Source organism: Miscanthus floridulus, chromosome 1 (assembly GCF_019320115.1).
Source record: "Miscanthus floridulus cultivar M001 chromosome 1, ASM1932011v1, whole genome shotgun sequence".
In the NCBI taxonomy this organism is placed as follows: domain Eukaryota; kingdom Viridiplantae; phylum Streptophyta; class Magnoliopsida; order Poales; family Poaceae; genus Miscanthus; species Miscanthus floridulus.
In genome coordinates this window covers 17020413-17084305 of record NC_089580.1, presented here as the reverse complement: position 1 = coordinate 17084305, position 63893 = coordinate 17020413, and the positions used below count along the sequence as shown (strand labels likewise).

General features: G+C 47.0%; 2 protein-coding genes across 2 annotated transcripts; one reads left to right on the top strand and one right to left on the bottom strand.

The window, feature by feature from the left end:
* Window positions 1–14280: 14280 nt before the first annotated feature.
* Window positions 14281–16875, top strand: LOC136474447 (UV-B-induced protein At3g17800, chloroplastic-like). The gene is made up of 3 exons (XM_066472023.1): window positions 14281–14545; window positions 14831–15129; window positions 15686–16875. Exons 1-3 carry the CDS (start codon window positions 14417–14419, stop codon window positions 16503–16505), a joined length of 1248 nt encoding a protein of 415 aa, XP_066328120.1. The 5' UTR covers window positions 14281–14416; the 3' UTR covers window positions 16506–16875.
* Window positions 16876–17448: 573 nt separating this feature from the next.
* On the bottom strand, window positions 17449–34866 carry LOC136452687 (anthranilate synthase beta subunit 2, chloroplastic-like). Its single transcript, XM_066453276.1, has 10 exons — window positions 34705–34866; window positions 34028–34188; window positions 33486–33556; window positions 33355–33392; window positions 33104–33212; window positions 32921–33022; window positions 27224–27241; window positions 26692–26725; window positions 24555–24635; window positions 17449–17595 (listed from the first exon to the last, which is right to left on the bottom strand). Exons 1-10 carry the CDS (start codon window positions 34790–34792, stop codon window positions 17449–17451), a joined length of 849 nt encoding a protein of 282 aa, XP_066309373.1. The 5' UTR covers window positions 34793–34866.
* Between the last annotated feature and the right edge of the window lie 29027 nt (window positions 34867–63893).

The window sequence follows — 63893 nt, the reverse complement described above, 5'->3', positions numbered from 1 at the left end:
TATATAGAAAGAATTGCTTTTATAAAGTAGGAGACTTAGAATGCTTCGGGGCTTGCCTCGTTCGAATGAACTAGGTTGATGATCCACGCACTCGGGCAAGTCCTCTCCCGACTCCTCTTCCTCTGGCACCTCCTGTGCCTAGACTTCTTGTGGATCTGTCCTGGTCTGCTCTTTCTGAACTACTGCTAGTAACTCCTCCTGCGATCCTGTATGATGTAGATGTATGAGTGCTAATGCATAGGTGCATCGAAGAGATGACATGTAATGAGCATGATACATGAAATGTAGATGAATATGTTCAACTGTATTGGGCATAGCAGAAGTAAAGCACTTCTATAAGGTAGCCAACATCATCCAAGAACATGTACTACTATATTACTACTACAACCATGGTACTAACATGCCAAGTCACACCGCAATCTAAGATGCTTCAAAGATACACCAAAGCAAACATTATTAACTAATCATGTGTTAAAGAAGATTTGTTTATTTCATGTTAAACTAGGGCTACAATAGCAACATATATTTCTGGTGCTCATAAAAATCCGAGAAAATTACAGTAGCATAGTACTACTCTAAGTAGACTACCATAAAATTTTCATTACATTTAGATAAGTATAACATCCTACACAAAAATGACAAGCTATGGTGGATAATTGAGCATGAAAATACTTTGTACTACGAAAAGTGTCAAATAACAGATTTGGTATTTTTCCTATGATCTATAGAGCATACAATTACTGTACAAAAAGTTTCACATACATGTACTATTCATATTTTTAGCCCTAGCAATTTTACAAGAAATCAGCAATTAATACACATAACCTACCTAGCCATATTTTTCCACATAACCTACATGACATATATTTTTTCACAGAAAGTACATCTCAATAATAGGCTAACCAATTTGGGATCATATTTTTCTGATACATATAGAATTTACTACACATTTCACAAGATATCAGCAATATCAAGAATTAAATAAAGCTCTACATTAAAGTATCTCAAAAATGACATGCAATATTTTTATCATGTAGATCTGGTGACAACGAACACAACAAAATTTGTTTCAACAAATTTGGAGCCATTTTGAGCAAGTTATAAATTCTCAAAGCATTTAAATAGAAATATGAAAATCATTTCTTAAATTCTTTCTGAAAATCCCCATTCAAAACTGCTAGATCCACCCGGCTTTCTACCCTGGCGTGCTTTCTTTAGTGGGCTAGCTAACTTGTTTGCGAAAAGCATAAGCTATCATGAAGAAACCATTTTAAGTACTTTGCATCATCTTTATTATGACCTATGCATCTAGGTAAGCACCTGAACTATAGCAATCACTTGATTAACCAATAATATCCAGTTACCAACTTAGATGTAGCATATCCCATACCATCCAGATAACCATCATTGTTCCATAATAATTACTACGATGTCGTAGCTCGAGTCAAGTGCTCACTATCTAGGAGCGATGGCGATTCGAATCGATTCCTAACTAGCTGGTGATTTATTCCTCACACAAACCACACTCACCGATCAAGTGAGCTACAGATCACCAATGACAGTTTCCAAGTAGCCATGGGATAACTACCGGGAGAGCTCGATGATTCTATAGTTACTTCTCATCTATATGCTTTTGTCTAATGATGTCACTTATGCTAGCAATATATTTGGAACTTATATTAATATAATTATTTGAAAGCTATGTTGTTTTCACTAAGCGGTTTTGAAACCTAAACTTGTACTATTATTTGTGAACTAATTTGTAATATTATTTTCGCTGCAACTCTACGTATATGATGTGTATTTGCTTAATCACACGATCTTGGTTGTGATTTTGATTTACCGAGGTCTTTTGAGACACTCGACGGACTACCGAGTTTATATAGGTGAAAGTATGCGTGTGTCAACGTGTTAGCGGGGACAGCTGAAAGCTCTAGTTTGGTTTTGGTTAATTGATGAAACCCTAAGTGCTAACCTAGTTTATCAAAGTGATTATGAGATAGGTAGCACTACTCCAAGTGATGAAGCAATGACGAAGATCATGACAATGGTGATAGCATGGTGATGATCAAATGCTTGAACTTGGAAAAGAAGAAAGAGAAAAACAAAAGGCTCAAGGCAAAGGTATAAAATGTAGGAGCTATTTTGTTTTAGTGATCAAGACACTTAGTGAGTGTGATCACATTTAGGATAGATAGCCGTACTATTAAGAGGAGTGAAACTCGTATCGGAATGCGGTTATCAAAGTGCCACTAGATGCTCTAACTCATTGCATATGCATTTATGATCTAGTGGAGTGCTAACACCCTTGAAAATATTTGTGAAAATATGCTAACACATGTGCACAAGGTGTTTGCAGGGTTGAGATGGGTTTGGGTCCCTCTCTCCCTCCCACCGAGCTTGCGAGGCGGGATTCGACGCTTTTGGGAAAATGAAATGTCTATTTTTTATTGCGCCGGATGCAAAATTCTTGGTGGTTGGCACACTTGAGCAAGGGTGAAGAAGTTAGAGTTGAAATGGAGTTGGTCGAAATGATGCTGGCGTCGGTCTACTGACCGGACGCTGGGTCACTCAGCGACCGGACGCTGAAGGGCTACGTCCGGTCGAGCTGTCAGACAGCACAGTCGCTAGGGTTGAGCACCGGACGCTGGTCTGCGTCTGGTCAAGATGAACCGGACGCGTCCGGTCGAAAAAACATGCCTCGGGGAGCTTACTGGAAACGACCAGACACTGGGGCTTCAGCGTCCGGTCAGTTTTGACTGGAGCGTCCGGTCAGCTTCATAGCCGTTGAAATCTGACAAACAGCATTTGAAGCAGGTGACGCGTGGCATCCATCGGGCGACCGGACGCTGAGGGCCAGCGTCCGGTCGGTATGACCAGAGCGTCCGGTCAGAGCATGTTTTGCCTAGTGAAGGGGTACAACGACTCTATTTGATGAGGGCTCTATTTATAGCCCCATGGCCGGCTCAAGGGAAAACTCTTACACATTTTCATTGACATAGCATCCTTGTGAGCTTAGCCAAAGCCCTCCCACTCATCTTCATCATTGATCCATCATCATTGTGAGATTAGGAGAGAATCCAAGTGCATTGCTTGAGTGATTGCATCTAGAGGCACTTGGTATTCGTGTTGCGCTGCGGATTTCGCTTGTTTCTCTTGGTGGTTGCCACCACCTAGACGGTTGGAGCAGCGGTGAAGGATCGGCATGAGTTGGTGATTGTTCGTGGTCGCCTTCGGTGATTGTGAGGGGAGTTGTACCTTCCCCGGTGGAGTGCCGAAAGATAACTCTAGTAAATTGCTCGTGTCATTGAGTTACCTCACTTGTGGGTCGGTTCTTGCGGTGTCCTATCGTGTGGACGAGGTTTGTGAAACACCTCTTAGCCACCGAACCACCAAGTGTTGGTCGACACAACGGGGACTAGCGTGTTGGCAAGCACGTGAACCTCGGGAGAAAAATCAGTTGTCTCTTGTCATTTGCATTCTCCCGGTGATTGGCTTGATCTTCATCTTGTGATTGGTTCATCCCCTACACGGCGGTATAATCACCCTACTTACTTGTTTATATTCTTGCAAACTAGTTGATACAAGCTCTTTAGTGTAATTAGAATTGAGAGCTTGCTTTATTATTTACATTCATCTAGTTGAGCTCTTTGGAGTAGCAAGTTTGTGTGCCTAAGTAATCATTGTAACTAGAATTGTTGGATAGGTGGTTTGTAACCCTTGTAGAGCTAGAGTAAGTTTGCATTACGCTATTTGTCATACTAATCAAATTGCTCTAGTTAATTTGTAGATTTTTAAATAGGCTATTCACCCCCCCTCTAGCCATATTAGGACCTTTCAACAGCCGTACTTGATCTTGTATAAATTGGGCGGTTCTGTTACAGACGACCAACTAGAAAACGAGCCCATATCCACAGCTGTAACAGGTACACGCATCCACCAAGTGACGGGTTGGACATAGACCGACGACACCCCTCGCACAGCTGCCGGTATAGAAAACACAAGACTACAGAGCCCCAGCTGTACTGACCCGCCTGGTCCCAATCACTGAGGTAGTGGATCCACATCCAGAATGCATTATCACCCATGGCGTCGGGAAAGAGAACGCAAGCAAAAAGGTGTAGGATCCACGCCTAGCAGTAGTACCCAACCGTCTCCTCATCTGCCTCCTCGGGGCACTGTGCGAACTCTACACGTAGCCATGAGATGGGAACTCCAGAAGTGCGAGCCCCTTGCTCACCAAGCTCACGCCCAAGGAAGGCCTCCACTCATGCTCTCCAACCCTCTGACCTGCACTGTTTGATGACTGGGTTCCCATGAATCCTTAGGCCTAGCATATTCTGACAGTCCTGAAGCGAGACTGTCATCTCCCCAAAAGGTAGGTGGAAGCCATGAGTCTCCGGCCGCCACCTATATTTAAGACAAAGCAAGATTACTTGTCAAAAAGTCAATCGTATGAACAAATGGCCATGAATGGAGGCAATGATTCACTTTAATACCTGTCTACCAACGTAGTTATCGCCGCTGAGTTGAACTTGGGCAACCCACGATGAACCTAAAAGGAGATGACATCTAGGCCAGCTCTTTGCAGAAAAGGAGTGTACCTGTCGTCGTACCGAATGTCCAAGAACCCACTGTGGGTCCTAGAACGAAGGTGCGGAAGGTCCTGCATCGAATAAAACATAGTCACATGTTACTTCATGAATACATGTACAAATAAAACTTATAGATTATTACCTGCCCCAGCACAACGAGACGTCCTCGGTGGGTCTCCTCGTATGTCGGGTCGAGCAGGTGGAATTGCTCCATCCTACAAAAAAGTGAATGAATTAGAATTCCAATGTACAATGAAACATGAACTTATAAATGTATAAGTAATTAACACAAATACAAGCATAAATTGAGACATGCATAATTAAATATATAAATAAGACAAATATAAAATAATACTATAAACTAATAGTCCTACCTCACTAATCTATCAATGGCAACTTTGTGAGTTGTGGCCAAGTCTACTGCACTTGCCGCACTCGTACTGCTCAGGATCAGTAACAAATGGAGTTCCTCTCCCACACCTAGTTCTTCTGGGTATCTGATCCATAACCATGCTATGTCTCATCCTCTGCCTTGATCCATGCTTATTCCAACGGTAAGCTAGATCCATAATGTACTTTGGCCCATCATATGGAGGCCACTCTCTAAGGTCCCGGAAAGGCACGAAGCGGGGGCTCCATGTGTTCACAAGCGTGTTGACACTAAACTCATGAGGTATCCTCCTCTCGATATTATAGTTGTGATGCCTAGCTACTACCACCAAATGAGAACATACAAAGTGGTATTGCCTTGGTTTACCATAGGTGCACTTGAAATCTTAGAGGACAACCACATGTATCCTCAACTCTCAGACCTTATCGTCGAATGTTGTACCACCCCTATGCTCGACCTGATAAGTCCCTTTGGCGTGGTCAAAGCATGCAACCTCATGTGTGCCAGTCCTTTCTCTTGCCTTCTCTAGGTGTGCCTTTGGTTTCGAAGCCCATATCTCTCCATCACTCCTCAACTGTAATGCATGGGCGTGTCTATCGTTGAACCAGACAACAAGCTTATAGAAGGTGAATTGAACAATTACATTCATGGGCATACCACGTATCCCCAATAGCAACTTATTGAATGACTCTACTATATTGCTGCACTGAAACTCATACCTCCAGCCACCAGCGTCGTGAGCTCTCGTCTATTTCTCCAAATCCCTCATCAAACCTGTGAACCATTGTCTACCTTCTGCATTTGATGTGGTTCTGACCTGCTCCAACTTTTCCCTAAAGTACTTGTCCTCAAGCTATCAAGCAATCTCTTGGAACAGATCAAAGTTGCCCTTGACACTGTCCTTCCAGAGTAGATTCTCGGCATGGTGTCGAGTACACCAATGATGGTGCAAAGGTGCATACCCCTCTAACTGCTCTCACACAACATTAAGTATGCCCTGATGCCTATCAGATATGACACCAACCTCCCTGCCAGGCCCAACCACGTGTATCCAGACTAGCCTCAAGAACCATCCCCAACTATCATTGTTCTCCTTCTCAACCAAAGCAAATGCCAAAGGAATAAACTTATTGTTCGCGTCACAGGATATGGCTATAAGAAGTGTGCCCTAGTATTTACCAATCAAGAACGTACCATCAATGGAGAAGACAGGACGATAGTGCCTAAAGGCCTTGACACACTGAGGGAAACACCAGAAGGCACAGAAAAATATCTGCCTCCCATCCTTCCATGCATTAGGTTTTGGGATGTACTCATAATGCATGCCTGGATTCACCGCTTTGATTGCATTGAAAAGAAGTGACAGCTGCTCATACCCATCCTCCTAGTCCCCATATATCATCTTCCACGCTCGCTGCTTAGACCTCCATGCTTTACCATAAGTTATCACATATCCTTCATACAACGCCTCAACGGTCCTGATAATTATTCTCACCTTCATGTTGGGTTCTCCCTACAAAATTCCCATCAACCGCTTGGCAATGAGGGTAGATGTCAACTGCCGATGCCTCAGTGTCAGCTCATGGTCAGCACAATTGTGTGGCCTGACAACTTTTGTGATCTTCCATTTTCTGGTCACCTATTGCTTCCTTGCACAAACCCTCCATGGGCAGCGTTCTTTGTCACACACAACTGTGTAACGACGCTCCACATATCAATGCAATACCCTGTAAGGCCTCTTTCGTATCACTGCAAAAGCCTACAACCACCTCTTCAAAGCAGAAAGGTCATTGAACACCCTCCCCTCCTCAATTACCATGTTAGGACCAGCCTCAGGAGCTTCTAGGAGCTCATCATCACGTCCTTCTGCAAACGCCTAATCGAAATGAGCAAGATCACTGAACTCATGAACTCTAGGATCATGGTGGCCAGGAAAGATATGCCTCATCATCTCACCATCACTCTCCGTCAGCTCTCCAACAGGACGATCATCATTAGAATCAAGAGCCCTAGCCATCTCATATGGCTCCGAATCATGCATAATTTCAACACTATTAGAGCCACGGAATCCATCTCCAAAGTGCACTTGTGCAGCAACATGGGGTACATCCATATTCTCAGGAATGTCTCCTACAACACCATTACAGAAATGAGGAAAGAATGAAAGAAATAGATGTAAGAAACAGGGTAAGCTCCCAAAAACCATGCAGTTAAGACACTTACTCGGATGATTCCGTGTCAAAAGAATCTCATAAGGAGGATCTGCCATGAAAACATGAGTATGACAACCATCTTCAAATACCGCATTGGGAGCAGATTGAGCATCAGGAACCATAGGCGCAATCTACACATGTAGGTAAGATTCCGGAATAGGAGGGTCGATGTGTGCCTGATGATCCATTGCTGTGGTAAACCCATGAGGGATTGGATTAACTAACACCCGACGCACAACCACATCCAAACATAGCAGCTAGCTCTTCATAGCTGATCTCATATAGTTCTCCCACTGATCCGCACAACTAATTGAGATCATTCGCCTAAAGATGTTCGGAGGACAACCTAGGTGCAGTACACCATCAACTGCAATATCATCATCTCCAAAGCAATGCAGCTCCTTCTGAGCCCTTGCAACTATCTCACTAAATGAAGGCCTATCATTGAATAGCACAGGCATGCTTTGCATGTCAAGAAACTCAACATATCCATAGCGATCGCTTTCAACCGTGTCTCCATGATATATGGTCACTAGGTTATCCATCTATTTCAAAAACGTAACGAAACACATGTCCTTTAGTCCAAATTAGACGATAGATAGTACCTAACAAGTACTTTCTAACTACAAACTAAGTAATCAAGATAATAACTACGTATATATTTATAGTGTACTCACTAAATAGCTAGATCATATGTAGTTAACTACAAATATAACTACATATCTAAGTAGCTATCTAACTATATCTATTTACCAATGTATCTATGTTTCTATCTATCTACATATATATCTCACTAAATCAACTAATTGAGTCATCACAGTAACTAGTAAATAACAAACACCAACTAAATAGGTACATTGCATATTCATAATTTTTACATTTCTGGGTCGACGGACGACGGGCGTAGGTCAAGGCGAAGATCCGGGCCCACGGTGGCGTGGCCGATGACAGAGGTGGCGCGCGGCGGGCGCGGGGTGCCCGGCGCTCCGCGCGGCGAGTCCGACTCGACGGGCGCGGGAGGCACGCCGACGGTGGACGACGGCAAGGCGGGGTGAGGCCGGCGGTGGAGGGGGGCAAGGCGGGGCGAGGCCGAGGCCACCGGTGGAGACCAAGGCGAGGCTAAGGCGAGGATGGCGGTGGAGGGCGTGGCGGCGCGGCGCTGCCACCAACCACGGGCAACGGCGTGAGGGCACTGCGGCGCGGTGCGGGCTCGGGCGAGGGAGCAGCAGCGGCGGCGGCGCGGCGCGGTGTGGGCGCGGGTGGGCCCGGGCGCGGTGGCGGGCCCAGGCGCGGCGGTGGAGCAGGCAAGGGCGGCGGCGATTTCGCGGTGGCGGGCGCGGGCGCGGCGGTGGAGCGGGCAAGGGCGGCGGCGACGGCGCGGGCAGGGGCGGCTTGGGCGAGAATGGAAGAGGAAGAGGCGCGGGCCGGATAGATATTTCCGAACTTGGCGCCAGTCACTACGGCGCCGAGCTCAGCGCCATAGTGACTGGCGCTGAGCTCCCTAACAGGCCACCCCACCGTGCCCCCCGCTTGCTCGGCGCCAGTCACTCTGGCACCGAGCTAAGGGTGCATTTCCTGAATTCTTTCCATCGGGGATCCATTTATGAGAAACTTTCAAAAAAAAGGGTCAAATTGTAAAAAATTCGGTCGTGGTGGCGGCGGGGTGCTCCAACTCATGCTCCGTCTCTCGCTGACTCAACGGCATGGATGGAGATATGCCGCCGGGTAAACCCGCGACAGCAGCCGTTTAGCACCATCCTCATCCATAACAGCCTCGGGTTTCGGGGCTGTTCGGCTGCTCCTATTTTGCAATATTTTGTAATATTTTTTTCACCCAACAAATCAGCGACGACAGTATAAAATACAGTAATTCCACTGCTACAGTATTGTTTTCTGAGACGGGCAGAAGCATTTTTCAGCGATAACGCGCTCACTCGATTTCCGAGGCGTCAGATAAGCCCGCGCCTGCGCGTGATGAAAGAGTCCAGCGCCGTGCCAAGGGCCCACGCGCGTCTTCGGTGTTGGGTCCAGCTGGCTCACAGGCTCAGCAGTAACTACAGCACAACATTCACCGACTGCTGGCTCTGGCCCCTGTGCCGCTTTGCGAGAAACAGCAGTTAGGGGGTGTTTGTTACTACAGAGAAATTTTAGTCCCTGTCCTATCGGACGTTTGGACACATGCATAAAGTATTAAATATAGACAAAAAAATAACTAATTGCACAGATTGTGGCTAATTTGCGAGACGAATTTTTTAAGCCTAATTAGTCTATGATTTGACAATGTTGTGCTACAGTAAATATATGCTAATGACGGATTAATTAGGCTTAATAAATTCGTCTCGTAAATTAGTCTCCATCTATGTAATTAGTTTTATAATTAACTCATATTTAGTTCTCCTAAATAGCATCCGAACGTCCGATGTAACATGGACTAAAATTTAGTCCATAGAACCAAACACCCCTTAGACCCTACCGTGGACCGTATGCATGCACGTAGTTTGGAGCAAATTACGTCTCAACAAACCATATTTTACTACTTTTACTTGGATAAATTTTATGTTTAATTGATATAATTAACTATTGGTAAATAAGAATGATTAGAATTACTCGAACAATTATCTGATTTTTTGTCTATTTTATTTTCTGTATGTTTTTTTAGTTTCCCTTCGAAACTTTTCAATTTAGCTTTCATAGAAATAATCTGGGTAATTTTTTGTTTAATATTTTTATATTATTTAGATAATTTTGTTGGTTCATTTAATTTCGAGAAATCTGTACGACGCTTGAGTGTTTTTGGCGCTTGGCGCACTCGATTTTCGGACCGTCGGATGCGTCCCTGTGAACAGCAGCAAGGGGCCGCTGGTGAACTCTGTACTGGCATGCAGCTGCCTCTCCTGTCCTCCGGCCGGCCGACCACGAGCCTGCCACAAGGCATGCAGATTACATCTCTATTTAGTTGCAGATTACATCTCATCCGACTATACTTTACTATTCTTGTTTAAGTGTAAGTTTTATGTTTAATCGGTGTAAATTGATTGTTCGTAATTTTTTTGTTATTTTTCTGTAAGTTTTATTTGGTTTTCTTTTGCAATATTCCAATTTGGTTTTCATAGAAATAATCTGGTATGCTATATGAAATTTTTCCTGATTTTTTTGTGTATTTGTATGTCATTTTTTTTTTGTCTCTATTTGGATTTCTTCCAATTTGCACTTTATAGCACTTGGCGCTGGTGGACTCTGCCGCAAGGGATCCTGTTTATAGCACTAGTATGGCCTGTGCGACATTGTTGGAGCTGCCTGCGGCTGATGCACGACGAGAATAATTTTGTTGTGCAGCTTCCCCCATTTTTGTGCTCCTTCGGTTAGGCGTTCCCAGCCTAGAACGGCCAGGATCATTTCCAGACCAGTGCATAGTATAGTTTCAGGCCATTCCGGGGCTCGAAACGAACGGGCCCTGAAGGAGGCAGGCATGCTCGCTGGTGCAGTGCAGTACTGGAAGGAAAACCTGACTGACTGAGAGTAGTTTTTTTTTAGTTGACATTGCATTGGGATTTATAATGTATTATAATTTATAATGTATTATAATCAGCTAATGTGCGATATAAGCTGATGTAATTGGCTCAATGCATTTCCATTGTTATGGATATGAGTTAGGATGGCATTGGTAAGACTACACTATTGGGTGTAAGCCCTTCCATTATCCCTGCAAACACCCTGTTCGCTTGTTAGTTTTAGCCAAGCTTATTCAACCAGCCAACAGTGTTTTTCTCTCATAATAAACCAGCACTAGCCAGCCCAAACCAGCCCAGAAACCAACCAGCGAACACGCCAAAAATGTCAAAAATGTGCGAAGGGAATATCCCTGCAAGTTGTCTTGGACAAGATGCCGCCAGCAACACCTTGGATCCTATGCAATGCCCGTCCTGCCCATGGAGAGTGATGACTGATGAAACATGAACCATGACTTCTAGTACATTTTTTCATGAGAGATACTGATATTTCTTTGTTAAGGCCCCGTTTGGAACGGAGGATCCTCAAAGGAATTTCAAAGGAACTAATTCCTATGGATCGATGACGTCACTTGCCGTTTGGATCACAGGAAAAGAGCCTGCCGTTCCTATGGAATGGGTAGTATTCCTCCACAAAACACAGGAAGCAAAACATTCAGTCCGACTTGAAGTTTTCGCGGAAGCCCAAGACACATGCGCGTGTCAGTGCGTGCCAGAGAGAAAATGGAGGTGGGCAACGGGAACAGCAGGCGATAGGGTTGTTTTAAGGTTGTTTTATTAGACACTGATGATGATTGTTTTTTAAACCTACGTTTTTCCTGTGTTATAGATTCCTGCGTTCCAAACACCCCTTCTAGTTATTTTTCGCGTTTTTCCTTTCCTCTGTTTTACCACTACACACTCACCCCATTCCTACGTTTTTTCCTATTCCTGTGTTTTCGATTCCTGCGTTCCAAACAGGCCCTAAGTATTTAGACAGCACGGTAATAATAATAATCTTCAGGGGCTTACTACGGTCTGTTGATCATTGCAAATTAATCTTCTGAAAAGAATTTGCCCTGGTTATCCATATAGAGCACAAAAGTCTTACTTTTTTGTTTTTGTTTTGAGGGGAAGCACAAAAGTCTTACTGCCCACAAATAGAATCACGGCTAGAAAAAAGAACCACGAGTCCATGACGAACGAAAAAGGATCATGGGCCAGCTTACAGGCCCACGCAAAGCCTACAGTAGGCTAATCACGGTTGAGAGCCTCTTAGATAACCAGGCCCATCCAGCTTCAGATAATTATAAATGGAAACAGCCAAAATTTTCTGGCGGTGGGCGCACGTCCACGGCACCGAATCGACAAGCTGCAATGTGCCTGGCTCTCTCTCTCTCTCTCGCGCGCGCGCCGTGTCTGCACGTCGACCTCAGCGGATCGGCCTACCTGATCAGACCAGACCGCCAGATCAACTTCGGCGCTTCGCTTCTCCACCCTCTGCCCGTGCGGTGCCGTGCCCGAGAGGCGAGAGCACTGAACGAGCCCACGTCTCCCTCCGCGATCTCCACACGCGCACGGGACAAACGCACGCAGATGTCCGGCCCGGGGCAGAGCACGAAGCAATGCAGTTGCAGGTAACGAAACGGGAAGGAAGATCTTTTCTTTCCGCTGGTGATCTCGTCGGTTTCTGGCGCAGAGACGCAGGGCGCTGCAGCCCGCACTCGCTTTGTGGCGACGGTGAGTTGAGTTCGGGATGGATCGTGATTCGTCATTCGTGAGGCCGTGGAGCTGCCGGGTCACGCGGCGGGCGGCGCCTTACGAGAGGAGAGGAAAGACGTCCTTGTCCACGGGGAGAGTCGGAGACCCCTCTGGAGGCTACGTGGCCCCGTGGATGCGTCCCTGCCGATGTGTTTGGAGCCGGAAAAAGAACTGTATGCCGTGCGACGGCGTCCAGATTCAGAGTGACCTGGCCATCAACGTCAATAACACCCTAATAAACATGTCCTTCTCACACAAACAAAATATATGTATCATATAATATATCTGAAAAAAGGAAATCATATAGTACTAACTAATCGGACCAGTACGTGGCATCCACTACACTCATCGTCACAAATATTGATGATCTCTTGGCTGTTGAGCCTCTGCACTCTACTAATCCGTGTTTTATTGCTTCACGAAAGAAAAAACGAAAACAACAACAAGAACAGTGTGATCATGTATGATTTTGTGAATGAAATCTATCAGCTTTGTCAGGAAGATGCTAATCAGTAATCACACATAAGTTTAAGGCCTTATTTGGATGCGAATGTATTTATCCTCAGTCAACATGTGTTGAAGTGGATTGAAGTAGACTTATGAATTGAGGTGGATATATATATATCCAAACAAGACCTAAGTGGATACACATGCATCAAACAAGACGGAACATGGTCGTTAGGGACGAGGTTGAGTACTTTCGCCTTTTAGCATCGAGTGTGCCTGAAGAATGGAATTGTCCGGCTGCAAAGGGCCCGTGGCCACGAGCCAGACGTCAGGCAAATGCTGCCAACATAAGAAATTACTCTATCATAGGTTTAAAGCTAGAATTACATTTTTTTATTAGTAACCGAGTGTTCATATCGCTGTCTCAGAAAAATAAAATTAGAGCACCTTCTAGTTACTTCTAGAACACTGTGAGGTTCTGTCTTCCAAAAACACTTTCCATGGATTATTTTTAGACGTGTCTGTATGCTCTATATTTTCACTCCTAGCTTATATATAGGGAACCAAACGAGCTAACCCACAAACTTATATATAGTTTAAATTTTATGGTTTACTCTTTCCATGTTCCTAAAGAAAGTTGTTTTGAGATTGTTTTAAGTTAAATATTTTAAACTTGACTACAAATAAATTATTTGGATAGAGTTTGAAAATATGAAAGTGATGTAAGTACATAGATTCATTTCGAAATGTAGTTTTATAAAAAATATATATTGACTATATTTTATAGTATAAAAGTATCGGTCAAAGTTGTTTTTTTAGACCGTGTTCATGTTCAAAACGACTTTTTTTTTAGGGACATGGAGGGAACGCTTGTATCTTTACTCATATATGGTTCAGTAGTGAGGTAAGCATAACTTGGTTGAATTTCTTATGAGTTCAAGTGCATTTTGTGCTCATAGTGGCAAGGTGGTGTTAAGGTGAATGCGTGCCCTGTTTATGTTTCTAAAGAAATACTACTCTCGAGAAATAAAGGTCGTCAAATCTTTTCTTTTAAAAAATAATCGTTTTATTTTTTAGATATATACAGCCTTTTATTTTACTGCAGTGCATGAGAACCATAGGCGCGTATCGTGACACTTGCGCCGTCGCCTGTAACTTTCCAGCCTGCGTGTACGCTTCCTGCTCATTTACAGTATCTCTTTCATTCACACATAATAAAAAAAAATTGGACCCGGAAAAAGAAAAGAAAATCAACTCGCCACCTGTTCTAACACGCGAGGAGAAAGAACACGGCGGCCGCTGTTTCTGTTTCGTTTCCGTCCGCGTGCTCTGACCCGCAGCGAGCCCACGGCGTCGCCCTATATAATTGGGGCCTCAAAACCTCTCCTCTCATCAGCAACGAACTCCAGTCTCCAACCAACCACCGCAGACAAAAGATCCCCAATTCCGTGTCCCCGAACCCCTTTCGAGTTCGCACGGGCTCCCGGCTAGATTCGTGCGGTCTAAGCTTCGAATCGGCGCATGGAGGCAGCAGTAGCCGCGGCGCTCAGGTCGCCCACCGCCGCCGGCCCCTCGCGGCGGTCCGCGGCCCCGGGCGCCAGTTCGCTGCCCTTGGACCGGAGGCGCAGCTTCGCCTTTGGCTCCATCAAGGTAGGAGGAGCTTCCGGTTCTCTCTTACGGCTGAAGCTTAGACGGGTGTTTGTTCTTTTAGACGGGGAAAGGAGAAAGAGCAGTTTGGATCTTATCATCTTCAGTTTTTTTGCGGCATGCTTATCTATTTTCTATTTTTTGTGTCCTTGCTTGTGGAGGAATGGTTTGGCGTGATTATGCTGCAATTTGTTCATCTTGTGTTTTCATAAGATTCGGTTTCTCAGTATAATTCGTCTGAGCATGGAAATGGAGTGGTTGCCTGACGCTGCTGGATGCTATGCGCAGGGTCTCGGGCGGCAGCAGCTCACCTCTAGGACTAGGAGGCGAAGCAGTGTGGTCAGGGCCTCCTGGTCCCCCTCGGAGTCTCTGCCACCGTCCTCATCGATCGCGCCGCTCAGGATGGAATCGCCGGCGGGGCAGCTACTCTCGCAAATCCTGCACACGCACCCGCACCTACTGTCTGCCGCCGCCGAGCAGCAGCTCGAGCAGCTCCAGACCGACCGCGAGGCCGAGAAGGAGAAGGATAAGGAGAGCGAGGCTGGCGACAAGCTGGCTCCGACAGGTGGCGACCTCGTGCTGTACAGGTAATTGTGGTTTTTAGTCAGTGAGTTCGTTGCCTTTGTTACTTACGGGTGCATCTTGCTATAAGAAGATAGGATTTGGTAAAGATGCTTGTTCTGAGTTATCCAATTGTGGATCCGGAGTATAACAGACTGTCACGTAGGAATTGTATAACTGTCTAGTCAGCTGAAATGTACATGCTGCATCCAGCTCAGATTAACTCGGTGTATTTTATGGATGGCTGTTTACATCCTTAAATATTATGTGGGATTAGAATAAATCTAGAGAGATGGCCATATCATATAGGAACTCTGTCAATTGTGCGATGCCAAGAGAGGAAAAGGACAAACTATTCTAGCCTTTTTGATTGAGATGGAGTGACTGTAGTTCACATATGAGCAATTGCTAGTTGTTAGAATTGTTTGGTGGTCCATACTGTAGCTTCCTATGAAATGGGAATATTCAAAGTTCATGTGAAAGTTCAGTCTTGTTTATTACTTCTAACAATGAACTAATTGTTTCCTGTGACTTGGAGTATTGGAGAAATGTTGGCTAATTTCCCTTGTTTTCTGGAAATAGGCGTATTGCTGAGGTAAAGGAGAAGGAACGGAGAAGGACTTTGGAGGAGATACTCTACGCTCTGGTTGTTCAGAAGTTTGTTGAAGCTGGTGTTTCTTTGGTTCCAGCACTCTCTCACTCCATCGATTCTTCTGGAAAAGTTGATCAGTGGACAGGAACTGTGGAAGAGAAGCTTCAACGTTTACACTCGTCCGAGGCCTATGAAATGATCGAGAATCATCTCGCTCTCATTCTGGGGCAGCGTCAAGGTGATGCCACTATTGCAGCCATAAGTAAGCTCCGAGTTGGCCAGGTCTATGCTGCATCTGTGATGTATGGTTATTTCCTGAAGAGAGTTGATCAGAGGTTTCAGCTCGAGAAAACAATGAAGAGCCTCCCTTGGGGATCGGAAGAGGAAGATAATGCTTTGAATCAAGTTATGACGACCGACTCAATGCCTTCAGCTCAGGCTTCTAGCCCTCATCCAGAGATGGGCTCGTGGACTGCTCCTGACTTCAATGCAGGAGGGCCTAGTCAATCTATCAAGCCTTCCCGCCTTAGGTCGTATGTCATGTCATTTGATTCAGATACACTTCAGAGGTATGCAACAGTCAGGTCAAAGGAGGCCTTTGGTATCATTGAGAAGCACACAGAAGCGCTATTTGGGAAACCAGAGATTGTAATCACACCTGAAGGCACAGTTGATTCTTCCAAGGATGAGCATATTAGAATAAGCTTTGCCGGGCTGAGAAGGCTGATCCTGGAGGCTGTTACTTTCGGATCGTTCCTCTGGGACGTTGAGAGCTTTGTGGATTCCAGGTACCATTTCGTGACCAACTAAGATGGTCATCCTAAGTGAAGAACGATTCATGGTTTACGGATCTGGTCTGAAACTGAATGTCTATGGGCTTCGGAAAGACTGTTGTACAATGATGTTAGACTGTGTTACCACACCCCTTACTGTATACGATGGTACCAATGATTTGCCCACTTTTATGGCATCACAGTATTGTAAAGACCAAACGTCATTAGCCTGATATTTGGCCGTTAGGTTCTAGTGACATCTGTGCTGCCCGGGGGTGCGTAGCGTTGTATTTTACGATTATCCCCTCTGTAAATTGTAAGAGCAATTCTAGGCTCCTAGCCAATTCTTTAGCGAAGCTATTATTCTCATTGCAGATTGCCGTTATGATGATTTGAGTTCTTTCGTCTTTTTGGGAGCACGTCCATTTTGTACTACAGAATTCTTGTATGTATTTGATACGTGAATAGGGATGAAGTTTCGTTTTTTTTAAAAAAAATGTATTTATTATTATCCTTTTTTTTGTGTGTGTTGATCCAAAACTCACTGCTTTGAACTACTGCACCGAATTACTAGTTCATTTTGTTTGCCAGGAATTACTCCCTCCGTGCACAAGAATGTAATTTTCGTTTTTCGAGAAATCAAACAATTTAAACTTTGACTAAATTTATATAAAATAAAAAAATACTAGCATTCATGATACAAAATAATTATCATTGGATTAGTTATAGAATATATTTTCATCATACATTTATTTGGAGACATAATGAACAAGTTGGTGGTAACCGAGCTAAACGTTGAATGATTCTAATTTGACTCTGACATGCCACAAGCCCACAAGCAAACATGTACTGTACAGTAATTGGACTTAAGAGTGTTGTGACATCTGAGCATGTACAACTGACTTTACATGTTCGAGGAGCAGCAAGAGGAATACGTGAGGTGAGAGACAAAAATATGCAGTTACAGCATCTTATTGTTGTCACCACGCATGGCTGCTGACCAGCTGCTGCTGCTGCTGCTTCCAACGAGATAAATCATGGAGAGCAAATTTACCAAATCCTATCTTCTTGATAAAATTCTTGACCCCTTCAGTAGTTATGATGCTCTCCGGATGGAACTGCACGCCCTACATAATAAGAACGTTCACGGATGTAGATTCAAAATGGACAACAGTAACACTTAATAAAAGATTGATTGTTTTTGTTTTCTAATTAAGGTAGAAAAGAAAGAAACAGTTCGATTTGATTTGGAAAAAGCCTTCAGCTTACCACAGTACACAGCAGCGATGGTGTAACCAAATACACCGGCAGAATGCTGATAGATGGAGGCACTAGTGAAAGCACGAACAGAAAGTCTACTAGTTTTGCCCTGGTTGCCAGATAGGCAAATTCAAGCAGCCTATGCAAACCTACGCATGTACAAGTCAACAGACAAATTCAAGCAGCCTATGCAAACCTTACCCTAGTATACAAGTCAGAATTCAATCAAAATCTAATCTGCTTCCCTAGGTTATTTAGTTATGTATTGTGCTGGTGAATGATCCAGAGGTGAGCTTGGAAGAACACTACTTGCGTTGATGAACAGGTAAATGCCATCATGGGTTAAAGTTAAAAATCGCAAAGCAGTATGATGACATGCTTCAAAAGGGTTATGAACTTCCAGTATGCACCATTTTTAGTCTTTCTGTGAAAGTAAAAAAAAAAAAATCACAAGGCAACAGAAAAGGCATTTTATTTTTAGAAGGCAAGCAACTTATAAACACAGTAGCAAATTTCCAGATTACATGATCTGATTTGAAATGATGTTTTTTTGAAACAAAAGGCAGGAGCTCTGCCGCTCAATTAAGACGAAAGAATGTAATAATGTACAAGAAGGTTAGCCAACCGAGTAGCCAAAATGGCACCTGAGGGGCTAACCACCCCACGCGACGCGATTGAGCACAAACACGACACACTGCCATGGATCATCGTTGCCGGGCATGGAAGCAAAGCTGCAAGTAGCTTGGACTTCCCATGGCAGGCCACCCACTGGTCACCTCCCGACTGGTCCAAAGGAACGACCGTCACTGGTCATCGTTGCCAAGCTCAACCATTGAAGAGCAGCTCCGACTTCCGGTCGCAAACTCATGCCTCGCATCGAGGCCACGGCGATAATCCAGACGCGACGCCTTCAGGAAGGGAGCGACGCCGATGGCGCCACCGTCGCACGTCTAAAGTGGACCGTGTTTTCACCCTTGGATGACATACTAGAGGGGAAAACACGACGCCCCCAACAGGGAAGCGGTGCCCCTGCCAGCCTTCACCGCCATCATCGCTGTCCCGCCGCCCCACGGAAGCCCCTTCAGAGGGGCATCGACGCGCCGGCTGCACGCAACAGCCGCACAGCTGCGTCGGCCGTCACCCCCTCCGTCCGGGCCACGCATAGCCGGACCTGACTCCGCCGCTCGTGTCCCAGTGCCACACGACAAGGCCGCCATTGACCATCTTCGTCGGCCCCGGCACCCGCCGATGTCGCAGCCGACCTCGCCGCCAGCCGCTACAGGGCGTGTGCCCCACCATCTCGGGCGCCGCCCCCTGCCCAATTTATACAAGATCAAGTATGGCTGTCCCCGCTAACACGTTGACACGCGCATACTTTCACTCATATAAACCCGGTAGTCCGTCGAGTGTCCCGAAAGACCTCGGTAAATCAACATCATAACCAAGATCGCGTGATTAAGCAAATACACATCACATACACAGGGTTGCAGCGGAAATAATATTACAACTGGGTTCACAATTAAAAGTACCAGTTTGGGTTTCAAAATCGATTAGTGAAAACAACATAGCTTTCAAAAGATTACATTAATATATGTTCCAAATACATTGCTAGCATAAGTGACATCATCCGACAAAAGCATATAGATGAGAAGTAACTATAGAATCACCGAGCCACCGGCGGTTAGCCACCATCTTCACAGGCCGAGCACTTCACCTGCAACATGGTGGGATAAACCCTGAGTACGAGAAGGTACTCAGCTAGACTTACCCGTCAAAACCAGAAATAAAAGACACCAAGGGTCATGCAAGGCTTATAAGGTGGGCTAGCTTGACACAGTTGCACAAAAGAGCTTATGAATATAGTGACCAATTTAAACTTAGCATCAAGTTTATCATCATTTACCTGTCCACTAGATTAGCACCTATACTATAGCACTCACTTATTAGGAGCAAACAATATTAACCATAGCAGGTATAATTAGGTTGTCATCATCATATCATCATTTCTGAACCATTATGTTATTTAGTGTATCTACTTTGGAGATAAGCCCGTCAAGTTCTCACTAACCGGGAGAGACAGCGACTCGAATCGAATTATAACTCAGCTGAGGGGGTATTCCTAACTCTCACCCTGACATACTTTGCAAGGGTAGCCGTGGGTCACCTTTGGGACAACTCAGGAACCAAATTCGCGGGTTCGATCAGCACCAGCACTCTCAGGGATTACCCTTCTGCCAGGACGATCAGGACTTTTAAATCACCTGCCCTTGGACTCACGCCTACGGCTCTCTTCCGAGGCGCACTTTATACTTATCGACTCCTAGCCTGAGGTGAGCTACTCGGCTTCGTGGTCGGTCTCCAGACCCGGCCAACTAAGAGAGAGGCATGCGTTCAACATGAACAGGAAAGGCTCCAAGATTTAGTCCTTAAGCGACACAGACGGAGTCACTACCAACCGGCAAGCCTCCGCCCGGTCTTCATTTCAAATTAAGACAGGTTCTTTTCCACGATAGCAAATATAGCCAACCATGCCATATGTATATCCCTATATCTCGCAGGTGACAGGAAATCACCTGACTTCTACCGCGTTTAAGCAGGGCTAAGCACTACACGAGCCTGAGCTATATAGGATTTAGGGTATCAATATCTAGACAAGGATCGGATAACCAATGCAGCAAGTGTTTGCATCCAACACCTAAACTTAATGCAACAATATATATATGTAACAATAATACTTTAACTGCATTTCGGAAATTAGGAGGCTTAAAATGCTCCGGGGCTTGCCTGGGATCCGACACAAGTCAGTTCCGTTAGCTTGCACCGTCCTGGTGACATCTCAAGTCCTAGCACTCGCTTAGTCCTTCCAGCTTCGGGATAGATCCATCAAACGCTGTCTTCGGGTTTGGCTCCAACATCACATCCTTCACGTGGTGCATCTAGCGTACCTAGATAAGATGCAATATGCAAGTGTATGAATACATGGAAGTGCAATAGACAATGCATCGCATGCAGTAAGTAAGACAAGCACAAGATTACATTAACATGCACAAGCACTTCGCATTGCCTACTTTAAATATCGCACAATTTATCATCCCACGATAGCAAAGAAGACGACACACCAAGCATGACACAAGTTTCCCAAGATCTCAGGTACTCTAACTCAACCATCATCAAAGGTATGAGCCACACTTAGCAATATACAAGCAAACAACTATAATTGAAATCTGTCAATTTTTGGACATGCAAACAGCAGCTACAAGATTTAGCTATAACTGGAGTTACACAAGTCCAAATGACTTACAAGAAGACATTCTGGAAGTCTTATGAAATTATCTACAACTTTGTTATTATCACCAAAAGCTCATTCAAATCCTAACTGGATCAAACACTAGCATCTTTCAGATCTACTCATAATACAATCAAAACCTGATAGGAGACTTAAAAGTCATGTAACTCCTACACTATCAGGCCTATGGCCTTACAATTTGAACAAAAGCAAGACTATGGAATTTGCTACAACTTTTGTATTCACTACAACCATAGCAAACATCATTTACACCATGAAAATAACTGCACAAGCAAAACTACAAATGCAACCCAACAGCAGTGGTACAGAAAACTGATAGGAACTTCAGAGAAGCATAACTGGAGTTCTAGACCTCCAACAAACATGAACCATAACTTTTTGAAAAGTTTAGGAAGTTACCTACAACTTTCGTATTCTCATATTAAGATGATTCTATAGTTAGAAGGGTCAATTAATTCAATAATTGCATCTCTGTCCAAAACATAGACAGAAACTGACATGCCACTTTAAGCAGCTATAACTGGAGTTATACATGTCCAATAAATGTGGTTATAGACTTTTTAGAAAGCTTATCAAATTATAAACAACTTTGTTGTAAACACCTAAAGCTAATTCTACTATTAAGAAGGCCCCACAATACCAACAAGGTAACCCTGTCAGAGTTTGGGCAGAAACAGCCACTGATATTTAAGCAAGTATAACTCAAGATCTACTTAATCAAAAATTATGATATTTAGCTTTTTGAAAAGCTTAATAAAAGTACTACAACTCATGTATTATCATAAAGTCATGATTCATAACTTAACTAAGCCAATTAATTTAATCTTGCAGACCTATTCAGAATAGGGGTAAGGCAATACAGATAATTTGTTATTTTTATAGATCTGAAACTATCAAGCCTAAAATACTGAAATTTTTACCAGACATCACTAATCACATCAGTAACACTCCATAAAAATTTCACATTTATTTGAGTAAAATAAATGCAGTTATCAAAAAGACAAGACATGACTAGCATTAAGAACCTAACTGCCTAAATCTATTTTTACAGCTAAACCTTTAAACTAAAACATGTAATATTATAGATCTAATGCACAGAGAATTTCATAAGGATTCCAAAAAGTCCTCATTTACTATTTTACGAGTTTTCTACAAATTACTACGAATTTTCAAAGTTCCTACAAAATAATTACAAACCAGTCCTTACGGCACTATTCACATGAGTCACAGGTTCTGCAGAAAGGCCCTCTCCTTTTGTCGAATTGCTGCGCGAGATCCTTGACGGGGTCTGGGAGCAGAGGAGGCATTGGACTTCGCCGAATCCGGCTGGAGAGGCGGCAGTCGATGGCGACGAGTGGCGGGGAGCAAGTACGGTCCCGTGCGCACCCGATGGTGCCCTCGGCTCGGCCCGAGGAGGAGTGTGGAGGGCTGGCCATGTGTGCATGCGGCTCGGCTACGCGTAGACTTACGGCGGCGACGCTGTGGGGCGCGATGGGTGGCGAGGACGAGCCGTGCGAAACCGGGTGGCCACAGCGCGCCCGCGGCTGGGCTCCGCTCACGCCATGGCAGGGCGCAGCGGCCAGGCCGCGTGCTCGTGCGGCGGCGGCCCGAGCTTCGGCTTGGCTGGCGTCCATGGCGGACGCGCTCAGGCGCCGGCAGAGAATGGGAGAGGAGACAGAGAGCGAGAGGAAGAATGGGAGAGGGGCGAGTGCTCGGGTCTCCAAATCGACAAGCTGGGCGACGCGGCACGCATGCAGGCGAGCATGAGAGGCCACGGGGCATTGAGCGCCAGTACACGGTCGGCCATTCCTGCTGCTACTGTGGATTCAAATTTCTAATACCACCTCAAACATTCGACTGAAATGTCATCTTTCCCATCCTATATCTCCTAAACCGATTCGTTATTCGTTCAACTGATTGCACCATGTGTTATAGCTAAATGAGTACTACAAATTTTCTTAAAGGATCATGGTCTGGATCGGATCGGTTTGCAAGATATTAGTTCCTCAATGTAGAGACATGAAACCTGAAAACAATCATTCAGTCCATTGAGGACTTAGCAAATTTTTCGAGCTCCAAAGTAGTAATGGATTCCAATTTGAGGGCTCGGTTGGACTAAGTTAGAGACTGAGCTAGGTCTTGACCTTTAAACAAAGTTTGTTCTACTCAAACTGAGCTACAACTTTTATTAAAGGTGCAACTCCATGGAAGCACTGTAAGTGGTTGATCAACATAGGTCAAAGTAGCATCACTATAAAGCTTAAATCACCCTTTTTGATCTATTGGAGCATTTTCTGGCCACCTGCTCAACATGAACCCTTCATAACTTTTGTTCATGAGTGCAAGTAGAGTTGTTTGAGCAAGGTACCAAGGTTTGGTTGACTTCATAGGTTTCCATCCACTTGATAAAGCAATTCATGCAAAGATATGACTTATCATTTCATGGAACTTCTTGATTCCGAACTTCATGAAACTTTTCCACAGGTCTAGATGGATGCATGTGGATGTAATGTACATGGAATAAGCATGTTTAACATTACTCTTGCATAATCTTAACAAGGGTCCATATGTAAGCAAATGTGCGTGGCCCAAGTTTAAGTTGGAGCTCCATCATGTAGATTTGATCTTGACACCTTCATTACCACTCGACATGTCATGTTTGAGCTCAAACCCATTGCTTAACTGGTGACAAACACCTGGGGTGTTACAAGGCCCTGAACCCGGCGCCCCATGCCGCCGCCGCCTCCGTCTTGACCACAACCGCAGGCACCGCCATGTGCTGGCCCGTCGCCCTGCCCGCCGCCGAGGCCGGCAAACCGGCCACCACGAGCAGGCTAGCCAGCAGGTTGCCACCCTGGCCATAGCCAGTCCCTAAAGAGGCTTGGCCGTCACCGCAACAGCTAGGGCCGTGAGGGGAGAGGCAGGCAGAGGGAGCGCTGCCCCTAGCGCCATCACAAGCCCCGACCGCCGCCGCAACCGCCACAGGCCACCACTTCACCCGCCGCCGGCCCCGAAGCCGAACTGGCCACCTGGAGTCCAGATCCAGCCTCCCGAGCACCGGATCTGACCTCACGTGGCCCGGACCGGTGGCCCCAGCTGTCACCGCCGTCGCCGTCAAGAGAGGAGGAGGGGGACACGCGGAGGAGAAGGAGAGCCCGCCGCCATCCCCTGCGCCAGCTCGGGCACCAGCCGGTGCCGCCATAGCCACGACGGCCCTCCTCGCTGAGCTCCACGCAGCTCACGCGAGGGGAGGGGCCATCGGCCTGCTGCCGCACGCGCCGCCAAGAGCAGGAGAAAGGCCCCGCCGCCGCCAGCCCTATCGGTCGGGCGGCCATGCCGGCGGACAGCTCCACGACAGCGCGTCGGGGAGGGGAGGGGAGGGGAGGGTCTGCTAGGGATTGGGGGGAGGAGCCACCCGAGCCACTCACGTGGGAGTGACGCGGGGGTAGGTTCGGCTACCATTGGGATTCTCAGCAGTTTCATTATGTTGTTATAAATAAAAAAGACATGTGAGCAAACCTGAATATGTTTGTATATCCTGTGGCGAGCAGCCATGATCAACCCATCATCTGTCCATGCAACAATTTCCAGGGTAACATGCTGAATGCGTACCCAGAGTGAGACGAACTCCTCCAATTGAGATGATGTAGTGATTTTCCTCTCCAAAGTTTGTATCCAAGCGTCGCGGCTTAGTTCTTGGTACACCGTTTTGTTTTTCATTCTTACCAACTCGAAGAGGTGGGGGGCTAGGTTTCTGGGTGCCTCACCATCCAACCAACTATGGTGCCAAAATTTGGTCTTCTTGCCATTGCCGATGGAAATGGTAGTTGAGGCGTTGAAGAGTAGGCGGTCCATATCGTTACATGGGACATCAGTGCCCATCCAAGGTTTGTCGGGTGTCGCCCACTCCTGCCAAAGCCACCGCAGCTGGAGTGCTCTACTGAACTTGACAAGATCAATCACCCCGAGTCCCCCAAGGTCTTTGGGCTGAGTGAGAGTCGGCCAGTTGACTAAGCAGTGTCCACCATTTGCCTTGTCGTCCCCTTTCCAGAGGAAGGATCGCCGAATCTTATCTATTTGTTTTCTTGCCTAGGCTGCAATGGGGAAGATGGTCAGATGATAAGTCAGGATGGAAGATAACACCGAGGTGACTAAGGTGAGCCTTCCTGCGCGGTTTAGAAGTCGCCCTTTCCATCCTTGTAGGCGTTGCCCAATTTTCTCAATGAGTGGTTGGACATGTACCTTTTGTAGTGCTCGTGTGTGGAGCTGTAGCCCAAGGTAGCGACAAGGGAAGTCTTTGCAGGCGCCTAGGAAAGGTTCAAGGATATTTTGAAGATCTAAACCATCACATCGGATAGGGTGGATGGAGCTCTTGTCGAAATTGGTAACTAGACCTGTAGCCTGACCAAAGGTTTCCAGGATTCTTTTTACTGCCAGCAAGTCCTCCCGGTTCGGTATGGTTTCCTTTGGTGCAAATCCAATCATCTAGATTGGAAGAAGCAATTCCCCCATTCGTAACAAATGGTTATCCATTTGCAATGAAGATTGCTACATCATCTGCATAGAGTGAAGTCCTAAGTTTCATCTATGCCAGTGGCAGGGGCGTGAGGACTCCATTAGCAGAAGCCTAGTATAGGCTGTAGGGGGTCGATGGCTAAAATGAAAAGCATGGGTGAGATGTCGCACCCCTCGCTTGTGGCTGAAACTATCCCCGAGCTGACCATTTACCATGGCTCTCGAGGAGGCCGTGCCGAAGAGCATGGAAATCCACTCCCTCCATCGTTGCCCAAAACCCAATGCACGGAGGACCTCAAGAAGGTAGCTCCAATTGATAGTGTCGAAGGCCTTTTGGATGTCCAGTTTCACGAAGAGCGCCGGAATTTTCAGTTTTTGCAGTCTCTTGACCGTGTTTTGCACGTAGAGAAAATTGTCCTGGATACATCTTCGCTTGATAAATGCACTTTGGCAGTTGGAAACGAGGTCATCCAGGAAGGGTGCCAATCTATTTGCAAGCAGTTTGGAAAAAATCTTTGCGATGCTATGGACCAAGCTGATGGGCCTGTAGTCACTTACTTTAGTGGCGTCTGGCTTTTTTGGGATGAGGACAATGTTGGCTAAGTTAAGTAGATCAAGGTGCTGACTGTTCATGTTGTATAATTGATTTAAGGCACTTGTGAGATCAGAACGAATGATATCCCAACACTTCTTGAAGAAAGCTCCTGTGAATCCGTCTGGCCCTGGGGCTTTGTCTCCGGGCATCGAGTCTACGGTATTTTTTATCTCTTCCTGTGTAGGGGCTTCAAGGGCCGACAGATCATGCTGCTGGTAGCCCAAAGAAGTCCAGTTGAAGGCAGACAGCCTGAACACATTGTTTCAAAAAAAAAAAGGCAGACAGCCTGCTCACAGCCGATCCGAGGTGTTGCCTGAAGTGCTCAGTGACCTCTTTTTCCTTGTCCTTTTGAGCGAAGAGAATTTCATTGCCTCTTTGAAGGCACTGGATGTAGTTTTTTTTCTGGATCTTGCATTTGCCCTTAACTGGAAAAATTTAGTATTTGCATCTCCTAAGCAAAGGTTTGTTATCCGGGAACGTTGGCGCATTCTTGATTTTATCAGAATTTTGCATAAAAATGAACTTTCAACACTAAATACCTACTACGGGAAAGTAGTGTCTCGAAATGAGCCTATTGTAACTGAAGTGATATTCTTCAGCCCAGGTTAAATAGCAGTATGAGTTTGTGCATGCATTCACATGGAATGTGGTGACCAAAACTCTTTGTCGAAAATGTTGTCATCCTGTTGCAATTTTTGTATGTAACTGATGCTAAAATATTGAGATTCAAAATTCAAAAACTACCCTTGACAGTCGCATCAAATAATGGCAATTATAACAAGAAAACTCTCCATTTCAGAGGAGCTAGTAAAAGCGTCTCTCCTGTAATGTTTATGTTAAGAGAAAACATATTATTCATATTTTTTATATTTTCAGTAATGGAGCGGTATAGGAAGAAGAAGAAGGACATACACATGGTTTTTATTGACTTGGAGAAGACTTATGATAAATACCAAGGAATGTTATGTGGTAGGCTTTGGACAAACATAAAGTCCCAACGAAGTACGTCGGGCTCATTAAGGACATGTACAACAATGTTGTGACTAGAGTTCGAACAAGTGATGGAGATACGGATGACTTCCCGATTAGGATAGGACTACATCAAGAGTCAGCTTTTGTGACAGAACCGCCTAATCTAATGCCTCCCAGAAGTGCTCGTCTTCCATTAGACACTAAGCACTAGAAGGAGACCACCAAATTACATGGTCCCGTCGGACACACCCCAGGGGAGAACCCGAAAATCCATATTTTTCCCATCAGGATCACAAATGAGAGAATAAAGCTTACATCATTCTTAACCATTTCTTACATCACTTTGCATTTAACATCAGAGTAAAATATTTATCATTTATAATAGCGGAATATGAACATATTATCAGAGTTATAAACAATTTAATTGAACAACGAAATATAAACAAGTGATCCGAATTACAGCGGAAATAAATATCTAACATGACAAGATGAAGTATTGATATATAAACTACGACAACAGATTATGAAACTTTTATTTATAAAAGCATTTGGTGAAAGTTGTAAATAAAAACTACGTTCGCAGCGTAAAGGAATCCTCGCTGAGCCCACCAGGAGGTATCCACATACAAGGGTCAGCTCTAGCATCCACCTGTCACCTGCAATAGGGGGAATAAAACCCTGAGTACTCAATTATACTCAGCAAGATTTATCCGACAGGAGGAAAGAAAAGACTCCAAGGATATGCAAAGCTATCTAGCTTGTGGGTTTATTGCATTTACAGAAAGCATTACTAAGCGTGCGTCCTTATATTCGATTTTTATTAATGGCCGTATTGATTCATTAACTAACCATTCTATGTAAGCACCTGTGCTACTTTTCAAGCAGGTGGTAAGCAATCAGATTTCTTTTTTTTTCATCTTTCATCTTTCAGTTCTTACTACGGTGCTAGTCATAAGACAAGCCGTACAGGATCGCCCGGCGATTCGCGAATCAATGCCTCCAGCTGGGTACCCCGAAAACATACGCCCCGCTTGTGTCCAAGGCACAAGTAGGATCAACCCGTCACCCTCCTGTCCTGGGATCCTAGGTCCCCATCCAAACTGGGACTCCAAGCCCTCGCCTCTGAGTCCCAGACTCAGTGTGGTGCAAGGATCTTCTCCACTAAAATAAAACCCTGACAGTTGGTCCGGAAAGAGTCAGAACCCACGACAAGAGAACAAGTCTTCCAAGCGCCCATACCCAAGTATGTGCTCGGGATAATAAGTCTGTGACTTGCCTCGATGGCTTATGCAACGATCGGTCCTTAACCGACATAGACAGAAAAAGCAGTGTAACCAAGCTATGCCCCGCGTCCACGACGACACAACCTCTTACACCCACCAATACCCAAACCATATCCCTGTCCGGTCACCATTTTTCTTTCCACCATTTATATATTCTAAGTGATAATAATCCAATAATATATTTCCTATCTCTCGCGAGTGACAGCCATCACTCGACTTCTAGCGGAGACCTGTAGCATAGCATTCTACACAATCCTGTCATACTAGTAAGACTCATAGAATAAAGATATATATGCAAGTGGATTTCATTCAACTCCTTAAAACTTAATGCACCATTATAATTTAAACTGCAGAAAAGTAGGAGTGATGCACCGGGGCTTGTCTGGGTAAGATATATTAAAAAGTTAGTATCTGCATCTTCAGATCATCCACCATCATCTGAATAGAAAGCCCATTACATCATCTCCTGGAGAGAATACCATTACACCATCCTCGGATTCCTAATCATCCTTCAATTGATCCATTGACCTATCATCGTACCTATATGATATGCAATGCGAAGTAATGCAAAACGTAATTAATCGACTGCAATCGTGACTCGTAAAATGCGATTTACGCCTCTCAAGTTAACGGGCTAGTTCTAACGACGACCGTACTTAGGCTACATATACACGTTGTCGGATAAGGCATTATTTCCCAACAATCATTTTAGTTATACAAATCCAAGTTGTTTATTTCATCCTATCGATTTAATCTTTATTCGAAATAGGACATCATTATCTATTTAGCAAACTAATTATTCTAGAGCTACAAAAATTACAGTGAGTACCTAATATTGCTAGGAGCTTACTGTAGATTCAGCACTATTACCAATTTATTACAATAATTCCGACAAATTTATATTTTTATAATATTAAGTACCTTATATTAATTATATAGCTTCCAAAAATATTATCAAATTATGTGAACAAAATATACTAACAGATAGATCATGATTTTAGGAGATTAACAAAACTGATTTCACTATTTTTTGGATCCCTATACTATTTTATATTGATTTTACAAGTTTACTTTATAAGCTAAATTAGAAATCTCTCTAGAAATAAAAAAGGCCGATGACACGACCACGGCCCAACGGCGTGCGGGCAGCGGACGACCCATGGGCGCGTAGACAGCGGGCAGCCCATAGCCATGAGTCTGCGCACACCCGGCCCAAACACGGGAGTGGCACCCGACCGGCCCAGGCATAGGCAACAGGCTGGCCCGCTGCGCGGCGGGGCGCGAGCGGCCCAGCAACGGCCCACGCGCGACGCCGACGCGACAACGGCAGGCCGGCCCAGCGCAGACGAGCCTACCGGTGCGGTGGCAACTTGCATAAAGGCCCTCGAAGTTTCCCTAAATCAACTAAGCCCTCATTTGTAAATTTATGAGTCTAACGTTTTCATAAAATGGACACAGTACGACTTGCTATTTGCTTTCGGGGTCCTTTCTCTTCCTAGAAACAGAGCAGCGCAGGGGAAGGAAATCGACCGGCGGTGGTGCTGAACACGGTGGCACCCGGCTGGGCAGCACGGGCCCGGTGGTACGGCTGGCTCTGAGGTGGCGTGGTGGGGTGCAGCGTCGAACTCGGGAGGGGCAGCGCCATGGACTACTGTCCAGCGCGGCCGAAGGGTACCCGCGCGCACACGCGACGACCGAGTGACGACGAGCGCAGACTCGCCCGAGGCCAGCAGAGGGAGGCGAGGCGTTGGCGATGGAGACCCAGATGTGGAGGAGCACGGCACGGCGGCCACGCGGCAGCGGCACACGGCGGAGGAGACGCCTGAGAGGGACGGTGCCATGGAGCAGGCGAGGCGGAGCCACGTGCGGCTTGGTGAGACGGAGGAGAGCGGCGGCGGTGCTGCGCCATCACGGCCACAGGCGCAGGCGGTCGCAGAGCTCGGCGTGACGGCGGGCGCGCGTGCGCGGTCAGCAGCAGCTCGGGAGGAGCAACGAAGGAGTAGGGGAGAGAGAGAGAGAGACGCCGGTGCTGCGGTACGGTGCAAGGCCACGGCGGCGCGTGAGGAGATGGTGGTGGCGGCCATGGTGCGGTCGTGCCGAGAAGCAGCGGGACTAGTGCGGGAGGGGCCAAGGGGCGCGCGCTCGTCGGCGGGGCACTGTAGATGGGAGGCGCACGGACCGACGGAGCTTCGCGGGGCATCAACAGCAGGCGAGCCCGGCGAACGGGAGCGTTGCGGACGAAAGGCGGCATGGTGCTGGGCCAGAGCGGGGAAAGAAGAGACAACGGCGGGCGGTGACAACCGAGGCCCAGCGGCGCAGTAGAGCGGACGGAGACCAAGAAAAACAGACGCGTGAGAGAGATAGCGAGGAGCCGTGCGGTTCATCATCGATTTCATAGATGTGGCGTGGGACAGAACCACGTGCAGGCGAGGTGACACAACGAGCAGACAGCCAGCGCAGCTAGGACAGACAAACCCACGCGGGCGCATGCGTTACACGCGACCACACCCTTGTCGGATGCTCAGCTCGACAGAGCAAGCGGAGATAGGGGCGGACAGGGCAAGGCAGCAGGGGCAGCACGGCAAGGTAATGATTCGACGAAACAACGGAGGCAGTGGTTGCTCGACGGTGCACGACAGAGAGAGGAGCGAAAGCAAAGACCAGGAAATAAGGATGCGGATGTATGAGGAGACTTTGCACTGCCGCGCCACGACAGAAGACGAGACGGTGAATAATTGTCCGGCAACACGTACGCTGTACGCCGGACAAATAAAAGAAGTTGTTGCGCTCTCTTTCTCGTCAGTTCGATATTTCTAAATATCTTTACGCACTGAGTAATTTAACTAGGATGTTTATTTGAGTCCACAAAACTAAGTCACACGGGATTCGCTTATCGCCTCGAGTACGTTTTAAATAAAAAATCTGAGAAAGTCATTTTCAGACATTTTTCTTAGGCCTAAATCGCGGTACTAAACAAGCTCGTAACACCAGAATGTTACAGCTTTGAGCCCTTATTTGTTTGCCTTAGTGATGGACGAGGTCACAAGGGACACACAAGGGGACATCCCTTGGTGTATGCTTTTCGCGGACGATGTAGTGCTAGTTGATGAAAGTTGTACAGGAGTGAATCAAAAACTGTAGTTATGGCGGGAGACTTTGGAGTCCAAAGGTTTTAGACTCAATAGAACTAAAACTGAGTATATGAGATATGACTTCAGTACTACTATTCAGGAGGAGGAAGATATTAGTTTGGAAGGTCAAGTAGTGCCTAGGAAGGATACCTTTCGATATTTAGGATTAATGCTATAGAGAGACGGGGATATTGATGAAGATGTTAGCCATAGAATCAAAGCAGGGTGGATGACGGCAAGCATCTGGTGTCCTATGTGATAAAAGGGTACCACAGAAGCTAAAAGACAAGTTTTATTGGATGACGATTAGACCTGCTATGTTGTATGATGCAGAATGTTGGCTTACGAAAAGACGACATGTTCAACAGATAAGTGTCGCGGAAATACGTATGTTGCGTTGGATTTACAGTAATACAAGAAGGGATCGAGTTCGGAACGATGATATACGTGATAGATTAGGGGTAGTACCAATTGAAGAAAAACTTGTCCAACACCGGTTGAGATGTTTGGACATGTCCAACGGAGACCTCCAGAGACACCGGTGCGCAGTGGAATCCTAAGCCAGGATAGTAACGTGAAGAGGGACAGAGGAAGACCGAAGTTGACTTGGGTAGAGGCAATAAAAGGAGACTTGAAAGGATGGAATATACCTAAAGACTTAGCCTTAGATAGGAGTGCTTGGAAGACAGTTATTCACATGCCTAAACCTTGATTGTTTCTGCTGGGTTTAAACTCTAGCCTACCCCGACTTGTTTGAGAGGCTTTGTTATTGTTGTTGTTGTTGTTGTTGTTTTTATATTTTCAGTAACCTAAATGGATTCTCCAAATACAGAACAAGACAAGCTACCTTCCTTACCTATCTGTAACTTCAGGTTGCACATCAATAAAAGCTAACTAAGCAAACAAAGATGGTTCAACTATGTTTCCTTTCTTGCAAACCTAATAATGGAACAATAAGAAGCAAGTCTGCCTCTGTCATGACAACAAAAAGGAAGCTTCAGGATGACACATCCAATAACACAACTCTCGGTGAAGACTTCATTCTCATTTAGTGAACCCAAGCTCTAGATTGCCAACATATTTTTTGTTGGATTGCGAAGCTTATTGTACCATAGTGAAGTATATTTTTTAATTAAAAAAATACAGTCCTTATTTGCACTAAACAACACTTTTATGCTCCTAAATCATGTATCGTCACTTTATATTGTAATCTGGTCTTCTTTTGAACAAGTATTGTTAGCTGGTCTAGATTGTATTAACTTTTAACTTTTCTAGGGAAATAAATGGGAGGGCTAGACACAAGAAAGAAGATAACTGAGTATCAGGTCCCACATATGGTAAGTTGTATGCCAATTAAACCCGATGGATGGGAAGCTTAAGGGATCTTACTTTGGAAGATCGGAAAGCAGAGTTCCATCAAGTTTCTCATCGTAATGAACAAAGGAGCCCTTTCCATGCACAACTCCATAAGGAGATCGGACAACCTTCCCTACAAACATGAAACAGGAAAATAAGACAGGTTTGAAGTCTAAAGATACACCTCAAGTGAAGAACTTGTGCACATACAAATCTCCAAATGCCTCCCCAATGCATTGTAAACCCATGCAAACCCCAAACAATGGTATAGAGGGTCCAAGCTCTGTAACTGTTTGCAAGGATATTCCAGAATCTTGAGGAGTGCCTGTCATTTCAATTTTGTTAAAAAGAGAAAACAAAATAATTTATAGGCATACCAAAAATAAAACAGTAGATTTTAAGAGTACATTCATTAGCATCTCATATGTTAGTATTAACGAATGGAATTAGTACAGAAAAATGCTGACCAGGGCCTGGGGAAATAAGTATTCCTCTAGGAGAGATCCTGTAGAGCAAGCAACACACTGCATGTGATATTATCAAGAGAATTCATCATGTAAACTTGCGGAACCTTATACAGGAAAGAATAGTTACCTACTTCTTAATTTCTTCCACAGTGATCTCATCATTGCGATAAACCTCAAAATTAGCTCCAACCTCGCCCATGTACTGCATATAGACAAATTTTAGGAAACTTCAGTAATCAGTACAATCGACAAGAGAGTTTATATTTGTGAGAAGTTCTTTCTTTCTTTCTTTCTTTCTTTATTTCAAGAATGTATTTTTGTCCATATTTTCTATTGGGAATCCATTTTGGTCCTCTTATAGCCACATATTTATAGTATTCGAAGTTACATTATTAGTCCTTAGTTCCTAATCCCTGAGGTTTCTAAGAAAAGTCATAACTATGTTTTGATTGCTTATGCAGGTTCATTCACCAGAGACTTTAACTGGGCAATGTCAAAGTTTTTCCAATTAGATATCCAAAGATAGTATGTATTGAAAAGAGTGTGGAAACTGGAAAGACTCAAGCTCCTTCACACTAATCATGCCATCACATCACCAATCTAAATTACTTTTGAAGTTACCATAATGCATGGAAAAGTTTCTTAATTAGTAATGCAACAGTACTGCTTTTACCTGGCATAAATTATATGTGAAGCTATCGTAGTTGTCTACGACTATTATTGGTCTAGTATTTTGCTTTACTCCAACAAATGCATCACCACCTTCCACTGCTGAGATAGCAGATTTAGCAACAAACTTTTGCTGTTTAACGGTTGTGGATCCACTGAGTGCTCCTGCACGATCAGTTAAAATATCTATTATAATTAAACAAACAGGACAAATTAATGTAATTCTGTGAATTCTGTTTTTTTCTTGTTGTCTCAATGGCAATCGGTAGGATACTAATTTCAAGCGATGCTAAGCTATCACAGCTTGCTAAAAGAATTTACACAGATTTCTTTGACCACTCCATTAATTGATCAGCGAACAAGAGCCTTAGTTCGTTTCACAGAACAGGAAAAGCAGAATCTCGTTTCAGCACTCCCAAAGTCTAAGACCCAAGTTGCCATTGCCGAGATTATATAAAAGAAAGAAACGAGGAGGTCACTGATGGAGTGATGGGGGCAGGTAAGTACACTGTACACGGAGCTTCGGACTTCGCCGGCGGCCGGCGGCCGGCGCCCACAACGAAGGCTATTCGTTTCTCCTAGATCGATCACGGATTCGTCCCGATCGAGGGAGCACAATCAAGATACCCGACGGCGCGGAACAACAAAGCAATAAATGCAACGTACCACCAACTCGCTTACCTACGCGGAGGCTGGAGAGGCGGCGCGGCTCGGCCCGCGGCGTCGTGGCGGGGTGGATCTTGGCTACGAGGCGTGCGGCGTAGGCCATTGGATTGGAGCGAGGAGCCGAGGAGACAGGGTGGCGTCGGGGTCGGCCGGAGTGGAAGACGGCATGCAGGAATCAACACTCGGGCCTCGGGGGTCCGATCAAGTTTCTCGGGTTTGGTGGGAATGGGACAGCTAGGACCGTCAGCGTTTCATTCTTCTCTCTTACGTTTCCATCAATTCTTACCATTTTTTTTGAGCCAGTCCTATATGGAGCATTTACGAAAAAGGAAAGATTAAACAGGCTAACAACTGGGACCAGTATAGATGTATACGTACCACTACGCTAGGTCTGATGAAAAACTCGTAATTCGCTGGATCGCCCGACTCGCTTGTTAGTAGTTGGATTTGAGCTGGGCTTATTTGAAATTTTAAATAAGTTGAGCCAGCACTTTAGCTCAGTTAATTAACATACTAGTGATCTAGCTCACTAGCCGCTCGTGAGCCAAAATGAGTAAGGTAAATCAGATGACAGTAACTTGCAATCACAGCTTTGATTACTCCCTTGCAAGCCAATGCAGCAACAAGCATTAGCTTTTGTTTTTTTTCTTGATTTTCCCAAACTAGCATCAAATATGTCTTCGTATTTATTTTGTTTTTCTCAAATCAGCACTCGTCTCTGTCTTTTGCTATATGAATAACCTCAACAGGAAGAAAAAAATTTCAAGTTAGCTCACGAGCCAACTCGAGCTGTCAAGCGAGCTGAGTCAAGCTGAGCTTCTAACTCGTTAGTATAATAAGCCGAGCCAAGCTGCTTGATAACGAGCTGAGCTGACTCGATATCCAGCCCTACACCATGCCAAACACATATTCGTAAATTTATTTTTACTAAAATATAGCCAGCTGAGTTATTGTTTTCGGTACCGCTAGCATCTAGATGTTCGGACGGACGTCAATTTAATGATATGGTGGAGCATTAACATAGTGGACATTTTTATACAAGAGCTGCTAGCAAATTTTATATCTTTTCTTATAAAAACCTTTAGTAAAGGTTATAAATAAACACTACGGTCGTAGCGTGAAAGGAATCATCTCTGAGCCCACCAGAAGATTTTCACACACAAGTTAGATCTACGTATCCTCCGGTCACCTGCAATAGGAAAAATAAAACCCTAAGTACTCGATTGTACTTAGCAAGACTTATCCGATAGGAGAAAAGTAAAAGACTCCAAGGATATGCAAGGCTTATTTGGCTTGTGGGTTATTACATCTACGGAAGCGTTACTAAACGTGTGTCTTTATAGTCAATTTTATTAGCAGTCATTATTAGTTCATTAACTAACCATTCTATGTAAGCACCTATGCTACTTTCAAGCAGGTGGTGAGCAATCAGAACCATTTTACCATCTTTCATATTCCAGTCCTTACTACGGTGCTATATCATAGCCAAGTCGTATCGTCTCACAGAAACGGTGATTCGTGAATCAATATATCCCAACTGGGTATCCCGAAACACACGTCCCGTCTGTACTCCAGGCACAAACAAAACCAACCCATTCCACTCCTGTCACAGGGTCAAGGTCCCCTAAAAGGATCAAGATGCCCAAGAGAGAGATGAATTGGGCTAATTCTAAAATTCTTTGCAATAATTAAACTCGACGGTTAGCCCACTTCACCCCTTGTGCCTAAAAAGTGTTTCTATTGTTCTATCGCATAAAAGTTTAGCAACCTATATTCCAATCCTACTCTAGCATGGTAATTCTATGAATATAAAAACAAGAATTGAATTGCTCAAAGTAAAGAGAGAAGTAAAGAGAGAAGGAGGAACACGGCGATATTTTGCCGAGGTATCGGAGAGTCGTCACTCCCCACTAGTCCTCGTTGGAGCACCCACGTAAGGGTGTAGCTCCCCCTTGATCCGCATAAGGATCAAGTGCTCTCTACGGGTTGATTCTTCGACACTTCATCGCGGTGAATCACCCACAACCGCTCACAACTTGAGTTGGATCATCCACAAGCTCCGCCGGATGATCACCAAGCTCCCAATCACCACCAAGCTGTCTAGGTGATGGAGATCACCAAGAGTAACAAGCACGAACTCTTACTTGACCACTACAAGCCTAATGAGAAGGATGGATGCACACTTTGCTACTCTTGCTTTCACTAATAAGGCCTCTCACTTGGATTCTTAAATCTCAATCACCTCACTAGGACCTTGCTCTTTTTGGCATTCTCAAGGGTGTTTCTCAGCTGTTGGAATGAGTAAAAGTGACCCCTTGAGTGAATAGAGGAAGTATTTATAACCCCTCATTCAAAACAAACCGTTACGTGCCTCTACGGGATGACCGGACGCTCCAGTCAAGGTGACCAGACGCTCCGGCCAGTTCACCTGCCTCTGTGCAATTTAAGTTGTGACTGGACATTGGCTAGACGCGTCCAGTCATAAAAACTACCCTCTAGAACCTTACTGATGTTAACCGGACTCTAGCACTCAGCGTCCAATCATTTTGCTGCTCAGCGTTCGGTCAATAATCGAAACCTGACCAGCGTCCAATCAACACTGACCGGACGCGTCCAATCAGGATTTTCCCTCTCTGAACTCTTACTGGAGTGCCAGCGTCCGGTCACTCACCTCTCACCGTCCGGTCGCGCCAGACGACTTTATCTTGATCAAATGAACTGACCGGACTATAAGCTAGCATCTCATCACACCAGAACCAACATCCGGTCAATATTTGACCCTTCATTCACTTCTAACTCGCAATCATATGTGAATGAAGTTCGCTCCAATTGATCTAAGGGATTTTTAGGAGCTACCTAGTGCTAGATTTGATAAGTGTGCACAACACCTAACCCACTAGACTCACCTAGATCAAGCTACCCGTCCATACCCCCTTAATAGTACGATCAAAGGAAAAAAAAACAAAGTTCTAAACTACTCTAAGTGTCTCTTCAACACCAAACGATACTTAGAACTAGTCCATCCTTAACCTTGTCGTCCATCATTTGAAAACCAAAATAATTTCCATCGTAGGGGCATGACAACCATGATTGCCCAATCAATTGTCATTACCATGACCTAACTTAATTGCATTTGTAAAACACATGTTAGTCACATTAATCTCATATTGTCATTAATCACTGAAACCCAACTAGGGGCCTAGATGCTTTCAATCTCCTCCTTTTTGGTGATTGATAACAATACAACCTCGAGTATGTGAAAGAGATAGGTTTTCAACATGCTTGGTTCATATAAGCTTTTGATAATAAGAACAAAAGAGTTAGGCAAGCTTATATGACCCAAGTCAAGATGATGTACTCAATAGATATGAAATAAGCATGAGTACAAGTAATAAAGCTCATTTGCATCGGAGTAAAACATGGAAGCAAAGCCAATGAGCATAACACACATGATATGACATATAATTAATTCAAAGTAGAGAGCACACGTGTCACATATCACATGAATATCATGATCACGTAGATATCACTATCACATAAATATAGTTCGATGCATAAAAGTAAACACATGAATGCATAATAGTGTATCACACATAAAAAGCCAAATATAATAGATAGACTCCCCCTAAGTCTATCATACTTGATCCCTCTCCCCTTTTGGCATCAAACACCAAAACATAAGGGTCGGTCGACGGAGCTGTAGAGGACGAGTCAGGCACTGAGGTGCGAGGAGCGAGCTAGAACTGTTCACCATCATCATCTGATCCTAAGCTTTGAGCTATATGACCCTCTGTAGCTGGAAGCGACACTGAAGTGGTCTGGGTCGGATCAGGGACTGGTGCGGCCTATGACTCTATAGGTATAACTATAGCAGGTGGCTCTGATGATGCAACTAAAGAAGGGAGCATCTCTGTAGTCACGATAATAGGTGCAACTGTGGAAGGTCTAGGGACATGTAGATATGGTGGAGTAGGCTGCCCTGTCAACTCACTAAAGATAGCACCAAGGCTCTTAGAAACTATGGTATCTAGTGCTAGTAGCGAGGAAGTCTGTGTCGGTGTGAAGCCCATCTATAGAGGTATAAATTGCGGGGCTGGCACTAGTGAAGCAAACCACTGGACACCCGCTCTGTGGGTGAAGGAAACTGTGTCGCTGGCTATCCCTGACTCTAAAGCCCACTGGGTTGTAAAGCTGGAGTCGTAGAAGTGGTGGCAGGCTATGGTAGTGGAGCCCCAATAGCAGTCACAACATGCTGCATAAATCTAAGAAGCTGCTGCTGCATGAGAAGCTGCTACTGATGCATGGCCTGCTGCTGCTGCTGTATAGCCTTCTGCTATCGCTGAAACTCATCCTACCTAGTCTGAAACTGCGCAAATATAGCAGTGGTCTCTTGAGCCTAGCGAGCCTGATCCTGCCTCATCTACTTAAGTATAGCAAGGAGAGCGGGGTTTGTCTATGGTGCAGGTAGAGCTGAACTGGAGCTACCGGCCTCATGGTCATGATGTCGAGGAGGCATATGAGGGATATCCTGATAGTCATCATCTGAACTGTTACTGGGGTCACTCTCGACCATCCCCTCCTACTGAGCATCAAGCTCCTCCTCTATAGCTACTATACCCCTGATGGTCTCATCCTACTAGGCTACAGTCTTTGGCACCTCTGGACGATGGCGTGACTGGCTAGGTGTCCTCACTGTACTATGGCAGAGCATCTGAGTCATGTTATATGCAGGGAACTCTATAGTAGCACCACTATACTTGGCTAGCATCTCAAATGGCCTCACTATAACTGCTCTGTGAATCAAGAATATAATCCATTAAGCATAGGACAATTGTCGATGACCTCTGAACCCCTCTGCAATAGTATCCTCCATCTCTGATAGTAAGAGATCCCAAATATCAAATACAGTCTGCTGTATCAGAGAGTTCAGTAGCCATAACTGAATGCGAGTCAACCCCTCGTGATATCCCATCCTCGGAAGCAACGTCCTCCTCGTGATAGTGTCAAGCACTCTAGCTGTAGGAGTAAGGTCACTGGGTGTCCTGCTCGACCCCTCGCCAAATGGCTCTATGAAGCAATGGCAGACCAAATTAGTAGGAGGCACAAGACCACCATGTGGACATCTGGGAGGCATTGTCTGACCATAGCACACCTCATGTAGCCAGATGGGTTGCTCCTAAAGCCTGAGAATCTCCCTAACCCTAAAGCTCATCAGCCTATAATCTCTGCCTCTGAAAGCAAAGTGAATGAATCTGTGTTATGGGTCAATTCAAAGTGTAGCATAGAACTCTCGGACCCAAGATGGAACATATCTGCATGTCCATCCGAGTAAGTCTACCAGCCCTAACAAGTAAGATAAGTAAGGACAAATCTGCTCTCCAGCTGCTGCTATAATGGACTCAATGGAGCAAACCCTCTAAGACCTGAATGCTGCCCCACTATTAAGATATGCATTATAAAAATCCTTCTACAGTGGTATGTAGAAGCCCTCTGATGCATGCTCATCCCTCCTCGGTGGAAACCACTCCTCAAACTGCACAAACTTAAGCTGCTGCACCTGTTTGGCCGTGGCGGCACTCAAATCTAGATGAGTCACTGAAGGTAGATCCTGTGGTCTGGGAGGTGGACGAGAACGCCTCCGATGTGTCTCTGCCCTCGGTGTCACTTGAGTACGGGTACGACTAGAGCGGTGAAGCTATGGTGCTAGCTCTGTCTCCTCGGCCTGCTTGGCCTGCTCTCCCTCCTGAGTCCACTCTGCTGGCTATGGCTCCCCCTAAGGTTGAGGCTCCTCCAAAGCAACACGGCGTCCCTCAAGCATGATAATCCTAGCTGGACTACCATGTCGATGCTCAACCTACTCAATAGCTGCCCTCTGTGTAGGTGAAAACTGATCTACAATCTATACTACACTCCTAGCACCTTCTCTCTCTGCACGCTCTGCAGCGGCTACGACTATTGTTGTTCTCTCTGTGTCAGCATCTACATACTTTCTCTTCTTTGTCGCCAGCTTCTTTGTCACCTTGCCTTTTGCCTCAGAAGGTAGGCGAGGTGGAGGTCTTAGATCCTCATCACCGAGACCACCTCTGACATTATTGACACGAGCCATTTGATGGAGCTGAAAAGAACAACTACACTGACAAGAATCAACTGCCAACTGTCACTTCCGAGGCTTGGCCTCAATCCATACTCGTGAGCTTGGCCCCCAAGTTGACTGACAACTGCCAATGAGACCTCAGAAACATTGACTCGCTGCACGCTTGAATAGATTGGATATATGAATAATTTCAATATATATCTAGAGATATGAAACCCTAAGAAGCAAGCAATTAGATATGAAATTAGAGTCGAGGGCTTGCTACCTGACGAACTGATGATCCGAAGAGCATAGGAACGAAACACGAGGGCACCACTAGGAAAACGCCTAGGGTTAGGGTTCTGATGAGGCAATGTGGCATGAATCAGTGGTTCAATGCGGTGAAGATACGCGGTGAGCAATGTGGCTAGGGCACTGGAAAGGCTCTAGTGGCTACGCTAATGTGGGCGATGCTAGGGCACGGGCACAGCGTGAGCACGGTGGTGCCATGGAGCAGAGGCGGCTGGCACGGTGGCGCTGCTTTGGGTGGGGATGGCATCACGGGGCATGGCGACGGTGCTGGTGTGGCTGTGTGAGAGCGGCATAGAGGCGCGAGCGCAGGCAATGGCGAGCTCAAGTGTGGAGCATAGCGTAGGTGCGGATGCGGTAGTGGCTAGGGCACGAGCTATGGTGATGTCGGTGTGGGGTATGGGATTAGGTCATGGCGGCATGATGTTATATGGTGGCCCACTTGTGATAGAAAAGGAAATGGAGAAAAGAGTTGGAATCCCACATAATTTCTACTGACCATCCTTCGGTGGTAACGATCGAACGCTGCCACCTAGAGTCTGGTCGACTCCAGAGAGGTCCAAAACCCCTCAAGTCATGACCGGACGCATCCGATCACCACTGATCGGACGTAGCTAGAGTCCGATCGATCCTGCCTTCTTTTCCTTCACTTGATCGAACATAGGAACACCTTCTGACCGAACGCTGAATAACAGAGTTCGGTCACTCCTTCGCAGCAATGGTTCACCTCCTATGAACTGACCGGACGCTGGACTTCAGAGTCCGGTGCAGCATTCGGTCACTCTTTTCTAGCAAATCTTCAAAGTCCTTCATGCTATCTGTTCCCAATTAAGTCCCAACTTCAATAAGACCCAAATAAACACTAATTAGGACTGATGTGAGTGACCTCTCTCAAACCCTCAAATTTTTCAAAATATTTTGCTTTAGGCTATAATTCTTTTTAAGAAAATAGGCAATAAAAGGATGTTTGAAGAGAAACGACAAAACAACATTCATGCATATGCAATGCAATACTTGAAAGTAATTCTAGTTGCTTGTCAAGTTTGATCCAAGGTTAAGCTTCTTCACACGATTTTTGGCGGTTATCTTAACCATGTTAGACAAGCCCTAAGTGTATTACCACAAAGTAAACATGTTGTATATTACAATGCAATGCAAGGGACAACACAAGCTCATTTTCTAGTGAAGTTGCTAAAATCAAACACATTGAGCTCATTCCTCAACCGACAAAATATTGCCTCATCTAGTGGTTTAGTAAAGATATCCGCCAATTGATCCTCACTCCTTACACGTTCTAATGAAATGTCATTCTTTGTTACATGATCTCTAAGAAAGTGATGGTGGATATCTATATGTTTGGTACGAGAGTGTTGAACCAGATTATTAGCAAGTTTTACCACACTCTCAGTGTCACACAAAAGAGGTACTTTTTCTAGAACTACACCATAGTCTAGCAAAGTTTGTTTCATGTAAAGTATTTGTGCACAACAAGCACCTGTGGCAATGTATTCCGCTTCGGCGGTAGACAAAGCCACACTATTTTGTTTCTTGTAGGACTAAGACACAAGTGATCTACCAAGCAAATGCCACCCTCCAGATGTGTTTTTTCTATCAACTTTGCAACCGGCATAATCCGAATCGGAATAGCCAACTAATTTAAATATAGCTCCTTTGGGATACCAAAGGCCAATGTTTGGTGTGTGCTTAAGATACCTAAGGATTCTTTTAACAGCAATCAAATGAGTTTCCTTAGGATTAGCTTAAAATCTAGCACACATACACACACTAAACATGATGTCGGGCCTAGATGTGGTTAAATATAACAAGCTACCAATCATAGAGCGGTAGAGAGTTTGATCAACCATGTTACCTCCCTCATCTAGGTCGAGATGTCTATTTGTTGGCATTGTTTCTTGATTGGCTTATATTTATCCATTTTGAACCTCTTGAGAAGATCATTGGTGTACTTTTCTTGAGAGGTAAAAATCCCTTCTCTCATTTGCTTGACTTAAAAATCAAGAAAGAATGTAAGCTCTCCAACCATTGACATCTCAAACTCCTTCGACATCAATTCACCAAATTCCTTATAAGAATCTTCATTTGATGATCCAAAGATGATATCATCAACATATACTTAATAAATAAAGATATGTCCATCAAGCTTCTTGGTGAATAGTGTGGTGTCGACCTTCCCAATGGTGAAGCCCTTCTCAACGAGGAAGTCCCGAAAACGCTCATACCAAGCTCTTGGGGCTTGCTTAAGCCCATATAGCGCCTTGAACAACCTATAAACATGATTAGGATATCTAGGGTCTTCAAACCCAGGAGGTTGATCAACATAGACTAGTTCATTAATAAAGCCATTTAAAAATACACTTTTCACATCTATTTGATATAGTTTCATTTCATGATGTGATGCAAATGCAAGGAGGATATGAATGGCTTCTAGTCTTGCAACCGGTGCAAAGGTCTCTTCAAAATCCAAGCCTTCAACTTGAGAGAACTCCTTTGTAACTAGTCTTGCCTTGTTCCTCACAATAATGTCTTGATCATCTTGCTTGTTGTGGAACACCCACTTTGTTCCAATGACTCTTGCACCTTGTGGTCGCTCTTCAAGAGTCCAAACTTCATTGCGAGTAAAGTTGTTTAACTCTTCATGCATGGCATTGATCCAATCTAGATCTTAAAGAGCTTCTTCTACCTTAGTAGGCTCAAAGCAAGAGACAAAAGAGTGATGTTCAATAAATGAAGCAAGCTTTTGAGAGCGAGTCATTACTCCCTTTGATGGACTCCCTATGATGAGATCTTCTGGATGAGCTTATAGTAGAGATGAATTTCTTCTATCAACCACTTGAGGGGGAGGTTGTGGAGCATCAACATCTTGTGCTTGTACCACCATTTGCTCATGGGAGACATGAGTAACTTTATTTTCTACTCTCCCATCTTTTTCACCATCTCATGGCACATTTGATGAAGAAGGTGGATTAGTCACTTGTACATCATCTTCATCATCTTGTGGCTTGATGTCTCCAACCGGAATATTCTTCATGGCTTTCCTCAATGGTTCATCACCTACATCATTAAGATTCTCATGTGCTCCTTGGGAACCATTAGATGCATCAAATTCCATATCATATGTTTCTTCAATCAAGCTAGTGACATGATTAAATACTCTATATACTTTGGACTTTAATGAGTAACCAACAAGAAAACCAATATCACAACGTCTTTAAAACTTCCCTAGGTGTTGTCACTTCTTATAGATGTAGCATTTGCAACCAAACACCCTAAAGAAGACGTCTGGCTTCTTCCCATTGAGCAACTCATAAGGTGTCTTGACAAGAAACTTTTGAAGGAATAGGCGGTTGGATATATAGCATGCGGTGTTGATAGCTTCTGCCCATAGAGCTTTGGGAGTGTTGTACTCATCAAGCATTGTTCTTGCTAGTGTGATCAATGTCTGATTCTTTCTCTCAACTACACCATTTTGTTGAGGAGTATATGTTGCAGAGATCTCATGCTTGATCCCAACTTCATCACAATAAGCTTCTATGTTTGTGTTGTCAAATTCCTTTCCATTGTCACTTCTAATCTTCTTGAGCTTCACTTCAAACTCATTTTGTGCTCTCTTGGCAAACTTCTTGAAGCATGATGCAACTTCAGATTTGTCATGAAGGAAGAATACCCATGTGTATCTAGAGTAGTCATCAACAATCACAAGACAATAAAGATTTTCTCCCAAACACTTGTATGTTGTTGGTCCAAATAAATCCATGTGAAGGAGCTTTAGCACTCTTGTGGTTGACATGAAAGCTTTTGTAGGATGAGTGTTTGAAAGGTCCTAATATGGCTAGAGGGGGGGTGAATAGCCTATTTAAAAATATACAAATCAACTAGAGCAATTTGATTAGTATAACAAATAGCGAAATGCAAACTTGCTCTAGCTCTATAAGGGTTGCAAGCCACCTATCCAACAATTCTAGTTGCAATGATTACTAGGCACATAACTTGCAAAGTTACTACTCACTAAGAGCTCTCAAACTTGCTACTCTAAAGAGCTCCACTAGATGAACTTAAAACAACAAAGCAAGCTCTCAATTCTAATTACACTAAAGAGCTTGTCACAACTAGTTTGCAAGAATATAAATGAGTAGGGTGATTATACCGCCGTGTAGAGGAATGAACCAATCACAAGATAAAGATTACGCCAATCATCGGGGGAATGCAAATGACAAGAGACAACTGATTTTCTCCCGAGGTTCACGTGCTTGCCAACACGCTACGTCCCTATTGAGTCGACCAACACTTGATGGTTCGGTGGCTAAGAGGTGTTTCACAAACCTCATCCACACAATTGGACATCGCAAGAACCTACTCACAAGTGAGGTAACTCAATGACATGAGCAATTCATAAGAGTTACCTTTTGGCACTCCACCGAGGAAGGTACAACTCCCCTCACAATCACTGAAGACGGCCACGAACAATCACCAACTCCTGCTGATCCTCCACTACTGCAACAAGCCATCTAGGTGGTGGCAACCACTAAGAGTAACAAGCGAAATCCGTAGCATAACATGAATACCAAGTGCCTCTAGATGCAATCACTCAAGCAATGCACTTGGATTCTCTCCCAGTCTCACAAAGATGATGAATCAATGATGGAGATGAGTGGGAGGGCTTTGGCTAAGCTCACAAGATTGTTGTGTCAATGAAAATGTGTAAGAGTAGTGAGCTTGAGCCGGCCATTGGGCTTAAATAGAAGCCCCCATAAAATAGAGCCATTGTACCCCTTCACTGGGTACTGATCGGGGTGACCAGATGCTCTGGTCCTACTGATCGGACATAGGGCTCAGCGTCCGGTCGCCCGATGGTGGCCACGTGTCATCCTGTGTTCAACAAGAATCGTCTGATCTCAATGGTCGATAGTTGACCGGACGCTCTGTCAAAAGTGACAGGACGCTGAACCCTTAGCATTCGGTCATTTCCAGTAAGCTCCCAAGGACTGAAAAACTAGATCGGACGCGTCTGGTAGTACTTGACCGGACACATCCAGCGTCCAACCAGTTACCCTGACATCAGTGCAGCCATGTCAGCTCTGACCGAACGCATCCTTCCAGCGTTCGGTCAGTCAGAGGCCCAATGTCCAGTCATATGATCGACGCTGGATTCATCACTACCGCGCCTGACCGGACGCATCGGCCGCCCTGAGACCAGCGTCCGGTCAGTAGAAAAACAGCGAGACTGACCCTTTATCATCTCTATCTCCTTCACCCTTGCTCAAATGTGCCAACCACAAAGTGTATCACCTTGTGCACATGTGTTAGTATATTTTCACAAATATTTTCAAGGGTGTTAGTACTCCACTAGATCCTAAATGCATATGCAATGAATTAGAGCATCTAGTGGCACTTTGATAACTACATTTCGATACGAGTTTCACTCCTCTTAATAGTACGACTATCTATCCTAAATGTGATCACACTCACTAAGTGTCTTGATCACTAAAATAAAATGGCGCCTACATTTTATACCTTTGCCTTGAGCCTTTTGTTTTTCTCTTTCTTCTTTTCCAAGTTCAAGCCTTTGATCATAACCATGCCATCACCATTGTCATGATCTTCGTTATTGCTTCATCACTTGGAATAGTGCTACCTATCTCATGATCACTTTGATAAACTAGGTTAGCACTTAGGGTTTCATCAATTAACCAAAACCAAACTAGAGTTTTTAATCTTCCCCTTTTTGGTAATTGATGACAACCCTTACACAAAGATATGAAATAAGATTCAATTGAATTCATGTTGCTTGCCCAAGCATATTTACCATGTGTAAAGGATGTGGACAAGTTTCATGAACTCCATATGGTAGCAATTGCTCCCCCTACATATGTGCTAAGAGTTTAGATTGTAGCTTTGCACACATGCTTAGATAGGAAATATAGGAGTCAATTTCTACCAAATGATGCTAAGGTATAAGAGATGAACCTTTAAAGCGTGATACCAATTGGAGTGCACCATTATACCATCCTTAGCACCATTAGTAACTAGACATACATAAAAACTAGAATACCCCATGAGATCAAAATTACAAGAAAGGGTCTAGTTTCCATATGATGAACATAAGTCTAGTTACTTTAGCTAGATACTACTTGATAGTTAGATGCCACTTGTAAATTTATGGGAATGAAATCATTAGATGACCTATGCATACTAGATTTTCATTTCATCATGCAAATTTACAATTAGCATACACCACACAAGCATGGATGTTGAAATTTAGAACTTATGCCATGCAAGCAAACACATGAAATGCACATTCAAATGCACCATATAAGTTCATGAGTTTGCTCCCCCTACTTGTGTGCTTAAGATTTTAATTGATCCCCTTCCTTTGTCATATCTTATCTCTCTACACTATTTCTCCCCCTATCACTTATCTTTGTTTCTCTCCCCCTTTGTCATCAATGACCATAAAGGCTTAAAGTATAGATAGGTTCAAATTATAGATAGGTTGGGGTGAAACCATGTGAAATGACGATCATTTTTCAATTTGGTTCAATCTAGATTACTTGCAAAAAATATTTAACTTGGTTTGATCTAAGGACAAGCTTCTTCACACCTCCAAATAAGGGTTATCTTGTACCATGTTGAGTTAAACACTTATAGCTCATTTTATAGATCAAACACTAGGTTTACAAGCCCACAAACATGTCATATGCTACCACTAGATCATTTCAAACATACAAGCAATAGTGGTAACATACAAGCTTTAAATTCATTTGATTTTCATGAATGCGCCTATTCAAATGTGAAATATGTCTAGATGCACTAATCATGTCCTTAGCAAGGATGTATGTCATGCCAATCAATTTATACCTTGTATTGCTTGAAGGAGAGGCATGTCATATAACGAGGTTACATCAACACATATTGGTAAAGTCAAGTATATTCAATTCATTCCTTAGCTTGCAAAACCTCTTCTCATCAAGTGGCTTGGTGAATATGTTGGCAAGTTGATCTTCGGTGCCCACACTCTCAATGCAAATGTCCCTTTTTTGTTGGTGATCTCTTATGAAATGATGGCGGACATCAATATGCTTTGTTCTTGAGTGTTGAACTAGGTTGTTTTTGAGTTTGATGGCACTCTCATTGTCACATAGCAATGACACTTGCTTGATCCTAATTCCAAAATCACTCAAAGTAGCCTTCATCCAAAGTAATTGAGCACAACAACTACCGACCGAAATGTACTCCGCTTCGGCGATTGAAAGTGCTACACTATTTTGTTTCTTTGATGACCAAGATACAAGTGATCTTCCCAATATTTGACATGTGCTCGATGTGCTCTTTCTCTCAACTTTGCATCCTACATAATCGGAGTCTGAATATCCAATCAACTCAAACCTTGCTCCTTTGGGATACCACAACCCAACATTTTGTGTATGCTTCAAATACCTCAATATCCTTTTAGTTGCCTTCAAATGACTTTCTCTTGGTGAGGCTTGAAATCTAGCACACATGCATACACTAAACATCACATCCGGTCTTGATGCGGTCATATAGAGTAGGCTTCCAATCATAGACCGATACATATTTTGATCCACCATGTTGCCACTTGCATCATTATCCACGCTTCCACTTATCCCCATTGGTGTACTAATAGCTTTACTATCATCCATTCCAAACTTCTTGAGCATGTCCTTGATATACTTGCCTTGACTCACAAATGTGCCATTCTTCATTTGCTTGATTTGAAGACCAAGGAAGTAACTAAGCTCTCCAATCATAGACATCTCAAACTCACTTGCCATCATCTTGCCAAACTCCTCACAAAAATTTTGATTTGTTGACCCAAATATGATATCATCAACATAGATTTGCATTACAAACAAGTCATTTCCAAGCTTCTTGGTGAAGAGAGTGGTGTCAACCTTTCCCATCTTGAATCCCTTAGAGAGTAGAAAATCCATCAATCTCTCATACCATGCTCTTGGTGCTTGTTTCAATCCATACAAAGCCTTTCTCAACTTGTAAACATGGTTGGGTTTCTTTTCATCTTCAAAACCGGGAGGTTGATCAACATACACAAGCTCATTGATGTACCCATTTAGAAATGCACTCTTCACATCCATTTGGTACAACTTGATGTTATGGGCACAAGCATAGGCTAACAAGATCCTAATTGCTTCCAATCTTGCAACCAGGGCTTATGTTTCTCCAAAGTCAAGACCTTCAATTTGAGTGTAACCTTGAGCCACTAATCTTGATTTGTTCCTTATTACTATCCCATCTTGATCTTGCTTGTTCCGAAAGACCCACTTGGTTCCAATCACATTATGATCCTTAGGCCTCTCAACTAACTCCTATACTTGGTTTCTTATGAAGTTGTTTAGCTCTTCATGCATAGCATTGACCCAATCAACATTCTTCAAAGCTTCATCTATCTTCTTAGGTTCAATGGATGACACAAATGAGAAATGCTCACAAAATGAAGCCAATCTTGATCTAGTTTGTACACCTCTTGAAATATCACCAATGATAGTGTCCAATGGATGATCTCTTGCAACATTGGTTGATTGAAGCACTTGCACTTGATTGCTAGCATTTGATTGATCACTTGGTTGAGATGATGAACTAGCCACTTGTTGATCTTGCCCATTGCCATCACTAGTGCTTGCTTGGATTTGATCATGAGAACCACTAGCTTGCATATTTGAGTTAGAGAGCACTTGATTCTTGTCATCTTCAATATCAATCACCTCTCTAGGCCTTAACTCACTAATGTCCATGTTTCTCATTGCCTTGATCAATTGAGTGCCTTTCACATTGTTGGGTACCATAAAAAGGGGTCCCCTAAGCAAGACCCAAAAAAATCGCTTAGACCTTGTAAAAATCAGAACTAAGAGACAACCACCGGCAAACCCCCACCTTATCCACGGCTCGGCTGGACTGCTTGGCCTACCTCAAACAATATCCGGGCTCACCCGAAGCAGGCTCAGCCTAGAATGAAACCACAAGGCCTCGGATGAGGTACCGATTCTCCACCTCGCCTGAGGCCCCATGCCATAAGGCCTCAAACGAGGTACTGATTCTCTGACTCGCCCAAGGCCCTGCCCATAAGGCCTTGGACAAGGTACCGATTCTCTGACTCGCCTGAAGCTCCACACATAAGGCCTCGGACGAGGACATCACATCCAACCAACATGTCCAACCACTCCCATGACGTCAGCCGAACGATGGCTCGATACAGTGGAGTGGCCGATGAGATGGGAGTCACATCGACGCCATGCCATCCAGGACAGGACGAGGTAGGGGTTACCGGCCGCTGTGCTCAGCACTATGCCCACAACTGACACCTATACCACACTGTGTTGCCTAACCCCTACTCCAAGGACAGCGTGGCATGGAGAGTCAAGTCTAGGTCCCTGTAGCCTCGGAATCAACGTACAAGACCAATTGCTCCCTCCAAGCCTCGGCTGTCTGCTTCTGAGCCCCTATAGCCTCAGGACTCGCGCCCGCTGAGCCCCCCATAATGGTTCAGCCTCTGCACCGACTAGGCCTTGTCTCTCTATGGTGTCAACTTACAGTGACCGGCACATCGTCCGTAGTATGCACCATGCCCTGCATCAAGCCATAGGAGCTCCCACGTCACACAAGATCAGGCGTGACCAGCGCGTCGCTCCAGTGCACCGAGGACAAGGTCGCACCACCGACCATGCTGCCATAGTGATGAGCTATAGGGCTTGGACATGCTGCCTCTGCTCATAAAATACCATGTAGCAAATCCATGTACCGCCCCTGTGCCTCCCTTTGACTATAAAAGGGAGTGACCGGGGCTGCTTCTAGGGAGGAGATTCACAAGGAGGGACACACACAGACAAGCGACGTGCAACGCTCTATAACACACACTCTTCCTCACTACAAGAGATCAACATCTCAAGCAACCCCTGTCGCTCCACGTAGAGACCTGGGGCTAGCTCCCTCTCTCACTCAGCTTGTAAGCCCCTACTACAAGCACCTCGGTGCAAGGAATACAAGATTGCTCTCTTAGACTGGATATAGGACACCTATTGCCTAAACTAGTATAAACCTTGTGTCTCTTTATATCACCATTCGGGATTAGGGGCACACAATATACTTTCACTAGTCAGTTGAGGGCCCGCCGGTCCAAAACACCGACAGTTAGCGCGCCAGGTAGGGGCGCTACTGTGCGTTAGCTTAGTCATCCCAACAAGTTCTAGATGGTAGACCCCATGCGACCACTATGTCACGGCATGGTGATCTGGTTCAAGAGCCTAGAGTTCATGTCTCTAGGATCTAAGTATGATATGGTACTCCTCCCACCAGAGCCCCATTGACCGACGATGACATCACACACCAGTAGCCTAGGCGCAGGCGGCGCCCAGGCCGCTGCTCTCATCACGCTCGCCAGGCACGACGCGAGCGGGATTGCCCTGACACCACACGAGCTCAGGGCGATGCACCACGATCCACCAGTATCCCTTACCCGGCTGTTGGTACAGAGTCCCTTGCTAGGGACCTGTCCAGCTTAAGCCTGGGTAGGGGAAAGATGTCGGTGGCGCGCAGCGATGCCCCATCATCAAGCTCTACCCTGCCACCTCCAAAGGAGTCAACTTCGGTGGAGCAGAGCCCAGCGATGACACCATCCCCATACCCCTTCGGGTTGGGCAATGCCACTGCCACCTACGCTTCCGCTCATGCGGAACCCCTAGGACGCCACCAACGTTTTGCCCTCGACCTTGTCGCCACAACCTCAACCCACACCCACACTAACTCCTTGGAGGAGGATGAGGTGTGGGCCAGAGCAGACTTCTCTGGGCTTTGTGCCCCTGAAGCCATGCATCGCTTCATGGCCGCGAGCGACTACTGCTTCGGCTACTCCGACTCCGATGACAAAGACACTTATGATCCCACTCATGAGTGCTTCAACATCGAGCTCAGGATGCTGAGAGCGAGCGATGAGGACAAAGGGGTAGGCAATCACTCCCCATCCTACGAGGGGGTTGGCGACACCACACCGCCATGCGTCGAGCCCCCGACAGCGCGGAACGAGAACCTTGCCCATGAGGAACTTCGATGCCTTGACTTGGAGTAGCTCTGTGAGCTTCAGGCCAAGGTCAAACAAGACCGACTCCTTCTATAGTAGCTCCAAGACACTCTCGAGCAATAGCAGCGGGGTCGCGGTGATGGTGGAGCAGCCCGGCGGAGGGCTCGCGACATCAACCACCGCATCAACAACAACGAAGGGGCAAGCAACCCCCTATCTTCAATCACGCTAGCCAGAACATCATGGCAGCAGCAATGCTACTCCAGACAATGCCCGAGCCCTCTACCTCGGAGGGGCGACGGGTCCACGGCGAGCTCTAAGACCTCCTCGAGACCACCATGGTATAGCAGGCTAAAAGTTCCACCTCTTGATGGCACAGGGGCACCTCGAAACAACCCATGGCATCGCCTCGGCTAGATAGAGAGGCCTCAATTCGTCCCAAGCCTGCTCGGGCACCGACAGCCAACAAGGCGACTGACGCAAGGCGCAAGGCGACCACGATGTGGTTAGCAGGCGACGGCGCCATGACAACGATGGGCCCACCTAAGGCTACCACCCGCACTGAGGTGGTTGCTACAATAGTGGGGAGGACCACAGTCCTTCTCCTGGGCCACCTGGCCCTGGAGTCTTCAGCAAGGCCATCCATGGCGCTCACTTCTCGACCTAGTTTTGGCAACCGGCCAACCTCTCAAAGTACAGTGGTGAGACCAACCCCGAGCTGTGGTTGGCCGATTACCACCTGGCTTATCAGCTAGGCGGCACGGACGATGACCTGCTCATCATCCACAACCTTCCCTTGTTCCTATCAGACTCAGTGCGAGCCTAGCTCGAACACCTCCCTCCCTTATAGATCCACAACTGGCATGACTTGGTAAAGGTCTTCGTTAGCAATTTCCAGGGCACATACGTGTGCCCTGGGAACTCCTAGGACCTCAAGAGTTGTCGCCAGATGCTGGATGAGTCTCTCTGAGACTTCATCCGATGCTTCTCCAAGCAATGCACCGAGTTACCCCACATCGGTGACTCAAAAATTGTCCAGGCATTCCTCTCTGGCACCTCCTGCTGAGACCTGGTCTGAGAGTTAGGTCAGAGCATACCGACCATGGTAGCCACGCTCCTCAACATCGCCACCAACTTCACCTCAGGCGAAGAGGTTGTCGGGGCCATCTTCCCCGACAACGACACCAAGGGGAAGTAGAGGGATGAGGACCCTGAGGCCTTGGCCCCCCACCTCCCCAAGAAAAAGAAAAAGGGTTGCCAGGGGAAGCGGGAGGTCCTCGAGGCTGATCTAGCCATGGCCGCAGATCGTAAGAATCCTCAAGGCCCCACTAGAGGCCCTGGGCTCTTCGACAACATGCTTAAGAAGCCTTGCCCTTACCACCAGGGCCCGGTGAAGCACACCCTCGAAGAGTGCACCATGCTCCGGTGTTACTACACCAAGCTCAGGCTCCCCAATGACGATGCTGAGAAGAAGGGTGCCGATGATTGGGATAACGACAAGGACAACGGATTCCCCAAGGTGCACAACGCCTTCATGATCTTTGGTGGGCCTTCAGCGTGCCTCATGGTGCGTCAACGAAAGAAGGAGCGGCGGGAGGTCTTCTCGGTTAAGGTGGCCACTCCCCGGTACCTCGACTAGTCTTGGGAGGTGATCACCTTTGATCGGGATGACCACCCCAATTATGTCCCATACCCCGGGTAGTACCCACTCATTGTCGACCCGATCATCGGCAACACCTGGCTCACCAAGGTGTTGATGGATGGAGGCAGCGGTCTCAACATCCTCTATGCCAACACCCTAGAGCTCCTAGAGCTCGACCAGTCATGGCTTCGAGGCGATGCCACACCCTTCCATGACATCATGCCAGGAAAACACACACATCCCCTTGGGCACATCAACCTACCCGTCTGCTTTGGCACTCCCTCCAACTACCGCAAGGAGGTCCTCACCTTTGAGGTGGTTGGGTTCAAGGGGACCTATCACGCCATCCTAGGGCGCCTATACTACGCCAAGTTCATGGCAATCCCCAACTACACCTACCTCAAGCTCAAGATGCCAGGCCCCAATAGCATCATCACTATCGAGTCCACATGCGAGCATGCATACAACTGCGACGTCGAATGCATCGAGTATGCCAAGGCTCTCATGGAGGCCAAGACCCTCATCGTCAACCTCGACTGACTTGGTAGCAAGGCGCCCGACCCCAAGCATCGTGCTAGGACTTTCGAGCCCACAGAGGCCATCAAGCTCGTCCTAGTTGACCCCACCTGCTCCAACGACCGGGCATTGAGGATCAATGCCACCCTTGACAACAAATAGGAAGCCGTGCTTGTCGACTTTCTCTGTGTGAATGCCGACATTTTCGCGTGGAGTCCCTCAGACATGCTGGGCATACCGAGGGAGGTCACTGAGCATGCCTTGGACATCCAGGCTGGCTCTAGATCAGTGAAGTAGCGCATGCGCTGATTCAACAAGGAAAAGCACAGGGCCATCGGTGAGGAGGTGCAGAAGCTTTTAGCGACCGAATTCATCAAGAAAGTGTCCTATCCAGAGTGGTTAGCTAATCCTGTATTAGTTAAGAAGAAAAATGGGAAGTGGAGGATGTGTGTAGACTATACTGGTTTGAATAAAGCATGTCCAAAGGTTTCATTCCCATTACCTCGAATCGACCAAATCATCGACTCCACTACAGGATACAAAACCCTATCTTTCCTTGATGCATATTCCGGTTACCATCAAATCAAGATGAAAGAATCCAACCAGCTCATGACTTCCTTCATCACCCCGTTCGGCATGTACTGCTATGTGACTATGCCATTCGGCCTTAGAAACACAGGGGCCACATACCAGCGGTGCATGACCCAGGTCTTTGGCGAGCACATCGGGCGAACCATCGAGGCCTACATGGACGACATCGTGGTCAAGTCCAGGAAGGCCAGTGATCTCATCGACGACTTGGAGATAGCCTTCAAATGGCTCAAAGAGAAGGGCATCAAGCTCAACCTCGAGAAGTGTGTCTTCGGGGTCCCCCGAGGCATGCTCTTGGGATTCATAGTCTCAGAGCACGGCATCGAGGCCAACCCAGAGAAGGTATCGGCTATGACCAACATGGGACCAATTCGAGACCTTAAAGGAGTGCAGAGGGTTATGGGATGCCTTACGGCCCTGAGCCGCTTCATCTCATGCCTTGGTGAAAAAGGCTTGCCTCTATACCGCCTCTTGAGAAAATCCGAACGCTTTTCTTGGCCCTCGAGGCCAAAGAAGCCCTCACCAAGCTCAAGGCACTGCTCACCAATCCTCCCATCCTGGTGCCACCGACCAAGGGTGAGGCTCTCTTACTCTACGTTGCCGCAACAACTCAAGTGGTCAGCACGGTCGTAGTAGTCGAGAGGCAGGAAGAAGGGCATGCTCTACCCATCCAATGACCTATTTACTTCATCAGCGATGTACTCTCCGAGACTAAGACATGCTACCCCCACATCTAGAAGCTAACCTACGCCACAGTCTTGGCTCGACACAAGCTACGTCACTACTTCGAGTCCCACCCGATGACTGTGGTGTCGTCTTTCCCTCTGGGAGAGATAATCTAGAACCGGGAGGCCTTGGGTAGAATAGCCAAGTGGGCCATCAAACTCATGGTGGAAGCCCTATCTTTTGTGCCTTAGAAAGCAATTAAATCCTAGGTCTTGGCCAATTTTGTGGCTGAGTGGACCGACACCCAACTGTCACCTACTCAAATCTAGGTGGAATGCTGGACCATGTACTTTGATGGGTCCCTAATGAAGACTGGGGCAGGCATGGGCCTGCTCTTCATCTCACCCCTCGGAGTGCACATGCGCTACATGATTTGGCTCCACTTCACCGCCTCCAACAACGCAGCCGAGTATAAAGCCCTCGTTAATAGCTTGCATATCACCATCGAACTTGGAGTACGGTGTCTCGACATACAGGGCGACTCACAGCTCGTTGTCGATCAAGTGATGAAGGAGTCAAACTGCCATGACCCCAAAATGGAGGCGTACTGCAAGTTGGTACGTCACCTAGAAGACAAGTTCGATAGCCTCAAACTCAAACACATCGCGCGAAAATTCAACGAGGCCATGGATGAACTGGCAAAGATGGCATCGCCATGGGCCCCGGTCCCCCTGAACATCTTCGCTAGAGACCTCCACAAGCCTTCCATCAACTATGCCTCAGCGGTGGAAGAGGGCCCACCGATCGAGCCCACCATAAGGCTCGAGGCCCCCTCTATCATTGAGACCCCTACGGCCAAGCCCGAGGCCATGGAAATCAATGCGGAGCCTCCCGAGGCCAACCAAGGCACGAACTGGCGAGTCCCGTTCCTTGATTGCCTCATTCGAGGAGAGCTTCCCACAGACAGGACTGAAGCCCGATGGCTTGCGCGACGAGCCAAAACTTATGTCCTTAGCAACAGCGAGTTGTACAGGTGAAGCCCATCTAGCGTCCTCCAACGGTGCATCACCACCGAGGCAGGCCAGGCCCTACTTTGGGACTTGCACATGGGAGCCTACAGGCACCATGCAGTGCCTCGGACGCTCGTTGGAAACGCCTTCCGCCAAGGGTTCTACTGGCCAATGACGGTTGCTGACGCCACCAAGCTGGTACGCTCCTACGAGGGATGCCAGTACTATGCATGGCAGATGCACCTCTAGGCCCAAGCCCTCCAAACCATCCCCATTACACGGCCATTCGCCGTATGGGGGCTGGACATGGTTGGGCCTCTGCAGAAGGCCCTCGGGGGCTATACCCATTTGCTGGTAGCTATTGACAAGTTCTCCAAGTGGATTGAGGCTTGTCCGATCACTCGAATTAAATCCAAGCAAGCGGTGCTATTCTTCACTGATATCATCCACAGGTTCGGGGTTCCAAACACCATCATCACTAACAATGGGACACAATTCACCAGCCACAAGTTCCTGACGTTCTACGATGACCACCACATCCATGTGGCCTGGTCAGCCATAGGACACCCTAGGACAAATGGCCAAGTAGAACGTGCCAACGGCATGATCCTATAGGGCCTCAAGCCAAGAATATACTATCAGTTGAAGAAATTTGGCAAGAAATGGCTTGCCGAACTCCCGTCGGTCATCTGGAGACTGAGAAACACTCCGAGCTAAGCCATGGGGTTCACACCGTTCTTCCTAGTCTATGGAGCCGAGGCCATCCTCCCCACTGACTTGGAGTATGGTTCCCCGAGGCTACAGGCCTACAACGAGCAAAGCAACCGCACTGCCCATGAGGACGCCCTCGACCAACTGGAGGAAGCCTGAGATGTTGCGCTGCTACACTCGGCCAAGTACTAGCAAGCCCTATGATGCTATCAAGCTCGACACATTCGAAGCTAAGACCTAAAGGTGGATGACCTAGTGCTGAGACTGAGGCAGAGCAATAAGGGCCGCCACAAGCTAACCCCGCCATGGGAAGGGCCATACATCGTCGCCCAAGTGCTAAAGCCCAGGACCTACAAGCTAGCCAACAAGAAGGGCGAGATCCTCACCAACGCTTGGAACATAGAACAACTATGTCGCTTCTACCCTTAAATTTCCAAGCATTATATACATTGTTTCTCGAAATACAATAAAGAAGCATTCTTTAGTTGTTATAATTTTTTGAGAAACCACCCGAGCCCATCGATGGGGGATCAACGTTACGATAATGCTATAAGGGAGACTCAGTTCTGCCTCTACAGAGGTGCCCACCATAGGGCTTGAACAAGACTCGACTCTGCCTCTGTAGAACCAAGCCTCCCTTAGGGGCTAGAAGGGGGGACCCCCCTATGTCCCAGTCACTGTTTTAATCGTTTTTCAAGAAAATTTCTACGCCAAGCTCTCTCACGTACTCTGACAAATTGATTATAAAAAACCTAAGGACCGAAAGTCTGTCTCAGGGCCAAAAGGTCGGCTGAGCCACGAGATAGCCTATGCCTCTGGGCTATGGCAACTCCCTCACCACCTTTCGCCCGAAGGGTAGCTTAGGCTCCAAGGAAGTTTTTTGCAAGAGATATGTTCGAAGACGAGACAGAGGGCAGAGGCTCGGAAATACAATAAAAAATGATTAAAAAGCGTATACGCATAAATACTTTAAAAGGCCTCGATGGCCACAAATGTCATGGTACAATAATGTAAGTCCTAATCTATTTACATGGCCCCCTTGGCCCAGGTCAAAACTCAGGGTCGCCAGCGTCGGTGGTCGGCGTAGGAGGAGCCACCTCCTCTTCAAACAACCTAGCCAGTGCCATGCTAGGGGCCTCAGCCGCCTCCACCAGCTTCATGACCTCCTCCTCAGCCTTCTCGTTGTCCTCAGCCATGACATAACCATCGCTAACGGCCTCAAGGTCGATGCCGGCATAGTGCGAGGAGACGACGGCCAGGGCATGCTTGATGCTTGTATGCAGTGCCCCCCTAGGGCCACTCATGGACTCGGCCGCTCAATGCGATCAGGCGGCTCCCGAGGGAGCTGCCCAACTTGACCTCCCGACCTCTAAGGCCTCGTAGGTGGTACGGGTGGTGCCCTATAGTGCGTTGTGCTCCTGGATCTCAGCCTCGAGCACCGCCTGCACTGCGACGGAGGCCTCGGCTGCCCGGGTGACTTCCTTCTCCAACCCTACACCAAGATAGGCGGGATGGGGTCAAGCATGAAAGAAAAACAAGCCGAATAGGGGCGTAAGCCTATGAGACTCACCCTCGGCTTTCTCCCTCTAGTTTTGGACCTTAACCCGAGAGGCCTCGGCCGCCCTAGAAGCCTCCCTCTCTAGCTCTACATCACATCGGGGAGTTAGGGGTCGAACGCAAGAAAAACAAATAAAACAAGGGGCGCGGCTCAATGGGACTCACCCTCGGTCTTTTCCTTCTAGGCTAAGGCTTCGACCTGGGAGGCCTCGGCCACCTTGAGAGCCTCCGCTAGGGCACCTTTCGTCAGTAGGTGCATGCTCTGCTCTGTCCCCAGCTGCCCGGCGATGGCCTTGGTAGAGGCCTCCACTTGTTTGCCCTAGGACCTAAAGGTGTCCCACTCGCCGGCCGCCCGGGTCAACTCCTCCTCTAGCTCCTTGATCCACGCTGCCAAAGGGGCAGCCTGCTCCTGAGCCGTGGATGCCTCAGCCTTCATATCAGCACAACGAAGGTGGAGGTCCTCCACCTCCATGCTCCGCACCAACAAAAGCTCATTAGCAATGGCGAGCAAGTCCTTCTGCTGCCGGAGCTGGTCCCGGATGTCCCTCTCCCACCTTAGGAACATCGACTTCCTGAGGGACCGGGCCTTGAGCTCCTAGATAGGCAGAATAAACATCAAGCACTGCGAGAAAACTTAGGAAAAAACGACATAGCATGAGGAAAGAAAGCACGCACCTGGGCAACGCCGGGTAGGTCATCAGCCACAATGGACAACGATGTTCGCAGCGACCGCTTCGCCAGCCAGCGATATTGCTCAAAGGAGCCCTAGTGCCTCCCCTCGTCCACGTCCTTGAGGGCGAATAGAGGCTCCCCCTCAGGGTTGTCCCAACTCTGCCACAAGACATGCTAGCTATCCCACCCATGGGGCTCGGGTTGTACCCGAACAAGGGCCGAGCTCCCCTCACCAGAAGTCAGAGCTGGCTGCTCCACAGTGCTGGCCGCCTTGACTTCTGCCACCTCCTTCCCCTAGGAAGTATCATCAGAGGAGATTGAATGAACCTCTACCTCCCGGGCGCTCTACTGTGACGGCGGCGGGTCTTGGACCGGGGGCGGTACCGAAGCTTGCCCCGCCTCCGTCTCCGCATCCTAGGCCACCGGCTCTGCCACGCCCAAGCCGGCCTCTGCCACCTCGGCCTCGGTGGTCTCGAGAGCCCCAGCGTTCGCCACCTCGGCCTCAATGGCCCTAGGAGCTCCAGCCTCTACCACCTCAGCCTCGGAGGTCCTAGGGGCCTCAACCTCGCCCTCGGTGGCCTTGGCTTCATCTAACTCGTGGGCCTCAGCCTTGTGGGGCATAGTCGCCTCCTTCCCCACTTGCTTCATGACTACCTCGGTAGCCTCTCCTTGGGTGACCGGCTCCTTCGGGTCAGCCCTAGCCGACGCCGCGCCATGCTGTATGGCGGCCTATGCCTCCACCACCCATCGAGCAGTGGAGCTGGTGCTCACCTTGAGTGCCTTATGTGGTGCTAGGGCAGGCGCTTCTACCTGATGCTTTCAGCTGAAGACAAAACACTCACGAGGTCAGCCTACGACCAAAGAACGAGTGGGTGATGCTGCAAACTCCATTGACAAAACACTTACCTCGAACAGGGACACAATAGCTTCCGCACTGCGTTCCTCATCCTCTACAACGGTGGTGGCCGTGGTGGCGGCACGGCCCCCATGTCCGCCAGTGCCGGTCGGCCCTCATCGGACTCTGATGCCCCTCGACCCTCTACGGAGGCTGTTGGGTCGCCCCCACCGTTGCCCATTCCACCTCCGCCGTCGAGCCCGTCGAGCTAACAGCACGCTTCCCCAACGCCTATGTCTCGGGCGTGTTGGCCTTGGCCCTAGGGCGGGCGATTACCAACCCCGAGGCGTCCTCTCCTCCTCCTCTTGGAGACACTAGGCCACTCACCAACGCCTCGGGCGCCGTCCCCCTGACGTCAGGGAAATGGTCTAGAGGACCCCGCCCCACCTCGCTCTCACTGTCATCGCTCGAAGAATCCAACGACGACGGTGACGGAGATGGCTCCTCCAGGAGATAGTCATGCCTCTGCTGTCGGCGACGTTTCTCTAGCTCATCGCGCTCAAGGCTCTTCCTCTTGCGCCTTGCCTCCTCAGCTTCCTTCTGCTCCTTGTACGCCTCAACAGGAGCCCTGTTCACCACCTGCCGCTTTGCGTCCTCGGGAATGGGTGGCGGGGAGGCTTGCACATCCCTCACCCCCTGTAGGAATGGTAAACACAAATAAAGGAACATATTGAAAATGTAAGGAGCAAGGAGGCCTCAGGGGCCGCAGCGGCGCGTGACTTACCAGAGAGATGTACCCCCATGACGGGCGCATCAGGAATGGGGTCAGATCACTACTCCTCTATCGCCCCTCCACCGTCTCTCACCCGACGCAGAACCTCCTCGTCGGAAAGGGCGATGGTGGACAACTGGATGTCGTCGATCGGCTCACCTGGTGTCATCTCAAATAGGCGCTGTCGCTGAGCCATCAGCGGTAGCACCCTCTGATGGTGGAACATCGCCACAACCATGGCCGCCGTAAGGCTGCAGCTGTGTAGCCTCTCTAGCGCCTTTAGGAGCGACTACAGCTTGGGCTGATCAAGCAATGGGATGCCGTACCTCTACCTCTCCAGCTGACTCTCCACAACCCACCCGGTATAGGGGGAAGCCCACCGTCATCATTATGGAGGTAGAACCAGCTATTGTACCAGTAGCGGTTGGACGACGCGAGCTAGGCTAGGATGTAGAAGGGCTACCTGTCTTGGCGCACTTGGAGAGTGCAGCCGCTGGCCCTCAATGCCTTCCACGTGCCCGTCATGTCCACCGGCTTGGTGTTGAGCCCCACCCGAAAGAAGTGGAGCCACAACTCCTAGTGGGGGGTGATGCCTAGGTACCTCTTGTAGACGGTGATAAAGATGGCTGCCTATGCGATGGAGTTGGGGTTGAAGTTGTGGAGCTCCACACCATAGTAATGTGGGAGCGCCCGCATGAACCGGTCCGCCGGTAGGCCGAGACCACGCTCGTGGAAGGCCACAAAGCTCATGATGTAGCCATCGCGTGGCCTCAGCTCCGGCTCGCCCCCTAGAGCAATCCACTCTGGTCTATTGGGGTCGATAACCAGGTGGAGGAGACCATCGTCGATGAGCGACTGCAGCGTCGTCGCAGACACGTTGGACGAACCCCAAGGATCTGCCTGGACGACAACAGCACCGTCGGCCATGGGTGCGGTGGAGAATGCGGCTATGGCGGTAAGGTGTGCTCTCACTATCCCTCTCTCTCTTGCCTTTTCTCCCCCTTCTCCCTTCTTCTCCCCTGCGCTCTCTTCCTATGTTCTTAGCAACCGCTCGAGGGAAGAAAGGGCGAACGTAGGCAGGCAAGGCAAGGAGGGGCGGGGCAAGGCTCGTCATGTTTTTATGAGGGAGGGAAGGGGGCGAAATGGATGGGCGATGAAACTGGGGAAGTTTCCCTCAGATCTAGCACAGTTAATCTGGATCTGACTAAACTGCCCATGTGTCCACCTTTTCCTTATTAACCGTGCGCACACAGTAACATCCCATCTGTAAACGTCACATCGCATCCAACCACAGTGATGGTAGGCGCCGTTCCGTCTCCCCGAGGAACCGCCTCAAAAGGTGCACCCGCCATTGTCAGCCAATGGGAGGGGAATATCCCCCACCCGTTTCCTTTCGGACTAAGGAACTGGATACCGAGCCTGTTACAGTACAGGGGTTTGAAGGCTGGGCCCCCGAGGGTCTCGATAGCTGCCTCAGGACCAACAAAGTTAGAGATGACTATGGGCGAGCCCATACATGGCTGAGGCCCAAGCAACCAATTGCTTGGGATGCCCTAAGTCGTGTCCGAGATCGGTAGGGAGGTCTCTGAATGGGATCCCACCATAGGGAGGCACTGAGCCCCCGGGGCCAATCGAATGGCCCTGGGACCCACTAGAGAAGCCCTCTAGTACTTTTGGAGTGCATCTTTGGACCACCAGCCAACCCCTATCGAATGGGGCACGGGCCTCCACTTGGACTTACCCGATAACGGCTCACCAGAGGTGTCACCGCTTGCGCCCACCGAGGGTAGCCTGGCATACTCCACCCCTCCTTCTGAATGAAAAGGATGCATGAGGGCCGCATAAAAAAGATAGGGAAACTCCTTATCGCCCTCTTGCTCCGCGTAGAGGCTCGGGGGCTCTTCTTGCAAACAAGCCAAGGCCCAGCAACCCGAACTCGCACTCGGGGGCTCGATAAACGCGATAAAAGGCACCGAGCCCATTACGGTCCAGGGGTTCGAAGGCTGGGCCCCCAAGGGTCTCAACAGCCGCCTCAGGACAAACAGAGTTAGGGATGACTATGGGCGAGCCTATACATGGCCGAGGCCTAAGCAAGCAATTGCTTGGGATGCCCTAAGTCATGTCCAAGACTAGCAGGGAGGTCTCTGAATGGGATCCCACCATAGGGAGGCACCGAGCCCCCCGGGGCCAATCGAATGGCCCTAGGACCCACTAGAGAAGCCCTCTAATACTTTTGGAGTGCGTCTCTAGACCGCTAGCCGACCCCTATCAAATGGGGCATGGGCCTCCACTCGGACTTACCTGATAACTGCTCACCGGAGATGTCACTGCTCACGCCCACTGAGGGTAGCCTAGCATACTCCACCCCTCCTTCCGAATGAAAAGGATGTGTGAGGGCCGCACAAAAAAGACAGGGAAACTCCTGATCACCCTCTTGCTCCGCGTAGAGGCTTGGGGGCTCTTCCTACAAACAAGTCGAGGCTCAGCAACCTGAACTCGCACTCGGGGGATCGGCAAACACGATAAAAGGCACCGAGCCCATTACGGTCTAGGGGTTCGAAGGCTGGGCCCCCGAGGGTCTCGATAGCCGCCTCAGGACAAATAGAGTCGGGGATGACTATGGGTGAGCCCATACATGGCCAAGGCTCAAGCAAGCAATTGCTTGGGATGCCCTAAGTCATGTCCAAGACCGGCAGGGAGGTCTCTGAATGGGATCCCACCATAGGGAGGCACCAAGCCCCTGGGGCCAATCGAACGGCCCTGGGACCCACTAGAGAAGCCC

Bases quoted from the DNA above. Each gene is read 5' to 3' on its own strand.
- LOC136474447 (XM_066472023.1), top strand. From the start codon at position 14,417: ATGGAGGCAGCAGTAGCCGCGGCGCTCAGGTCGCCCACCGCCGCCGGC. The intron at 14,546-14,830 runs GTAGGAGGAGCT...TGCTATGCGCAG, and splicing joins TCGCCTTTGGCTCCATCAAG to GGTCTCGGGCGGCAGCAGCT. The intron at 15,130-15,685 runs GTAATTGTGGTT...TTCTGGAAATAG, and splicing joins GGCGACCTCGTGCTGTACAG to GCGTATTGCTGAGGTAAAGG.
- LOC136452687 (XM_066453276.1), bottom strand. From the start codon at position 34,792: ATGGCCTACGCCGCACGCCTCGTAGCCAAGATCCACCCCGCCACGACG. The intron at 33,393-33,485 runs GTAGGTAACTAT...CTTGCTCTACAG, and splicing joins ACTGTGGAAGAAATTAAGAA to GATCTCTCCTAGAGGAATAC. The intron at 17,596-24,554 runs GTTTGCTCACAT...CTTATTATGTAG, and splicing joins GGATATACAAACATATTCAG to GGCGTGCAGTTCCATCCGGA.